General features: G+C 40.8%; 2 protein-coding genes across 2 annotated transcripts; both read left to right on the top strand.

The window, feature by feature from the left end:
- The first annotated feature begins 30578 nt into the window (after nt 1-30578).
- Nucleotides 30579-31411, top strand: LOC137735998 (uncharacterized mitochondrial protein AtMg00810-like). The gene is made up of 2 exons (XM_068475349.1): nt 30579-30674; nt 30779-31411. The coding sequence occupies exons 1-2, from the start codon at nt 30579-30581 to the stop codon at nt 31409-31411; spliced, it is 729 nt and encodes a 242-aa protein (XP_068331450.1).
- Nucleotides 31412-62055: 30644 nt separating this feature from the next.
- LOC137737173 (uncharacterized) lies at nt 62056-69101 on the top strand. The gene is made up of 9 exons (XM_068476572.1): nt 62056-62220; nt 62301-62422; nt 62813-62913; nt 63829-64024; nt 64119-64211; nt 65888-65947; nt 66049-66123; nt 66622-66702; nt 67794-69101. The coding sequence occupies exons 1-9, from the start codon at nt 62127-62129 to the stop codon at nt 68175-68177; spliced, it is 1206 nt and encodes a 401-aa protein (XP_068332673.1). The 5' UTR covers nt 62056-62126; the 3' UTR covers nt 68178-69101.
- The last annotated feature ends 2988 nt before the right edge of the window (nt 69102-72089 follow it).

The raw sequence follows: 72089 nt of genomic DNA, 5'->3' as shown, positions 1-72089 counted from the left end.
AATTTAAGTGAATTAAATGGGTGAAAGGCTAGTTAGAGGTTCCTTCTCCACACATGATATATGCATATGAACCAATTTCCAATTATTATTCCTTTAGACTATGAATGACAACGCCCCAAGTTAGTTGCATCGCACAACTAACCATCAAATTTTCCTTATTTCATTGAATTAGATGGAATACGCATCTAAACCAAATTATCTTTCTCAAGTCCTTTATATGAAACGCATATTAAAGATACATATCAAAAGTCATTAAGTTTTGAAAAATCATAAGCATTGACAAGGCATTCATCACTATGAAACGCATGAGACTCATACCAAGGATTTACTTAACGCAATTGTGACTAGCAACCTCCATTACTTGTGAATCTAAGTGAATAACTATTACGTGAAACCCCTTATACTCTAGCATCAAATTCATGCATGCAAATTGAGTGTCGACCCCCAACCCACATACATAAACAAGTTTTAATAACTTAGATAAGCAAATCACATTCATGCCTTAAGAAACAATAACTGGACGTAATCAATTCATATAAAACATATAATCATGGCTTCGAATTCACCTCCAACTAAAAAGAAATTAGTTCCACATATTCATCATAATTGAAAACCAAATTAACATAAACATTGAACTAAAACTAAGGATATAATACACCTAGAAACTCTCCACACTCCAATGGCATGCACGACACTCCCCTTGGATGGCAGATTGCACAAGTCTTCTTCTCCTTCCTTGCTTGCGGCACTAGGGTGGTGTAGGGTGAATTGTGGTGTTTGATGGCTGAAAGTATGAATGAATGAATGAGTGAATGGATGGGTTGAATGGTGCGGCATAGGGTTGTATTTATAGGGCTTAAACCTTAGGGAAATCAGATTAGGGTGTGGTAGAAATTAGGTGGGAAAAGGTTTGCACAATCCTAGGGTAAAAGGACTAGGATTCCACGGCAAAAACCAAGGAAGAAAGGGAAAAGGATTGCAGATTCTAGGGCTTCTAGAAGAGGGAGAGGCGCCACTTTTGTAGGGATTCTAGAAACAATGTGTTTTGTGGCAGAAATTGGACTTCTAGAAGGTATAAGGGGTGCGGCACCTAATTAGGATTAGATAAGGTGTTCTAGAAAGAGTATTTTGGCAGATTTCTAGACCTAAAGGGACAAGAACACATGGCATAGGTGTAGGATATGAATTACAACTCCTAAACTTCCAAGGAATGACATATATGTAGCACATAAGGGATTAGGCTTCTAGAATCTGTTTTATGTGTTTAAATATACATCTAATCCTTTTAAATAGCTAGAATTATGGCACAAACTGATTTGGATAAGAAAAGATAGGATAGGGGTAAGGTTGGATAAGATAAGGTAAGATAAGGTTGGATAAGGTTGGATAAGGTTGGATAAGGTTGGATAAAGTAGTAATTAACTAACTAAATGCAAGGAAACAACATAACTAAATAGCATAAATATGCTCCTATCAATTCTTATGTATGTGCTATGTATTTAATTAAGCAAAAATAGTTGTTTCGCATATAGGAGAGACATACCCCGAGGACGAACGCGGACAAACGAGGCTAGGTGGCTATGACCCTTCAACATATCAGTGAGTGGGCATTTGTTTACACACACACACACACACACACACACATAAGATAGGAAAGAAAGTTCCTACATTATTTGAAGTTTGTCAGAATCGCTGTAGAATCCTCGTAAGCCACCAACACAAAAGTTTACCTAGAACCTAGAGGGGCACAAAACAGAAAATCATGAATAGGCAAAAAATTTTTTTTTAAAACCATTTCTCTTTCCAAAAATAATAACCCCTCACCATAAAACCCATATAATTTCCCAGAAAATAATAATACATACGTATATAGAAATCATACTCGAGAATAGTGAAAACCAAATATATGCCATGTGAAGTATCTCAGCATGGAAATAAGTAAGCTAGGTGAAGTAAATCAATGTAAAATGATATGTCAAACGGAGTCACTTAACGTGACCTGTAAGGCTGAACCTATAGCTCATCAGGTATGCCTGCACACGAGTCGGAACCACCTATTGTGGTCTGTATGATAGAGCTGGGTGTAAATAAGTACGCTCAAGTGCTACGATCACGTGAAGACTGTGCGATAAATCGTGGGTCACTTACAAGTCAGAACCACCTATTGTGGTTTGTACGACAGGGCTGTGCAACAAACGTGGATCCAAGGTGAGCATGCGGTGCGGGAAGTGAACATCACGTGAAGGATTGTGCCCTAGCCACGGGTGGGAGCATTAATACTGGGTTGCAGGATAATGAGCTCTAAATGCATTTATGTATAATCACAAACAATGCAGTCCACTATCATCAATATATACTCACCTGAAGCTTACCTGAGCATCCGTAGTGTCAATCAACAACGTGCATATCTATACTAGTGTACATTCTAAAATATAATGCAATTGACATGGCATTTAAAATCGTAAATCCATTTAAAACAATTTCTGGGAAACGTAAAGCATATTTACGTATATATAGAAAACCAAAAGCCCACTCACTGGTATGTAGCAAGGTCGTAACCCCCGAGTCTTGCCTGGCTACGCTCGTCATCCAAAAACGTCTCACCTATATGTGAAACAACTACTATTTCAACATTAATTTGAAAGTACATAACCAAAACCATGTAATAACTTCTCATACGTTGCTCAATTGGAGTGTTTAAATATACCATTGTGGCCAACTGAACACCACGAGCATCCCCATATTTTTAGAAAAATTTTCGATGTCCCACGCACCAGCCAAGGCACAACAATACATGTCAGCCATGCGCGGGCATATGCCTGGCACGTTGGACGGAAACCCTAATGGCGTTAAGGGATATTCCGTTAAATAGTAGCATATACTGTTAACTTTACCTGAAGCCGTCAATATGTTCCGTCAAAGTTGACGGATTATGCTCCTTTCTTCTCTGGTGCCTCACCGGAATTCGCCGCTAGCCGCCGCTACGTCACCGGAAACTGGAAATTCTTAAAATTCAACACCAAAATTCACAAATTTTATATGAAATCGAAGCTCTTAACTAGGAGAATATAACCATACCTCTTTGAGGTCTTAAAATTGACAAAAAATGGTCAGAAAATCCTTCGATATTCTGGCTAAGTCTGCAACTCGATAAACCTAAGTGTCCTGACATTTAAACCACTCCAAAATTGTTCCAAGATGCTAAGGAAGTTGTATGGGGACTACCATGAGTCTTAAATCCTTAGATAAATCCCATGATCACGTCAAAGTAGTTTAGCTCACAGCCGGAGTTTATGGAATCTCAGATTCTCGAAGTCAAATCGCTAAACAAAAGGTATCACCAGATTTTAGAGCTCGAGAGAAGTAGGAATCTGGAAACATCAAGCTCGATCTGTTGAGTTTTGGTTTAGTTTGAGGGTAAGTGCTCTCGGCTGTACGGACAGAAGGAATTTTCGAGAAAAGAGGAAAGAAGATGGTTGCACGTGTGTGTGTGTGTGTGGGTGTGGGTTACAAGATTGGAAGAAAGAAGAAAGAAAATAAAACCTGATTGGGCCCAAGGAGGTAGGAGCCCAAATATATGGTCGTAACTTACTCGTTTACACGCATTACAAATCGTAACTTCCTCGTTACGACTCCGATTCGACCTTAACTCACGTCAACGCGCTTGTGATGTCAAGTACAATTTAATTATGTTAGTGAGAAAAATAATTTAAAGCTATATACGTACATCCACGTCACTAAGCCTCGAGGGCATGCTCGTCATTTCCACACATTCGAGGAGAAAATATATATTTATTTGGGATGGGTCGTTATAACCTACCGCCTTAAGAAAATTTCGTCCCCGAAATTTCTGTACGCTAGCACATAACATATCAATGCTCATAAAACAAACGTGGATATAAATCTCGCATATGATCCTCTATCTCCCAAGTAGCCTTTTCTACCGAATGATTCCTTCACAAAACTTTCACCATGCGCACAGTTTTGTTCCTAAGAACCTTATCATTCCAATCTAGAATCGTCACTGGCTCTTCGTCATATGTCAAATTTGGATTAATTTCTAATGGCTGAGGAGGTATCACGTGTGATAGATCAGAGACATAGTGATGAAACATAGAAACGTGAAAAACATCGTGCACTTTTGACAGCTCTGGGGGTAACTCAAGTCTATAAGCGACTTCGCCGATTCGTTCGATGATCTGGTACGGTCCAATGTAGCGAGGGCTTAGCTTACCTTTCTTACTAAACCGTACTACACTTTTCCACGGAGATAGCTTCAAAAATACCCAATCTCTAACTTTATACACCCTATGAGTGGCGTGTTTATCGGCAAAGCTCTTCTGTCAATCTTGGGCCGATTTCAGATTAGCTTTAATTACCTGAATATTTTGGGTAGTCTCATCAACAATCTCAGGGCCCGCTAACACCCTTTCACCAACTTCTGACCAACATAGAGAAGCACGAAAGGATCTACCATAGAGTGCCTTGAAAGGTGACGTACCGATACTAGAATAGTAGCTGTTATTGTAGGCAAACTCCATCAAATCCAAACACTTATGCCAAGCGTCGCCAAACTGCAATATAGAAGATCTTAGCATATCTTCCAGCGTCTAAATAGTTCGCTCAGATTGCCCATCTGTCTGTGGATGATACGTCGTACTATAGAGCAATCTCGAACCAAGAGCTTCCTGGAAAGTTACCCAAAACTTAGAAGTAAACCTAGGATCCCAATCAGAAATAATACTAACCGGAACCCCGTGGTACTTAACAATCTCCGATATAAATAGCTCAATTAGTTGGCTTAAAGAATAGTTTTCTCGAACTGGTATAAAGTGTGCTGACTTAGAAAGCCGATCCACTAGCACCCAAATGCCATCGTAACCATTTTGCGTACGAGGAAACTTGTACACGAAATCCATGGTAATGTTTTCCCATTTCCACTGGGGAACGAGAAATGGCTACATTAATCCAAAAGGCTTCTTTCTCTCAGCTTTGACTTGCTGACAAATCGCACATCAACTCACATATTCAACAATCTCCCTTTTCATGCCAGGCTAGTAGTAGAAATGTCGAATAGTGTGATACATCTTAGTACTCTCAGGATGCATTGCATAGGTCGAAACATGCACCTCATCAAGAATATCTTTCTTTAGTCTGCAACATTCGGCACGTACATCCATTTTTCCTGCATAAACATGCCATCATATTCCCGAATCCTGAGATCTTTCTTTTTCCCTCATAACACTGCCTCTGCTAATTCCTGAGACTCTGGATCCTCCGCTTGAGCTTCAAACACGCGATCGATCAAAATCAGTCTGACCTGGAAACTAGCAAGTAAAGCTTCTTCCCGATCTTCCACCCTAACTTCACTCCAATGGATCTTAATTCTGTGAGAAGAGGGATATGGCAATCATATAAAGCATTAAGTCGGCCACATGATTTCCTGCTAAGCGAGTATGCCACTACATTTGCACGACCAAGGTGATACTCAATTGTGCAATCATAATCACTAAGTAATTCTATCCACCTTCATTGTCGAAGGTTAAGATCTTTCTGGGTGAAAATATACTAGAGGCTTTTATGATTTATGAAAATCTTACACTTTTCCCCATAAAGATAATGTCTCCAAATCTTCAAGGCAAAAACAATGGCCACCAACCCAAGGTCATGCGTAGGATAATTCATCTCATGAGGCTTTAATTGTTGCGAAGCATAAGCAATCACCCTACCATGCTACATCAACACACAGCCTAAACCATGCAAAGAAGCATCACTGTAAATCTCAAAATTACCACTGTCGTCTGGAAGCGCCAAAACAGGTGCATAAGTGAGACAATACTTTAACTGTTGGAAGCTCCACTCACAATCATCGTCCCACTCGAATTTAGCATATTTTCTAGTCAACCCCTTAAGTGGTAATGCTATGGCTAAAAAATCTTTAACAAACCGTCTGTAATAACTTGCTAGGCCGAGGAAACTCTGTACCTCGGTGACGGTCCGTGGCTGCTCCCAATTTTCAACTGCAGCTACTTTCTATGGGTCCACCTGAATACCCTAAGCTAATATTAAATGCCCCAAAAATGCCACTTGATCTAACGAAAACTAGCATTTGCTAAACTTAGCATATAATTGGTGTTCCCTTAATTTCTTTAAAACCAGAATGAGATGTCGAGTATGCTTTGCCTTAGACTTAGAATACACCAAGATATCAGCAATAAAGACAATAACGAACCTGTCGAGGTATAGTCTAAATACTCGATTCATCAGGTCCATAAAAGCTGCGGGTGCATTAGTTAACCCAAATGGCGTTACGAGGAACTCGTAATGACCATATCGAGTCCTAAAAGCCGTCTTAGGAACATCTTCACTTCTGATCTTTAATTGATAATACTCAGACCTTAAATCAACCTTTGAAAACACGCAGACACCTCGAAGCTGATCAAATAAATCATCTATACGTAGCAACATATAATGGTTTTTAATCGTTACCCGATTTAGCTGTCGATAATTGATACACAACCTTAAAGTCCCGTCTTTCTTCCGTACAAATAAAACTGGAGCTCCCCAAGGTAAAGCACTAGGCTGAATGAAACCCTTATCAACCAATTCCTACAACTGGGTTATCAATTCCCTCAACTCCGTAGGAGCCATTCGGTAAGGAGTTAAGGAAATAGGATCTGTACCTGGAAGTAAATCAATAGTGAACTCTACTTTTCTATTTGGTGGTAATCCAGGTAAATTGTTAGGGAAAACATCAGGGAAATGTCTGACGACCCGTATATCCTCTACACAGATAGGAGTATCTTTATTCAATACCACGTGAGCCAAATACCCCTGACAGCCTTTCCTCAATAGCCGTTTGGCCCTCACAGCATAAATGATGCCATGTTTCAATCCACTACGTACACCCACAAATGTAACCATAGGCAAGTCCGGCCGATTAAAAGTAACTATCTTCTCGTAACAATCCATCTTGGCACGATTGTATTGTAACCAATCTATGCCAATAATGACATCGAAGTTAACAATATCTAATGGAACAAGATTAGCTGGCATGATGTTGTCCTCCACCAGAACAGGATATCTTTGATATACCCATCTAACATATCTCACCTCTAGGCATCGAAAACTCTAATTTATACCCGAGAGGTGTGGGGTAGGGTTACGTCGTTTGAACAAACATATGAGAAATAATAGAGTGTGTAGCACCAGAATCAATTAATACTCTAGCAAAATGGCCAAGAATATTCAATGTACCCATAATCAGATCAGGATTGTTTTATGCATCCCGCAGAGTGATGTAATGGACATGACCTTGCGCCTGCTATCGTCCTCCACGACCTTTGTTAGCTTGATTTCCATGTCCCTGCAACCCACGCCCCTGACTAGGCTGATTAGGCTGCCTCGATGATCCTGCAGTGCTAGAAGCAACCTCCATACTCTAGGACTGTCCTCTGGAATACCACTGTGATCCACCATCTGGATATGGCAGATATAGCGTGTAACCTCCTGGATACTGAGTGTAACCACCCTGGTGATACGGATCATGCGGGTATTGATATTGTCCTCCATAATATGGAGCTATATCACCCTGATAATGATATGGACCACCATAACCCGTCTGGGTATAACCACTAGATCCTCGAACCTGCTGAACAGGAACTGGTGGTGGTAAGGTAGGTGGCTGGGGCTTTTGCTGATTCTGCGGGCACTGAATAGCCTTATGTCCCATCTGGCCATAAGTGAAACATCTACTGCTACCTTGTCTACACTCCCCAAATGCTAATTATTACACCTACGACACATTGGAGCACCTGAACTGCTAGAATCTCTCCGTCTCTAGAACCGATAACCCCCTGAAAACAGGCCGCCTCTCCGCAGCGCAGTAACACTCGAACCCTTACTAGAAGAACCAGAACTAGTACCACTTCTCTTACAACTCTCAATGTTACGAGGCCTTTATGATGACTGGCCTTTACCTTTGTTATTATTTTTCTTCTGGTTATTATCTTTTTCTTCCTTTTCCTCGCTGTCATTGGGCATATTTTCAGAATCCTCAACCCGAAGTAGGACCTCGTAGAACTCTTGGTATGTAGAACAGGGAGTCGTAGTCGCCATAGAATGCCACTTCTTTCTAGTACCCCATTTAAAACGTCGAATCATCTCAGTAAGATTGGCAGCAATCTCATGACAATAACGGGATAAATCAATAAACTTTCGATAATACTCAATGGCTGACATTTTCCCTTGCTTTAAATGCGAGAATTCTTACCTCTTACAATCCAAATACTCTGGAGGTACAAATCTCTTCTGGAATAATTGCTTAAAAACCTCCCAATCTGCAGCTTTTTCCGGTGACAATTGAAAAGATTCTTGCCTCCACCAGGATGCAGCCTCCTCAACCAAAAACAAAGTAATCGTCTCGACCCATCTATTCTCAAGGAAATTCCCCTGTCACTGCATCACTCAATAGGTTTTCTCGACATGGTTGAGCCAACACTCAGCTCCCTCGTGTCCCTCAGTACCAATAAAATTATTCAACTTTAGGTTATATATAGTCTCCAAGGGAGTCTTCTCTGGATGACGAGGTGAGGACTGAATGGCATTAGAAATGGCTTCACCAAGTTGGGTAATATCAGGAAAATTAGACTCAAATGAAGTATGTGGCTCTCTACGAGGCAACATGGTTCTGACATAAGACATTAAAATGATTAGAATACTCATAAAATATGCAGGACTGCGCAAACCTAGGCTCTGATACTGACACACTGATGCGAGAATTATACGCACACAAATTAAACCCTCTTTTCGTCAAATTGTAGTATATGTATAAGTAGGGATCGTTCTAGACCGGGGATTAGGAGGGATTGTTAACCACTTGGATTTGACTCAAAAACGTAAAATAACAATATGAAACACTAACTTAGACTCAAAGAATGCAAAACTAAACTTTAAAACACTAAGACAAACCAAAAGACTCAAAACAACACAAACACACTCAAATCTGCCTAAAAACCACTTTCTGGGCAGATTTGAGCACAAACACAAATTTGGACGAATTTATGTAATAACTTGACTCAAGAATGTAAAAACACAATATAAAACACTAAACTAACTCAAAGAATGTAAAAACACAATATAAAACACTAAACTAACTCAAAGAATGTAAAACTAAACACTTAAAACATTAAAACAAACCAAAAGACTCAAACATCACCCAAAACACTCAAAACTGCCTTAAAATCACTTTCTGGGCAGTTTTGAGCACTTTGGTGAATTTGGACGAAATTGGGAAATAAATTGAATCAAAACACTTAGAAACATAAACTAAGACACTTTCTAACTAAATTGGACAATAAAGTAAAGGGGGATTGAGGTTTATACGAAATTAAATTAAATTGCACAGATTGTAAATTAAAGCAAAATGTAAATGTGAATGTGTGATAGAATTGAATGGAATTGAAATGAATGAATGCTAGCTAAGGGGTTCATCTTCACATATGTTACACTTGCATAATAAAATGATTTCCAATTGCATTTCAATAAACCATGAAACTCAACACCCCGGGTTAACCGTGATGCACTAATTAACCTTCAAATCTTCCTAACGTTATTGAATTGGATGGGTTAGCGCATACAACAATTCAAAACATTCCCCACAAGTCCTCAACATGAATGCATAGAAGAGATACAAGCAAGAATCATTACGCTCTATGAAAATTATAAGTGTTGACGAGGCATTCGTTACTATGGATTGCATGAAACTTATGCCAATAATTCATTTAACGCGATTGTTTATAAGCAACCTCCACTACTTGTGAATATAAGTTCATAACGATTAGGTGAAACTCACTTATATTCTAGCGTCATATTCATGCATGAAAATTAAGTGTGCACTCTCAATGAACATACATAAATAAGTTATCAATCAAACAGTTAAACGAATTGAAACCACAACTTATGAAACGCAATTAGAAGTATTCAAATCAAAATGCAAGCATAAACATATATTCGAATCACCCCCTAACCAAGGGGGGTTTAGTTCCTCATGGTACAAAACAAAGAGAAATCAAAGAAACACCTAAACATTCCAACAACTCAAACTTGAATTGTATGAACGTTTAGGCCCTCTTATCTTCCATTCCTCATTCGTACAAAACAAAGAGTATTGAAATTAAACATTGAAATCAAAGAAACACCTAAACATTCCAACAACTCAAACTTGAATTGTATGAACGTTTAGGCACTCTTCTCTTCCTCTTCGTTGTAGCACAAGGTCTAGGGATAGTTTGATGGTGTGAATGGTTTGGGGAGTGGTGGAAATGGAAGGATGGTGTTTGGATTGTAAGGGAGAGCACGGCACAAGGGAGTTTGATGGTCTACATTTCTGCAATGGATGAGTTTGTGTTGTGGTATGTACAATGGAATGGAAGTGTTTGTGACTGAAATGTGTATGAATGAGAATGAATGCAATGGATGTTTATTTATAGGTGAAATAGGGGGGAACATGACAGCTAGGAGGGAATGTGGCTGCATGTTTGAATGATTAAAGGATGCATGTGGGTTGGAATTGCATGTGCAATGAATATGTGGCTGCATGTGCAAGGGGACAATCTGAAAATGCATGTGAAAGCATGTGTTGGCTGCAATGATGAAATGGATGGGAGTGCATGTGGCTTAATTAATTAAAGGGAGTGCATGTGCAATGTTTTAAAGGATGGAATGCATGTGAATATGATGGAAATCTGATGGGAATGGGAGATGCATGTGCTGATTTATGCATGTGATTAAAGGGAGAGAATGTGGTGTAATGATGAAATGGAATAAGTGCATGTGGATGTGGCTGATTTGATTTATGGAAGATGCATGTGCATTAAAGATGAGTGAATGATTATGGGTGCATGTGGATGAATGTGCATGTGCAAGGTTGTTGTTGTGATAAGTGATAAGTGTATGATATGATAAGTGAATGATATGATAAGTGAATGATATGATAAGTGAATGATAAGATAAGTGGTGATAAGATAAGTGGTGAATGATAAGTGGATGATATGATAAGTGGATGATAAGATAAGTGGTGAATGATAAGTGGATGATATGATAAGTGGTGATATGATAAGTAATGGGAGCATGTGAGGGAATGAATAATGAATGCATGTGTATGGTTTTGGGAGAAAGGTGGAGATGCACAGCATAAGGGATTTGGAAAGGTTTAAATGTCCTAAAACTAAAGGGAACAAGGTTCCAACACTTTGGTCTTCAATTAGGTCTTCAATTTCGTCCAACACTTTGGTGCCAAGCATAAGCTATCCATCCTTAGCCCAAAAGTGCTCCAAAAGTCTCCAAAATGCATCTTTTTGCTCCTTTAGCCCTTTGGACCTACAAACACACGAAAATAGCTTAAAGTACTAAAATAACTAAAGAAACATAACGTAAATGCACGAGAACAAGCCATTTAAGTCGCATGAATATGCTCCTATCACACACCCCGACCTAGATCGCGGCGTGCTAGCCGTCATGTGGTGATGACGTAGCCATGTGCGCAGTGTAGAAGTGACAGTGATATGAAAATGTGAGTAGTAAAAAAAAAAAAAAAAAACCAAGACTAACTAATTTACACTAAGATAATTATAGAAGTGTGCAGAGGTGTTCAAGGTAGTAATATAAGTACTCAGAGCGTAGGTAGCCTAAGTGTAGTCCAGTAGGCTAAGTATTAATTATACAAGACAGGAAAGAAAGTTCCTACATTATTTAAAGTCTGTCAGAATCGCCGTAGAATCCTCGTAAACCACCAACACGAACGTCTACCTAGAACCTGGAGGGGCGCAAAACTGAAAACGTGAGTGGGCAAAAACAAAATTTTTAAAACCATTTCTCTTTCCAAAAATAATAACCCCTCACAGTACAACCCATGTAATTTCCCATAAAATAATAATACATACGTATATAGAACTCATGCTCAAGAATAGTGAAAACCAAATATATGCCTTGTCAAGTATCTTAGCATGAGAATAGTGAAAATCAATGTAAAATGATATGCCAGCCGGAATCACCTAACGTGACCTGTATGCATGAACCTATAGCTCATCAGGAATGCCTGCACACGAGTCGGAACTACCTATTGTGGTCTGCACGATAGGGCTGGGTGTAAATAAGTACGCTCAAGTGCTACGATCACGTGAAGACTGTGGGATAAATCGTGGATCACCTATGAGTCGGAACCACCTATTGTGGTCTATACGACAAGGCTGTGCACCAAACTTGGATCCAAGGTGAGCGTGCGGCTCGGGAGGTGAACATCAAGTGAAGAACTATGCCCTGGCCACAGGTGGGAACATTAACACCGAGGTGCATGATAATGAGCTCTAGATGCATCTACGTATAATAAAAAACAATGCATTCCACTATCATCAATATATACTCACCTGAAGCTTACCTGAGTGTCCGCAGCGTCAAGCAACAACGTGCATATCTATACTAGTGCACATTCTAAAATATAATGCAATTGACATGGCATTTAAAATCATAAATCCATTTAAAACAATTTCTGGGAAAACGTAAAGCATATATACGTATATATAGAAAACCAATAGCCCACTCATTGGTAGCAGGGTCGTAACCCCCGAGTCTCGCCTAGCTACGCTCGTCCTTCGGAAACATCTCACTTATATGTGAAACAACTATTTTAATGTTAATTTGAAAGTACATAACCGTGTAATAACTTCTCATATGTTGCTCAATTGGAGTGTTTAAATATACCATCGTGGCTAACTCAACACCACGAGTATCTGATGTGATAAATAATAGCACTCAAATTAAACCCTTTTTTTGACAATTGTAGTAAAGATATAAGTAGGGATCGTTCTAGGCCTAGGATTAGGAGGGATTGCTAATCTAATGAAAACTGACTCAAAGATACAAAAATATGCTTATAAACACTTAAACAAACTCAAAGACTCTTAACTAAACTTATATGACTCAAAACAAACTCAAAAGACTCAAAACAACACAAAACAATCAAATAGACTCAAACTAGACTCTAAGATTTAATTTGGACGAAAATAGAATTGGTTTTGACTCAAAATACTCAAAAACACACAATAGGACAGATTTGACTCAACAAAGTAAAGGGGATTGGGTTTTTGACGAATTTAAAATAAAAACAAGTAACTAAAAGACTTAAACAAAGTTTGGACGAATTTGGGTAAATGGATGGATGATTAGCTAGCTAGAGGATTCTTTTTCACACATGATACATTTGCATGCAAATTGATTTCCAGTTGCTTTTCCAATAAACCATGAACCTCAACACCCCAGATTAACCATGACATCACTAATTAACCCTCAGATTTTCCTTTAGTTATTGGATTGGATGACATCATAATAGAGATACAATCAAAGATCATTATGTTCTATGAAAATCATAAGCATTGACAAAGCATTCATAACTATGACATCATGATACTCATGCTAAGAATTTACTTAACATGATTGTGAAAACAATCTTAACTACTTGTGAATATAAGTTTGTAACGATTATGTGAAACTCCTTTATATTCTAGCACCAAATTCATGCATGCAAACTAAGTATGCATCCTTAATCAACATACAAGAATAAGTTCTCAATCAAACGGTTAAGTAAATTGCATTCACAATGTATGAAATCACAACTGGAATTAATCAATTCATATCGCAAATATAATCATGGTTTCAAAGTCTCCCCTAGCTAAAACAAGTTTAGCTCTTCATGTTTACAGCAAAACAAAGAGAATATAAATTAAACATTGAAATCAAAGATTGAATACACCTAGAAACGCTCCAACAATCCAAGCTTGAATGGCCAAAACGTCCAAGGCTTCTCCTCTTTTCTTTCTCCTTCTTTGTTGCTGCACAAGGGTGTTTGGGTATGAATTCTGGTGATGGATGGATAGGTAGGATTGTGGTAGGGGGTGGATGATGGCTAAATGAATGGAGAGAATGAGTGGTGCGGCTGTAGGATTGTGGAAGGGAAGAATGATGGCTGAAGGATGAATCCCCTTTTATATGTGTGCGGCAAAATATGTAATATAATGAGAGAAAGGGCAAGGTAATAAGTAATTAATTTGGGAAGGTTTGAAGACTCCAAATCCTCCAAGAAAATGGTAACAAATCAGAATCCTAAGAGAAAAGGAAAGGAAAGTTGCGGCATTGACTAGGAGAGAAGGGGAAAGAAGATATGTGGCAAATTTTGGAAGAAAAGGGTTTTGGAAGAAAAGGGTAAGAAAGGTGCGGCTCCATCTTGGACTGGGATTAGAGCTTCTAGGACATATATTTAAGTGTCCCAAATCAATTAGGAACCCTTCTTGCAGCTGGGAATTAAGTAGGAAAAGATTAGGATTGACTAAGTCAAAACAAGGAAGTTTGACTTTTCCTTCTTTATGATTGATTCCTTTTCTTCCAAGTCTTGAATTAATTTCTTCCATCTCCTTAGCAAATTCCTAGCCTCCTTTGGACTTCAATTTCGTCCATCCATCTTGCTCCAAGCATATGCAATCCATTTAATGCCCAAAACTGCTCCAAAATGCACCAAAATGCACTTTCTTGCTACTTTAACCATGTGGACCTACAAACACACGAAAATAGCTTAAAATACTAAAATAACTAAGAACTAACAACATAAATGTAAGAAAACAAGCTAACTAAATCACCTAAATATGCTCCTATCAGCATCCCTATATTTTTAGAATAATTTTTCGATGTCCCACGCGCTTGACAAGGCACGGCCATACGTGCCGGCCATGTGCGGGCACGTGCCTAGCACGTTGGGCGGAAACCCTAACGGCGTTAGGGAATATTTTGTTAAATAGTAGCATATACCGTTAACTTTACCTGACGCCGTTAGTATATTCCGTCAAAGTTGGCGGAATATGCTCCTTTCTTCTTCGGTGCCTCATCGGAATCCGTCGCCAGCCGCCGTTGCGTCATCGGAAATGGGAAATTCTTAAAACTTTAGTTTCTACTTTGTTTCAACACCAAAATTCACAAAATTTTATATGGAATTGAAGCTCTCAACTAGGAGAATATAACCATACCTATTTGAGGTTTTAAAATCAACGGAAAATGGTCGGAAAATCCTTCGATATTCTGGCTAAGTCTGCAACTCGATAAACCCGAGTGTGCCGACGTTCAAACCACTCCAAAATTGTTCCAAGATGCTAAGGAAGTTGTATGGGGACTACCACGAGTCTTAAATCCTTAGATAAATCCCACGATCACGTCAAAGTAGTTTAGCTCCTCGCTGGAGTTTATGGAATCTCAGATTCTCGAAGTCAAATCACCAAACAAAAGGTATCACCATATTCTAGAGCTCGAGAGGAGTAGGAATCTGGAAACATCAAGCTCGATTCGTAGGGTTTTGGTTTAGTTTAAGGGTAGGTGATTTCGTTTGTACGGAGGAAAGGAATTTTCGAGAAGAGTGATAAGAGTGTATTTATGCGACTTTGTTATCTTATTTCTTTGCATTTACTTTGTTAATTTCTATTTATTTTGGTAATTTATGTTATTTTCGTATTATTGTAAGTCCAATTGGTAAAGATGACAATAAATGGCCAAATGGAGCAATTTGGAGTAGTTTTGGACTTGGATTGGATAGCATACGCGGAAAGCATATGGTCTGGATGTTTTTTGGTGTTTAACATGTGCTAAACATGTGCTAAGATCTGGAGGAATCAAAGTTGAAGCTTGGAAGACAAGGAAATACACAATCTTATCCAACCTTATCCAAACTTATCTCATCTTATCCAACCTTATCCAACCTTATCCAAACTTATCTCATCTTATTTCTAGCTGCAAAAGGAATCCTTATCACATTCTAAATAATTCCCATCTGATTCTAGGAGTCCTAAGATAATTTAAACACCCTACTTCTTTTTCTCCTTGGATTCAGCCGTGCCCTACCCTAGATATATATATTCTTGCCGCAACAAGCAGGGAGAGATTGGTGCCGCATGTTTTATTAAAAAGCTTGTGCCACAACCTGCAAGGGCCAGAGAAGAAGGAGTGTGCAGCATATTGCATTCAACCATTGAAGATTTCCAAAGTTCTTTCTACCCTTGTTTAGTTTCAATGTTTATTTTAGATTACTTTTCAATTATGATGAACATGAGTAACTAAATTTCTTTTTAGCTAGAGATGAATTCAAAGCCATGATCATATATTTTATATAAATTGATTACATCCAATTATTGTTTCATAAAACATGAACGCGATTTACTTATTTGTTTTATAGAGAACTTATTCTTGTATGCTTAGTTTGCATGTAGGGATTTGATGCTAGAATATAAAGGAATTTCACCTAATCGTTATGAACTTATATTTGCAAGTAGTAAAAGTTACTAGTCATGATTGAGTTAAGTAAATTCTTGGCAGGAGTATCATGCTTTTCGTAGTTACGAATGCTTCGTCAATGCTTATGATTTTCACATAACTTAATGATCTTTGAGATGTATCTCTATCATGCTTTTCATAGTTAGGGAACTTGAGAAGAATAATTTGATTGCGTCGCTGAGTCCAATTCAATGAACTCAGGAAAATCTGAGAGTTAATTATTGCTATTCATAATTAATTTAGGGCATTGACATTCATGGTTTATAGAAATAATAACTAGAAATCGATTTATATGCATATGTTTCATGTGTGGAGAACAATCCTCTAGCTAGCCTTTCACCTATATCTTATACAAGACCTAATTCGTCTGCTGCAATTTACTTTATTTTTATTAAAATTCGTCCAAAAATCCCCCTTAAAATTAGTCTAGTTTAGTTTTCAGTTTTTAAGTTTAATTTGTGTTGATTAGCATCCCTCCTAATCCCCGGCCTAGAATGAGCCCAAATAATTGGTCGTAACTTACCTGTTTACACGCATTACTAATCATAACTTCCTTGTTACGACTTCGATTCGACCCTAATTCACGTCAACGCGCTTGTGACGTCGAGTACAATTTAATTATGTCAGCGAGAAAAATAATTTAAAACTATATACGTACACCCACGTCACAAAGCCTCGAGGGCATACTCGTCATTTTCACATATTCAGGGAGAAAATATTTATTTATTCAGGACGGATCGTTACTATATATATATAAACTTACTGGTTTCCAGAAATGTTTTAAAGTGATTTATGCATAGCATGACACACTCTGACCTAAATCAGGGCGTGCTGGCCATCACGTGAGAGTGACGTAACCATGTGCACAGTGCAGAAGCAATAATGATATAGAGAAATACGAGTGAATAAAAAACAAATTACTAAAAGTACTAGCTAAAGTAAAGTGCTAGTGCGAGATTAAGTGTGAAATACATTATCAGAGCATAAATAGCCTAAGTGCAGTCTAACTGAACAAGTACTAATTATACAACACCCAAAGGTGATCCTACATTTGTGATATTCTGTCAGAACCACCGTTGAAATCCCCGTGAGCCACCAAAGCACTTCTACCTAAAACCTGGAGAGGCGCAAAACAGAAAGTGTGAGTGGGCAAAAACAAAGCTTTTCAAATTCATTTCATTTATCAAAAGTGCTAAACCCTCACCATAAAACCTGTATAATTTCCCAGAAAAATAATATATGCTATATTAGAAATCATGCTCAGGATGAAAGTCCATAGAAATATAACATGCCAAAGTATCTCAATGAAATGCCATAAGTAATCTAGTTAAAATATATCAATGCTAGTATCATATAAGCGGAATCCACCTAACGTGACCTGCAAGGCTGAGTCTATAGCTTATAACCAATCTCAATCATATAAAACCTTGCACACGAGTCGGAACCACCTAAAGTGGTCTGTACGACAAGATTAGGTGTAAAATAAATATGCTCTAGTGCTACGATCACGTGAAGGCTATGTGAATGATCGCGGGTCACCTATGAGTTGGAACCACCTATAATGGTTTGTACGACAAGCCTATGCACCTAACTTGGATCCAAAGATAAAGACATAGCCCATTTAAAAACGTGCCCTATAGGGGTCAGACAGATATCCAGCATCTGCACAACCGACAAGGCGAGGTTCAACCCGAGAACCGAAAAGGGCGGCAACTCTCGAAGATTCATGGGTGTAGAACAAGCCCAAATCCGTTGTACCCTTGAGGTAGCGAAAAATATCATCATGCCAGTGTCTGCGTGTGGGTGCATTACTGTTTTTAGCCACAATATTAATTGCGAAAGAGATGTTGGGTCTAGTGCATTGAGCCAAGTACAATAAAGCCCCAATTGCACATAGGTATGGAACTTCAAGCTCCAAAATCTCTTCCTCATCCTACTTTAGACGGAAGGGATCTCGTTTAGCATTTAGAGTCCGAACGACCATAGGAGTACTTGAAGGCTTCACTTTATCTTCATTAAAACGTCGGAACATCCTTTGGGTGTAATTCGATTGATGTACTAGGATTCCATTCGAACAATGTTCGATCTTTAGGCCGAGGCAATATCGAGTTTTTCCAAGATCTTTCATTTCAAATTCCGATTTCATGTGAGCGGCAATTTCCTCAAGCTCTACAGGAGTTCCGATGAGGTTTATGTCATCGACATAAACTGCAAGTTTCACAAATCCAGAATGTGACTTCTTTATAAGCATGCATGGGCATAATTCGTTATTCACATAACCCTGACTTGTCAAATATTCACTCAAATGGTTATACCACATCTGCCCAAATTGTTTCAATCCGTAGAGTGATCTCATCTGCCCTAATAAAGAGTGTTCCGTGTTCTAGAACTATTTGAACCACTCAATGGAAGTCCTTCTGGAACTTTCATATAGATTTCCGTATCTAGATCCCCATAGAGATACGTAGTTACCACGTCCATAAGGTGTATATTTAGTTTTTCGGAAACTACCAAACTGATTAGGTAGCAAAACGATATAATGTACATTACGGGGGAATATGTCTCCTCGTAATCAATCCCAGGGCATTGAGAGAAGCCTTGCGCTAGGAGGTGTGCTTTGTATCGCACTATTTCATTCTTCTCATTACGCTTCCTCATGAAAACCTACTTGTAGCCAATAGGCTTCACATATGGTGGTGTCGAAACTATAGGTCCAAACACTTTACGTTTCGCAAGCAAATCAAGTTTAACCTAGATTGCTTGTTTCTAGTTTGACCAATCCATTCTACGTCGACATTCATCAATGAAACATGGTTCAATGTCATCACTAAGCATGATGTCAGTAGCTATTGTGTACGCAAATGCATCATCGACAATCATCTTATTCCGATTCCAAACCTCATCCAATATTGCCTTGTCGAAGACATTACCGTAATCTAAAATAACCTCATGCGTTGTAATAAATGAGTGAACAATAGTCAAATTTAAACTGGGGTCACTAGTTGGTGCCGATTTCCTCTTCCGTGGTTGTGAATCCTTTGAACCAAAGGGTTTACCACTCTTCAAGGTTGGAGCAAATGATTGGCTACCTGCCGATGTATCGGGCTATGTGGAAAGTACAGCCTCCCCACCTTCAAGGCCTGTTTAGTCTTCCCAAGCGGGATTACAACGGACATGAGGTACGTCTATCCTTGCATGTGCGTTTGCAGTAGGTATATGTGATCTTGCCACCTTAGCTAGATAAGTAAAAGCATCTGGCATACTTTGAGCAATGCTCTGAAGATCTATGATTCGTCACACTTCAGTTTTAGATTGGACAATGTGGGGATATAAATGAGACATAGTAGGAGTATACCACAACAATTCGCAGCGTTCTCCAGGAACATTAGCATGCTTATCTCCCTCTAGCGACATGAAGATTGTCTAATCAAAGTGATAATCCGCAAAACATGCGGTAAAAAGATCTCCTATCAAGGGTTCTAAATAGTGAACAATTGATGGCGAATCATAACCAACATAGATTCCTATTTTTCTCTAAGGACCCATTTTAGTACGTAGTGGCGGCACTATTGGCACATAAACTGCACACCCAAACACGTGTAAATGCGAGACTTCAGGCTCGTATCCAGTAGCCAACTGTAATGGTGAATGAACTTGGGCAACGGTGGGCCTTAGGTGAACCAGCATAGTTACATGCAATATCGCATAGCCCTAGGCATATACTAGCAGTTTGGTTCTCATAACCAAAGTCTGAGCTATCAATTAATGGCGCTTTATGAAAGCTTCTGCCAGGCCATTTTGGGTGTGAACATGGGGTACAGAATGTTCCACTTCAATCCCTACAAACATGTAATAATCATCAAAAGTCTATGACATAAACTCTCCAGCATTATCCAGTTGAATCGACTTAATCGGATAATTAGGGTGGTGAGCCCTTAGCTTAATAATTTGTGCTAGGAGTTTCGTAAATGCAGCATTGCATGTGGACAACAGGCAAACATGTGACCATTGTGTCGATGCATCAACCAACACCATAAAGTATCAAAATGGTCCACATGTTGGTTGGATAGGTCCACAAATATCCCTTTGAATCCTCTGAAGAAACTTAGAGGGGTTGTGAATAATCTTTGTAATCAAGGGTTGAGTATTCAACTTCCCCAAAGAACACACTTTGCATGGTGGGAATCCAACGTAGAGAAGTAAATGATACCCATGTGATGATTTGAGGATATGGCATATCATATCACATTCGAGATGTCCCATACGGTAATGCCAAAGTAGCAAAGTACTCTGGAACTCATGCACAAGGCCGGCCACATGGTGGGCTTCTATGCCGCAAATGGTTGTTATGTCTACAACCCACTTGAGAGAAGTTCCAACTTCTCGTGAATACGCTTCTGGCCATATTCGTACAAAGTGGTACAAAGAAATTTAGAACCATTATCTTCAGTGGTTTCAACATGATATTGATTATCTCAAATATCTCTAAAACTCAGCAACATTCTTCTAGAATGTGGATAATAGAGGGCCTCTTTAATGATTAAGACAATACCATTGGACAACATGATACGGGTCTTTCCGTATCCTTCAATCAGGTTTGATGGGCTTGAGAGAGTTGTTATAGGTGCGTTCTTAGGTACAAAGTTAGTAAAATAGTGTCACTCATGCAATATGGTGTGCGTGGTAGCACTATCAGCCAGACAACTAACTTCCCCACTACCTAGAAATAAATTGATTGAATTGGTCACATGCATAAATATAATTCCATTCACTCAATTAATCAATTCGAGAAATAATATCCATAAAATAACAATCCATAATTCAAAACAAACCAAAACTAAACAAATTATTCCAAATACTTAGAAAAATTGTCCAAAATTAAACCACAAACCTAGAAATTAGGGGGGTCCGGCCACTCCTAGTGGGTTCGGCCACTAGGGGTAAAACACCCTAAAGCATGTCTAAAATTTATTCGTCTATAGTTATTGATGTCTCTTGAAAATATGATATCTTTATGGATGTAGTAGCATCTTCCGGATGTTCCACATCTGCATAGTTAGACTCACTACAGGAATGATACTTGTCAATAGCCTCGAGGGTAGCTCGGCATACACATGACCAATGATCCTTCGATCCACAATGGTAGCACATGTCGATTTCAATGGAAGCCGATTGAACGATAGTTTTTCCCTTGTTCTTGAAGTTTGGGGTCTTAGGGGCAAGAGGTTCACAATTCTAGATCAAATTTCCTCCCTTGGGTGGGCCTTGATTCTATGGACCTTGGGCCTGTGGTGGGGCTTGCCACCCATTGCCATGGCCATGACGATTTTTGCATCATTTTTGGCTGCTAGAATTGGTCGCATGAGCTTCAGGCGCGACGTTTAAGCCATTCGGTCAAGCTTGATGATTCTTCATCAAAAGCTAGTTCTAATTTTTAGCAAGAAGTAAAACAGAGATCAAATCCAAAAATTTGGTGAATTTATGTGCTCTATATTGTTGCTGCAAGACAATATTGGTGGCATGAAAGGTCGAATAAGTCTTCTCCAAGAAATCTAATTTGGTTAGTTCCACTTTACAGAATTTCAGCAGTGATCGGATTCTACAAACTTCAGAATTTCATTCATTCACGTACTTAAAGTTTTGGAAGTGAAGATGTGGCCAGTCGTGTCTTGCATCAAGCAAGTAAATGTCTTTCTGGCAATCAGAACGGTTGGCCGGAGCAAGCCAGAGGGTGCTTGGGTCCTCCTCAGTGAGGTACTCGGTTTGTAGAGCATCATGGATGTGTATTCGAATGAAGATCATTGCAGTAGTTTTCTGAGCTTTGTGGACAGGTTTATCGTCAATAGGTGCCTCGATGATGGCTCTAATACCCTTTGCAATAAGATAACGCTTCATATCTTGAACTCATTTTAGGTAGTTTCTTCCAGACACTTCCAGAGCGGTGAAATCGAGCTTGTTCAAGTTCAACGTGTCCCTAAAACAGAGGGTACAACATAAATGTGGTTAGTCATATGGTAATCCATAGACATACATCGTAGAACATTCAAGTTCTATAAACATGTATTGGTATAATTTATGCATGAAAGCTACAAGTTTCATGTGGTAAGTTTTAAATGAAAACTTCGGGTTTCAAAGGCACTAAATATTAAACTACAGATTCAATTTAGTTTTATGAACGATTAGTTCATAAAGGAGAGGTTCTTGCAAGAACACATAATGCAATATGCTGATTTCAGTGTAGTGGATTTGAGTTGCTTCAAGAACTCAAGTGTGAGAATTTCAGGACTACGAAAGGATGTCAATGGTTCAAAGTATAAAAATAAATTATTGAACCATAAATGTCCAAAATTGATCTTCAGGTCAATAATTTTGAATTAATTATCAGGTTAATGGACTACAGGTCACTTTTAATTAATTTAATAGATCGGGACCAAACGGGGTCGAACGTGGAAGCAAAATAATGACAAACCAGTCATATTAGCTTCGGTTGGTGATAAACCAAGTGATAATTAAATTACAATTAATTAGCGTAAACCAAAGCGCCCCAAAAAATATTTTGGGCATGATTTATGATGTGGGGATGCCAAAAATTGGCATCGGGTCAAAAAAGAACGTGGGAGTAGGCTCTACAGGTACGGTTGCAGGCTTATTAGGCCACATGAGGGTTGCAGGCCTTGGGTTGTGTGGTCTAGGGAGCCCAGCAGCCAAGGCTGTTGGCTTTGGGCCAAAAATTGGACATAGGAGCAGCCCTAGCAACAGCTGGCCATGAGTGGGTCCAGGGAGTCCAATTGAAGTTGGGTTCGAGTCAGGGCAAGCCAAGCCCAGCAGCAAAAGCTACAAGTAAACGGACCTAGACAAGGTCACAGCCCAGCAAGCAGCATGAGCTTGCTGCAGGTGGGCCTAGGGCTCAAGACAAAGCTCAGCGGCACAAGGCTGCTGGCAGGTAGGGCTAGGAATATATGGACAAGTCCAAGAAAGACTGCAGGCTTTTGAAAGAGATGGGATGGGCTTCAAGCCTAAGTAAGCCATCCAGGGCAAAGGCCTGATGTGTTCATGTAGGCATAGCAAAGCCCAAAGGGCTACTGCCATGGTCCAAATGTTGAAACGACGTCGTCTTGGTGGCATGCTCGATGCGGTTGGGCTGCAGGCCAGCGTGGATGACAGTGGCGGTGGTGCAACAACAATGCCGCACGGTTTCCCATATTTCTTTCTTTTTCTTTTTTGACTTTTTTAGGGTTTGAAAAACCCTAACATTCTTCTAATTTATTTATATGCTTTGACTCATAAATTTCACATAGCAATATAATTGCGTAATGCATGAAACATATATACATATATATATGTATATCGGAAGGAAAATATAAACATAGAGGGGTTCATGCATCATGGAGAATGTTTTCATGCTTCGTGGACGTTTCAAATATCTTCCTTTATTTTAAGCATACCTGATTGGTATAAAACAAATAAAAGCCCTTGAATTTTTTGTAGAAAAAAGCCTCCTCCTATAATCCATCAGTTCCTCAACTTCTAATAAGAACGTGCTAACAACATGTTGTAGGCTTATTTAACTGAGCTATTCTAAGGGAATAGAGAGAGGGAGGCCGACGGCAGTGAGAGAGAGAAGAGAGATTTAATTGTGAGGTGTGTGTTGTATCACCCCATTGTGCCTTTATTTATAGTAGTAGGATAGGTAGAATCCTTACCCTTTTAGGATTACAACTCTAACAGGAATTAAACTACTAAAGGGAATATAAAAGATATCCCTAAATACACTGGGATTTACACAATCACATTCCTATTCCAAATATGACTGCAATAATTTTGTGTTATTGGTGGCATTTTCTAGGGTCAGTTAGTGGTAAATGTGCTTCGTATTATTTTGTGTTATTATGGCATTTTCTAGTATAATTCCACTCCAACGCATTAGAAAAGAAAGGCACCTCGACGAGTATTTACAAAGAAGAATTTAACTTTTATAGTTGTGAACCATGCCTTTGGAACTTGCATAGATTAAAGTTTCCGAAAATATACTACTTCCTTTCTAAGTTTATAGTGTGCTTCAAGAGAATTATGATTCTAAGCAAATAAGGATTAGTGGCACGTTTACGTAACGTTAATCAAAATAAGAGGAATTTGATTGAGGAGGAATTGAGTTGAGAGGGAATTGGAATGAAGAGGAGTCAGAATCAGATTCCTGTTGAAGCTATTTACTTAAATGTTCAGGAATTGAAATATGAATGAAACTAAGTTGTTTACTAATTCAGCTGAATCGGAATAGAAATCAGTATAATTACTAAATTGCCCTGGTTTTTTTGTTTATTCTATCTTTATGTCTAAAAACATTTTTATTAGAAATTTTTATTTATTTAATTAAAGTAGAGTTAAAATGTCCATTATTGATTTATTGTGTGTAAATTAGATTATAATCTAATTAAAAGCCAAAAGCCTAGCCACGTTCATCTTCCTACCTTGCAAAAGAAAGAACCCAGAAACCTTTAGAGCTGTCAAGACCTTCCAACTCCGCAGAAGAAAGAACCCAGAAATTCGAAGAAATTCATTTGCTCATGCCTATTTCTTTCTTAGGTTTTTGTGTTATGGAATCAATTGGTAGGTTTTGGGCGAAATGATTCGATGGTCATATCAGGTAGTAGGGGTGAGGCAATTTGACGAATTTGGGTTGCAAATGTTTTGTGGCCTGGGCATGGTATTGGTTAAGCAGTAGTGATGAAGAATGGTGATGGAGAAAGGGGATGGAGAGGGAGAATGGTCGAGAGTGAGATGGCTGGTGAAGGAGATGAAGGGCAGTATTGGAATAATAAAAACCAAGTGAGGGCATAATTGATTAAAGAAGTCAATTCCTGATTCCAGATTCCCCACCAGCCCAGAAATTCAATTACCTCCCATATCTAGGGAGTCCAATTCCTCCAAAATGAGGAGTTGGATTCCTTAATGCGTGTGGACCCATATATCTTTTGATTCCCTATGATTACGTAAATAAAGGTGTATTCCGTAATCGGAATCCAATTCCATAAATTGATTCCGATTACGGGTACATAAATGTGCCTTGGGGGAGACCCTAAGAAGTTTTATGGTACTCTAGAAAAACTTATGCTTCAAGGATATGGTTTTGCTCCTTAAATTTGAAAAAGGATGAGAATTATAGTACGTAACGTACGTGTTAATTACTGTATCCATATGTATTTCTACTCGACTAATACTGAGAATTCTAAGATATATTTATACTCAGGTTGTTGGTGAGGATGCTATGGCTTAAGTGGATATGGCGACTTATCAACCAAATTACACATTATCTAGTGTTATTGGTGGCCTTTTCTTTCTTTTTTTTCTTTGTTGTGTCCATTTTATTTTGGTTCAACTTTTAGAAATAGTTTGTAATTTTGCTATAGTTTCAACAATAATAAGGGTTACTTTCGTTCAGTTTCAGAAATAGTGTTCATTTTGTTGTGATTCCATAAATAGTCTTCATTTTGTTGTGATTTCAAAAATAGTGTAGGTTATTTTGGTTCAGTTTCAGAAATAGTGTGGGTTATTTTGCTGTGATTCTAGAACTACAGGTTATTTTGGTTAAGTTTTATAAAAAGCATTCATTTTGTTGAAATTCCAGAAATAGTAAAAGTTATTTTGGTTCAGTTTTAGAATTCATATGGGTTATTTTACCGTGATTCCAGAAATAATGTGTGCTATTTTTGTTATGTTTCAGAAATAGTGTGAGTTATTTTGCTTTAGTTCCAGAAATAATATTTATTTTTTTCCGTTCCAGAGATACTGTGAGTTATTTAGGTTTATTTGCAGAAATAGTTTGTAATTTTATTGTAATTCTAGAAATAGTATGTTGTTTTGGTTCAATTTCAGAAATAGTGTCGGTTATTAAACTGAACACTATTTTGTAAACTAACTATTTCTGAAACTGAACATGGGAAGTACACTATTTATAAAACTAAACCTAGTATCACCAGTCTTACATAATTATATTATGTTTATGAAATTGTCTTGTAACTTTGCTAGTAAAGGTATCTCCCTTACTTCTATCGCATGAAGAAGATGAAGTGGCCACTAAAGAAGAGATTTTATGACCGTTACTAGGGGTGGGCATGGGCTGGGCCCAAATTTGGAAGGACCAGACCCGCTTAAAAAGGCAATGGGATGGGCCAAGTATTGCAAATCTGATTACTGGAACTGGACCTAACCCGGCCTGTTTCAAACGGGCAGGTTTGGGATGGGTGCACAGGTCCTCTTAATTTTCCTTTTTTTGTTTTTTTTTTTTTTTTTCTGGTTTTGATCACCTCCCCTTCCGAACTTGCTCATCCTTCATGGATGCATGCATCTCAGCTACAATCGCCTCATTTGAAGCTTTAATGCGCGCTGATCTCGGTGTAGTTCTGGATTCTACACTCGCAGACATCTGCAAGGCTGTGGATTCTAAACTCACAGAAATCTGCGCCGTGATTTGGCTCTTCCCACTAGGGCAATTTCTGATCTAGCCCTAATGATTTCCAAGGATGCTGCATTAATCGATCCCGGTCACAAAACAATTCCAAGAGTCAAACAGCCCGACAGAGACAACAAGGAACCGCGAATCTCCTCAGCAACACCCATTGATTCCATTCCACCGTTGCTCTCGTCATCACCGTTATTGCGAGCAATAGCAAATTCTTCTGTTAAGCGACAGTCGAACTTGAACGCTTCAATGGCAGCCCACTCCAACAATAGCAACCAATTTTTGAGCAATCTGGAATTTCCAACAAGTGTGCAGGGTGTTAGAAGATTAATTGATAAGGAGCAGGGAACAGCTAAGGCTTAGTGGTCCAACTGCAGCAAATCAATCAAGTCATATCTTTTGTTCAATGTAGAACTTTCGGCTAAAAGATAGGGTTTTATTCAAGATATTGTTTCTAGCTTGCTTTAGCCTAAAATTAAGGGATTGTGTTTACTTCTTATTGTAAATAGTTGGTAGTCCTTGTAGTAGTGATTTAAGGACTGATTAGAGGTTGCTTTTCAACTGCTCCCTTTCCTTTCCGTCCCTTTCATATATACTTGCTTAAACCTTGTAAATGTTACATAATATAAAAATACATCAGAAATTCAGTATGGTATCAGAGCAGGAACCCTAAATTCCTGCTTCTTCAATTTTCGCTGAGTTTCTTGTGCTTTAAGCCAAGATGGCTGAAGACAGTTTTTTTGAAGCTGAAAGCTCACTGGTTGCTTCAGCTTCAAGACGTTGAAGTTAACCCTAATCAACATCTCAGTTCTGTTCTGTTGAACGAGTTCAACTATCTTCCCTGGACTCGTGCTGTTTCACTTGCACTTTGAGGGAGATCAAAGCTAGGCTATGTAAATGGCGCCATCATTGCACCTGTAGCTTCTTCCCCTACCTATGCGTCATGGCTATGTAAAGACCAGTTGGTCATGTCTTGGCTACTCAACTCCATGGAGCGTGGGATCGTTGAGATCTTCAGTTACTAAGAGTGATCTATGCATCTTTGGAAACAAGTTGAAAAGATGTATGGAAATCAAAACAATGATGCACGTGTCTTTCAACTCAAGAAAGATATCTCTAGTTTTCAACAAAGGGAAAAAACCTTTGTGCAACACCTTGGCAATCTTACAAGCATGTGGAATGAGCTTGATGTGTACCGTCCTCATACCACTGACACCACTGTGTTGACCAAGAGAGCTGAAGAAGACAAGATTTTTCAGCTCTTAGCAAGCTTAGGTCCAGAATATGAAGATCTCAGAAGCCACATCTTGATGAACGTTGTGCTTCCATCTTTCACTAGTGTTTGTGCTATCATCCAAAGGGAATAAGCAAGAAAAAAGGTCATGAGTCAAGAGACCAAAGCCATTATCTCCGAACAAGGGCTTATGTTTCCAGCAACAACCGAGAGGGCAAAGTGTATAAGGGAAAGAGACTTGAGTGCAGCTATTGTGACACACTTAGGCATACAAAAGGCAAGTGCTGGATACTGCATCCAGAATTGAAGCCCAAGTTCTTTAAAAAGACAAAGGATCCACAAGGAAACTTGAACAACAATGCATACAAGGCAAATCATGTAGCTACCTCTTCAACCAAAAGGATGGTGAACTTCATAGCCAATCCTGCTGCACTAATCAATGAATTTGCAGTATATCTCCACAACAAACAGGCCCATAACCATGGAGATGAAGCTCCTGCAGTTGACGAGAAGAAGAGCACATCTCTACTTGGAAAATTTGCTGGCTTCTTAGCTGAACATGATCATGTCTTGCAGAAAGATATTCCAGGTATTTCAAGTGCCTTCTTAACTACCTTAGATGCCAATAATGAACATGACTATTGGATTATAGACTCAGGAGCCACAAATCATATGACAAATCACATTACCAACTTGCATGATTTTAAAATCTTGTCAAAACCTGCTCAAGTATCCTTAGCTAATGGTAAAGGTGCCTCAGTTGTAGGAGAGGGAAAAGTCACTCTACTTTCAAATCACATAGAGTCAGTAGCCCTTTATATTCCCTCTTTTCCTTTCAAACTATTATCAGTACGAACCATCACCAATTCTCTAAACTGCCTAGCCATTTTTTGTCCTCACGATGTTATCTTTCAGTATATCACCACCAAGAAAGTGATTGGTAAAGGTTTCTATTTGAATGGTCTTTACTACCTAGCTAAAGACACCAAGGATCCCAAGGTTTTTTAAGTCAGTTCAAGTGTTTCTCAAGATCAACAACTTTGGCATCAACCCTTGGCACATCCCTTTGAGAAAGTGATGTCTTTTTTGTTTCCAAAACTATGTAAAGATAAGCTACACTGTGATGTTTGTCACTTGTCTAAGTCAGCTAGGTTGCCTTTTGATTCCTCGACCTCTAGAGCCAGTCATCCTTTTGAAATTGTTCACTCAAACATTTGGGGTCCAATACTAGAGTCCTTTGATGGATATAGGTACTTTGTAACCTTTGTTGATGATTTTACGAGGATAACTTGGTTGTATCTTTTGAAATATAAGAGTGAACTTCCAAATGTTTTTCAAGATTTTCATAAACTAGTTGGTACTCAATTTGCATCGAAAATTCATGTCTTAAGATCTGACAATGGCACTGAGTACATGTCCCATAACATGTCTCAATATTTGAGTATTCATGACATCTAGCATCAGACCACATGTGTTGGCACACCCTAACAAAATAGGGTTGTCGAGAGAAAAAATAGAGACCTCCTTGAGAAGACAAGATCACTCATGTTTCATATGAATGTGCCCAAAAAATTTTGGTCACAAAGAGTGCTCACTGCCACTTATCTTATCAATAGACTGCCTAGTAAAGTATTAGCTTTCAAGTCTCCATATGAAGTATTAAAGGAAAGAAAAATTGATCTCTCGCATTTGAAGGTCTTTGGTTCCACTTGTTTTGTTCATAACCAACCTTTCCATCATGACAAACTCGATCCTAGAGCAACTGAATGTGTTTTCATGGGCTATTCATCTACTCAGAAAGGTTACAAGTGCTACAATCCAACCACAAGAAAACTTATGGTCTCAAGGGATGTGAGGTTTGATGAAAACACTCCCTATTTTTCAAAGGAACTAAGTGATGTAGGTCAGGGGGAGTTCTTAAGTGATCTAGTTCCTTTGCCCAGTGTTCCTCACTATCAAGAGACTTTCACACCTTATGTCATTTCACCTATATCTCCACAATTATCACCCTCTCCAGTTACAAATCTTGAACCTCAGGTTCCAATTAGACGAAACCCTTCTAGAGATAGACAGCCCCCACATCGCTTACATGACTATGTCACCTTCACCTCTACGTATCCTCTCACAGATTTTGTCTCATACCAATTTTTTTCACCATCTCATACTTCCTTTCTTAGCACCTTAGACAACACTCATGACCCTCAAACATTTCAAGAAGCAAATGAACTTGCAGCTTGGAAAGATGCAATGAGGGATGAACTACATGCACTTCATGACAATAAAACCTGGAGCATTCTTAGCCTTCCCAAGGGAAAGAAAGTTGTGGGCAGTCGTTGAGTGTACAAAACCAAGTTCAACACAGATGGGACCATTGAAAGACATAAGGCTCGTTTGGTAGCTCCTGGCTTCACTCAGACATATGGCTTGGATTACAAGGAAACCTTTGCTCCAGTTGCCAAAATGAGCACTGTAAGGGTCCTATTATCGGTTGCTGTGAACCAATCTTAACCTCTGTATCAAATGGATGTGAAAAACGCCTTCTTACATGGTGAGTTAGATGAGGAAGTGTACATGAAACTACCACCTGGTCACCCTCAATCTCATGACCCTGACATGGTTTGTAGACTGCACAAATCTATTTATGGATTGAAACAATCTCCAGGTGTTTAGTATGCAAAACTAAGCTCGGTTATTGAAGCATTTGGTTTTCAAATGAGCAGTGTTGGTTCCTCACTTTTTATCGGTGTTGGGAAGTTGGGAAGTTGATTGTGTTAATCTATGTTGATGATCTTATAGTGACAGGTGACAATATTGAAGAAGTTCACTCTCTCAAGCTTGCTTTTCGAAGCAAATTTGCAATCAAGGACCTGGGAACTCTCAAATATTTTCTCAGTATTAAACTTGCAACATCATCGAAATGTCTCTTTCTCAATCAAAGGAAATACATCCTTGATCTTTTGCAGGAATCTAACTTACTGGATTGCAAGCCTACCCGCACTCCTTTGGATAGTAAATTATATCTCCATGATCACAGTAAGCTCTTTTGCAATGTCACTGAATATCAAAGGTTGGTAGGCAAACTTATCTACCTCACAATAACGCATCCTGATATTTCTTACGCTGTGAGTATTGTCAGTCAATTTATGCATGCTCCTACATTAGGACACATGCATATTGTGAAAAGAATTCTTCAGTATCTCAAAGGGTATGTTGGTAGAGGGCCCTTTACGAAAAAGAATGATAGCACTGCCATCATGGGTTATGCAGATGCTGATTGGGTGGGAAATTCCCTTAATCGCAAGTCAACTACAGGCTTCTACACATTTGTAAGTGGCAATTTGGTAACATGGTGAAGCAAAAAGCAAAGTGTTGTAGCTCGATCCAACGCAGAATTTGAATATCGTGCCATGGCTTCCACTGCTTGTGAACCTGTTTGGCTAAAAAGCCTTCTTTCTGATCTAGGGTTTCCAAGCAATGCACCCATGCCTTTGTTTTGTGACAATCAAGCCGCCATGCATATTGCTTCTAATCCTGTTTTCCATGAGAGAACGAAGCATATTGAAGTGGACTATCACTATGTTCGATCCCAAGTCCAATCCAAGGATCGCCACCCATTACACTCGCAGTCATGATCAACTGGCTGATATCTTTACTAAGTCTCTCTCTACGGTTCAGTTTCTGTGCATTCTGTCCAAGCTTGGCTCACAGAACCCTCTTAATCCAGCTTGAGGGGAAGTGTTGGAAGATTGACTGATAAGGAGCAGGGAGTAGCTGAGGCTTAGTGGTCCAACTACAACAAATCAATCAAGTCATATCTTTTGTTCAATGTAGAACTCTCGGCTAAAAGCTAGGGTTTTATTCAAGATATTGTTTCTAGCTTGCTTTAGCCTAGAATTAAGGGATTGTGTTTACTTGTAATTGTAAATAGTTGGTAGTCCTTGTAGGAGTGATTTAAGGACTTATTGGAGGTTGCTTTTGATAGGAGCATATTTAGGCGACTTACTTAGCTTGTTTTCGTACATTTATATTGTTAATTCATAGTTGTTTTAGTAGTTTAAGCCATTTTCGTGTGTTTTTAGGTTCATATGGCTAAGGAAGCAAAAAGATGCATTTTGGAGCATTTTGGAGCAAAATTGGACTTAGAATGGATAGCTTATGTTTGGAGCAAAAGGAATGGACGAAATTGAAGGATTCCTAATCCATTGCAGCCACATGCACCCATAATCATTCACACCTTGCAGCCACATGCATTCACTCTTCATAAATCAGCCACATGCACATTCAATCATTCACACCAAAACCTTGCACATGCTTTCCCATTTCATTATTCATTCACTTTGCACCACCAATTCAGCCACATGCACTTATTCCTTCATTATTTCACCCACATGCTCTCCCATTTCAGATTGCATTCCATTCATTCCAGCCAAGCCACATGCACTCCCATTTTCTCCCAAAACATTGCACATGCATTTTCAGCTTTCCACCAAGTTCCTAGCTGTCATGTTCCCTCTTTTTCACCTATAAATAAGCATCCATTGCAGCCACAAATCACTCACTCTTCCATATTCAGAAAATCATCTCTCATACACATTCATTCACGCCAGAAATTCATTCCCTCTCTCTAACACTGCCATACTTCACCATTCTTCATATTTTCTGCCCAAAAACACTCCTTGCCTTCCCCTACATCCATCCCTACCCTAAACACATCATTCTACATCATCCATAACCCCCAAGACTCACCAAAACCCCTTGTGCTGCAGCAACTAGAGGAGAAGAGGCCTAAACGTTCATACAATTCAAGATTGAGTTGTTGGGATTTTTAGGTGTTCTTCGTTCTTGTTTTCAATGTTTACTTTGTTATTACTCTCTAAGTTTGTTGTAATCATGAGTGGCTAAACCCGTAATTAGTTAGGGGAAAGTTTGAAGCCATGGACATATGTTGGTTATGATTTGATTTACTCCAGTTATGAATTCATGAACTTTAGATGTGGTTTACTTTTATGTTTTGATTAAGAACTTGTTTATGTATGTGGGTTGAGGGTCGACACTTAATTTGCATGCCTAAACTTGATGCTAGGATATAAGGGAATTTCACCTAATCGTTATGAACTTATATTCATGAGTAGTAAAAATCGCTAGTCACGATTGTGTTTAATAAACCCTAGGCTGGATTAACATGCGTATTCCATAGTTATGAATGCCTAGTCGATGTTTATGATTTCCGTTGAACTTAATGATCCTTGTTGAATGTCTCTATCATGCGTATTCCATAGTTAGGGACTTTGATTAGGAATAATTTGGTTGTAATGCGTATTCCATTCAATCCAATGAATCTAGGGAAATCTGAAAGTTAATTTAAGCGGACCTAATTAACTTGGAGCATTGTCATTCATCGTTTGTTGAAGTCATAACTGGGAATCAAATTATATGCATATGTTCATGTGTGGATAAGGAACCCTCTAACTAGTTTCTCATCATTCTATTTCATCAATTTCGTTTTTACAATCTGCCCTTAATTAGAATCTGTGCATTTAATTTAATTTCGTCAAAACCTTAATCCCCCTTTACTTTAGTGTCCAACTTAGTTAGAAAGTGTCTTAGTTTGTGTTTATAAGTGTTTTGATTCAATTTGTTACACAAATTCGTCCAAATTCACCAAAGTGTTCAAAACTGCCCAGAAAGTGTTTTTAAGGCAGTTTTGAGTGTTTTGGGTGATGTTTGAGTCTTTTAGTTTGTTTGAGTATTTTAAATTTTAGGTTTGCATTCATTAAGTCTAGTTTAGTGTTCTAAATATTATTTTTACGTTTTTGAGTCAATTTCACATTGGTTAGCATCCCTAGTTAATCCCCGGTCTAGAACGATCCCTATTTGCTCATATACTACAATTGTCATCCATAGGGTTTAATTTGTGTGTCAAGTTAATTTTCATATCAGCTTTCCAGCTGCTCCTTTTCCTTTCTGTCCTTTTCATATATACTTGCTTAAACCTTGTAAATGTTACATAATATAAAAATACATCAGAAATTCAATACAGGGTCTGGGTTTTGCTCCATCCTCGATATCTGCTATCAATGTTACGGGTGATCTCTGGTTCAGGAGGGAGCGAAAACCGACTAAGATGCGTAGATCGGAGACAAAGGCGTCCAGAAAGAGAGAGACTGGGGGGAGAGAGATCGAGAGGGAGGAGATTAAGAATCGATAGATCCAAAAGGGATGACTGAGGAGAAGGGAGTCTTCGAGAATGTGTGAGAAAATAGGAGAGGAATGGGAAAATGTTACAAATGGGCCGGTCCGGGTACCTGTTTTTCTATACTTCTGGAACTGGCCCGCCCTTAAAATTTCATCTCGCCACCCCGCCTCACCCTGTTTCTGTTATTTAACATTTGGAACCGGCCAGTACCCATCCCGAACCTTGATTACCCGCCCCGACCCCCAATTCGTATTTTGCCCACCCCTAACCATTACACAGGAAGGTACGTTACATGTCACTATATAAATAGTGTGATATGTGTGTTAAAAAATTAATAACTTACAGATTAAAAAATTTCATCACTTCTTTAAAAATATGTGGTCTATCACTCGTGTTCCTATCAGAATAAAAAATTTCTAGTTACGAAGGTGTTTGGGCCCAAAATATCTTGGGCAGGCCGAGCAGTCAGATGTGCTCGGCCCAAGGTAATAACAGATGCTATGGGCCGAATAATAAGGCCCGGGCCAGCTAACAGGGTCGGCCAAATCCTATCATTAATGGTCCAGATAAACAGAAGGGTCGAGGGAGTCCTGTTGCGACTGGGATTCTCAACCAGCAAGGAATGAAGTCCCGAAACGAAGGAAAATTCAGAATCCCAGTAGGAGTAGGTTTGTTCGAAGAAGAAGCGAAATGGGACAAGGACTCCCAATCCAAATCGGAGTCAGTTTCAAGGAATAGGGCACTATAAATACAAGAAATCATGCAAACAGAAGGGACCTTCACAATCAGCATACAATTGCCCTGCGCAAAACCTCTCAAACACCTTGAGATTTTTCCTTTTCTTTTCCTGCCGACACACCTTCAGTTTGGATAAACAGCACTGTGGAAGCGCCCGGCGAGCACCTTCAGTTTGGATAAACAGCACTGCTGCCGCAGAATCAGCCGACCGAGAAGCACCTTCAGTTTGGATAAACAGCACTGCGTCGAGGTCGACCGATTATCTATCCAAGTCTCGGTCGAGAAAGGTTTTCGAACCTTTGTTGGCAGAGGTCACCTTGCTAAGCTTTCTCGGCATAGTTAGGTGTTACGAATCACATTGCTCGGCGTACAGGACGCCGAGTGGTTTTATGATTGGATACTCGCAAGTAGGTTTCAGGGTTCGGCATTCCGACGGCCGAACTACGTTTACCATCAAGACATACATCACGTTCGAGTACTTGTGCCCATACACCTTGGTCTCGATTCGACGTGCTTATACTCTCACGAATATAATCACGGTGACCGAATCGGGCTCCGACGATTATTGAACTCCGCAGAATTAGCAGCCTTGTCTTCAGGCTGTAGAACTCAGAGACCGAGAGCGTTCCTTCCTCGGTCGCAATCGCAAGATACAGAAGTCAACGACGCGCTCCAAGCGACATCAACAAATTGTACTCCTCGGCCGAGCTCGGCCGACGAGTTGGCACGCCCCGCATTCAACCGAAGGACGTAGTTAGCTTACTAGTTACTCGGCCTGCGCGCCACGTAGGTTTTGTAATTATTAGGGTCAACATTTTGGCACGCCCGGTGGGACCATTTGTGCTAAACCTTCGGAGTTCATGACCATCGAGACACGGTCTACGAAGCAGAAAACAACCATGGGAAAGTCAACGACTGACTTACCAGTGCAAGGCCTTGGGCAGGATTTGCACTCTACAAAAAATCCGATCATAATTGCGCCGCCCGAGGCCACAAGTGTAACACGCCGAGAGAATGAGGTCTGTCTCGGCGGGCAACTTCACAACCCCGCAGTCCCGAATCAAACAGCTGGAATGTTCATGGAAGGGATTGTGGAAGATTGTGATGACGATGGCGGGGAAGGTTCCGATCCACCAACTAGGACTTTCCTTCGAAGACGACTGGATGAACAATATCGTCAGGTCGAGCAGTCGATTGGTCAGAAGATGAATGATTTGCTAGACGCAATACGTAGTAACAGCGATACACAGACCCGAATGCTTGAACTACTAGTCAGTAAAGCTTTCGAAGATGGACAGGTCGGCCAACCGCGGCAGTTCCCGACAAATGTGCCCATACCAGCCGAGAGAGGGTCCGCTCGACCGCAGCCAGTCCCCTTAGAGAGAAGAGGACCAGGAAATAGATCCGAGGGACCAAGCCAGGGAGATGAAGATGCTTCCATAAACGTGACAGAAATCCAGAGAATGATTGATTCGGCCCTAAAGAAAGGGCCGAAGTTTCCAAAATTCATTCACCCATACCCGGCTTATGTGGAAAGGTTTGAATACCCACGAGGATTTAAGATCCCCGATTTCAGCCTCTTCGCCGGGGAATCATCTTTATCCTCACTAGAACATGTGGCTCGGTTCACAGCGCAGTGTGGGGACGTCAATAGTGATTTCTACAAACTACGGCTGTTTAACTTTTCACTGACAGGCTCAGCCTTCGCCTGGTACATTAATCTTCCACCCAACTCCGTGCAGAGTTGGGAAGAGTTGGTCGAAAAGTTCCATGAACAATTCTATCGGCCAGGGATGGAGATGTCCGTATCATCCTTGGCCAGGATGGCTCAAGCATCTGATGAATCTCCAATGGAATACCTAACAAGGTTTAAATCGGCCAGGAATTGGTGCCGAGTACCACTCCCCGAAGTGGAATTCGTCAGGATCGCCCTCAACGGATTGGACGTGGAGTACAAGAAGAAGTTTCTGGGGGCAAATATTCGAGATATGTACGAACTTGCTCAACACGTCGAACAATATGAGTATCTGCTCCGAGAAGAAAAGATATCAAAGTCACCATCCCGGGGGACGTTGTATAAGAACCCCACGGTGAGCTATGCATCGGCCGAAAGTGAAGACCCTCAGTATGCGAGTGTGGATGCGGCCGAGATCATAATAGACAAACCCTATGTTTGCAAGGCTTTGGCGCAAGTAAATACCAAGGACGCCAAAACCCGTTTGACCGCCGAGGAAACAGGTAAGTCATCAAAAGTATACACTTTTGATATCACCAAAGCTGACGCAATTTTCGATCAGTTATTGGCAGAAAAAATCATCAAGCTTCGGCCGGGGCATACTATCCCTAAGGCCGATGAATTAAAAGGAAAGATATACTGCAAGTATCATAATTCTAATAAGCATGCAACCAATAATTGTGTTGTGTTCCGGGACACAATTCAAAGCTGGATCGAAAAAGGAAAGTTGAAATTTCCGGAAAAAATGGCGGTCGACGTTAATCCTTTCCCTTCGACAACGATTGGTATGGTGGATGCCCACCTTCCCAAGAACAAAGGGAAGGCCGAATATGTCCCGGTGCAGCATATCCGTCAACCAAATGGTCGAACAAGACTAAAGCTTGATATATTTTCAAATGCACCGCCAACGGAACAATCAGTGCGACCCGCCGAGGAGCCGATGACAAGGTCAAAATCCGACGGAACTTGTGGCTCGAAGGTTTTATGTGACCATTGTAAAACACCAGTCGAACCTGGGAGGAAATCTTCAACATCACCTACGGCCCTTACATCATCAAAGGGATTAGGTCCACGACGTCAAGTGTTTGATCGACTCGGCCCACAAGTACAGCCGAAAGACCAGACCTCGGTCAGGCGGCGTCTTGATTTCGACGCACCTTTCTATAATGAGGATTATTACTCGCGCAATGCCAACAGTTCAGGATTACCAGCCGATCGCAAAACTTTCAAACCACCGAGGACATCAGATCAACGCTGGTACAGTTACAACTCTCCAACCGGCTTGTATACAGCGCTATCTAAATCTCAAAAACGTCGCCGCCAACGGATAGATTGCATGGCTCGGCGACAAGAAGCGCAAGCTAGTCCGGCCAACCAATGGCAACCAAAAAAGGCCGTGGAAGATATTGGCGAACGGCCAACCCCGACTATCATGACCGAGTTAGTCGAAGGGAAGAAAGTAGCGGATGCTGATTTCGAAACCACTATTGAGGAAGCTGAGAAACGTATTAAGATCCTTCTCCGGCCTGGGGAAACGAGAGCTCTTCTAGAATACTTTACACAAGAGGCCGAAAGGAAACTTTCTCCGTTACCAACGCGCGAGCCGTTTATCAAAATACGGCGCAACTTACACCCTCCATTCCTTGGTGCATCCATGGAATACATGCGAGAATTTCATAAGAAATACTCCGCAAATGATTTGTACGGACTCCCCAAGGCATGCCAGGAAGCCCTCGACTTAGCGCTAACTTGTCCTGATGCCGAGCAGATTATCCAGAAAACTTCTGATCCAGCCATTAAAGCTAGGTTCCAACATATACGGGAGGCTCGGGTCCTTGGTTTTGAGGTCGATCCTTATACAGATATCGACGCCGCCGAATTACCCTTTTCGCTCGAAGACCTTCAGCATTTACGCTATCATTTCGAAGTCTTCTCAGCTGTATCGCTCTTCGGCCTCACGGCCGACGAGGAAAAACGGATAGCACGATTGGATACCTATCTAGACACGAGGAACGCCCGTATTGCATATGAAGAACGAGCCCGTGTAACAAAGGACCAACATAAATCTTCGGCAGTCCACATCGTCGAAGGAAATGGCCCACCCACACTCGATTTGGTTCCCACGTCTCGGATACCGGCTCTTACCGAGGAACTCAAAAGTCTGATCGAGGATTTTCCGACGATTGCTACAGAGGATAGTTCTCCGGAAGACGACGACCATGACCCAATGGGCCCCTCGGTCCTCGAACATATGGAGATTAGTATGGTACACGTTCTACCCGCTGAATTCCAACCGAGTACCCACCAGTCGAGTTTCTTGGACGGGGATGTAGTTGCCGAGGAAGCCACACAAGTAGACTTCGTCGCAAACGACGACGACCGAGAAAACCAAAGCGGAGATAACCTTAAGGCAGCTTTGGCCGAGCTATTTCCCCGCTCCTCCTCGGTTAATCTCCAACACCTGAAGTCGTTGTACGTCACGGCACACATCGAAGGATTTCCCATTTCTAAAGTATTTGTCGACTGTGGAGCCACGGTCAACATTATGCCAATATCCGTCATGAAGGCTTTACGCCGTTCTGATAATGAACTCATTCCGTCAGGGATCACTATGAGCAGCTTTGTTGGTGACAAATCTCAGACAAAAGGGGTGCTCCCGCTGGAAGTTAGCATTGCCGGTCGTCAACACATGACGGCATTCTTTGTCATTGATTCCAAGACGGATTATAACGCATTACTTGGCCGCGACTGGATCCACCAAACCAGTTGCATTCCTTCATCATTATACCAAGTCCTCATCTTTTGGGATGGCAAATCGGTCGTAGTTCACCCGGCCGATAACCAACCATTTGAAACCAACATGATTCAGGCTCGCTATTATGATGATCACGTCGGCTACATCACCCTCCAAGGCCTTAACGAGGATGGACGGCCGACGAGAATTTCAGTGCAAAAAGTGATTGAGGTCGGCGCCGAGACTGTCCAACAGGATTCGGCGAGACTTGGCTTGGCGAACTTGGTTATCAATGCCGATGATTGAGCACACCACACAAGAACGGCGTCAGGCCGCGGTTTCATCTACAATGGAACGTCTGCTGGCCCATTGGTACGCCATTACCAAGCAACCACATTCTGGCGTCAATTTAATTGAATTTCTGGCCGAATCAGATAACGGCCCCGTTCTATCTTTCGATAAAGTTCAGGCTGCGCCGGCCGAACTCGAAGACCATCGACCTCAAGTCAAGGACCCGTTAGAGGAAGTGAACGTCGGCACGGCTGAGGATCCTCGAACATTGTTTATTAGTGCGTTACTCCCATCGTCCATGAAGGTCGAACTCCGCAAATTACTCCACGAATTTAAAGATTGCTTTGCGTGGAGTTATCATGAAATGCCAGGCCTCGACCGAAACCTTGTGGAGCACGAACTACGCATCAAGGAGGGGTGTAAGCCTTTTCGACAGCCTCCTCGCCGATTTTCAAACGAAGTACAACTCGGCATTAAGGAAGAATTAGTTCGGCTTCTAAAAGCCGGGTTTATTAGGACCGCTCGGTATGTCGAATGGTTGGCCAATATCGTCCCCGTATTAAAGAAAAACGGTGCCCTTCGCATTTGCATCGATTTCCGTAATCTAAATCTGGCTACTCCCAAGGATGAATATACGATGCCGATCTCAGATTTATTAATTGATGCCGCGGCTAATCATGAACTGCTCTCTTTTATGGACGGTCATGCGGGTTATAACCAGATTTTCATCGCCGAAGCTGACGTCCACAAGACGGCTTTCCGTTGCCCGGGGGCACTTGGTACTTACGAATGGGTAGTCATGCCTTTCGGCCTCAAGAATGCTGGCGCCACATACCAAAGAGCCATGAATATGATCTTCCACGACTTAATCGGTACAATCGTCGAAGTTTATATCGATGATGTGGTCGTAAAATCCAAACGTCGTCAAACACACCTGGACGACCTGAGGCAAGCGTTCCTTCGCATGCGCAAAAACAACCTCAAGATGAACCCGGCCAAGTGTGCTTTCGGTGTTTCGGCCGGTAATTTCTTAGGATTTTTGGTGCACCATCGCGGCATCGAGGTCGACGAAAATAAAGCCCGCGCCATCATTAGCGCACCACCGCCGACGACAAAGAAGCAGCTCCAGTCGTTACTCGGGCAGATAAATTTCCTCCGTCGCTTCATCGCCAATTCGGCGGGTAAGATGAAGGCATTCTCTACGCTCTTAAAACTCAAGGATACCGACAAATTTGAATGGCGCGAAGAGCATCAAATGGCATTTACGCAAATCAAGGTGGCCCTTTCAACCCCACCCGTGCTCGTTCCACCATGTCGCAACAAACCCCTTAAATTATACATTTCGGCAGCTACTGAATCCATTGGTTGCCTCCTCGCTCAAGACAACAATGAAGGGCGTGAACAAGCGATCTTTTATCTTAGCCGAAATCTGAATGAACCAGAGCTCAATTACTCCCCTGTCGAAAAACTGTGCTTAGCTTTGTTTTTTGCTGCATCCAAGCTTCGGCATTACATGCTCCCATCAGTAACGCAGGTCATCGCCCAAACAGACGTAATTCGATACATGCTCACTCGGCCTATTGTCAAAGGCCGAATCGGGAAATGGACGCTCGCGTTATCCGAGTTCAGCCTTCAGTATGTACCCCAAAAAGCCGTCAAGGGGCAAGCTCTCGCCGATTTCTTGGCCCAACACCCTTCCCCTTATGGTTCTGAGGGAGACAACGTCGATATCGGTTTAATCACCACGCGCGATAGTCATTGGACTATGCATTTTGATGGTTCCAGTACTTCGACCTCGGCGGGTGTGGGCATTGCAATTCAATCGCCTGACCACTGCCGATGGTATTTTTCTCTCAAGTTAGATTTCAGCTGCACCAATAATCAGGCCGAATATGAAGCCCTCATTATCGGCCTCCACGTTTTACACGATCTTCGGGCCTCCCGCGTTCTCGTCCTCGGTGATTCCGAACTTGTAATTAACCAGATAAACGGCCTGTTTCGTTGCATGAGTTGTACTTTAGCGCCCTATCACATGGTCGCCACCTACCTGGCCGAGTCGTTCGAACGGATCACCTTTGAACACATTTCACGCATCCACAACACAGACGCCGACGAACTCGCCCAGATCGCCTCCGGAGCACAACTCATGGGGGGCAAGCTAGGCCGAATTGCAGTCACAGGTCTGCGCTCGTACCCAGCCTTGATCAATCGGCAAACTCTCCAGCGCGCACACGTAATACGCACAAGGGTAATGTCTCTCCCATCCCTACTAGAACGAGGAGATCCCGTGGAAATATGTGCCGTCGAAGTAGAACCAGATGATTGGAGAAGGACGATGTTACGATACCTCGATAACCCCAATGGGAAACATGACCGAAGAACGAAGGTCCACGCCACGAATTACGTGTCGTACCAAAATGAGTTATATCGCAAGGGCGAGGACGGGTTACTACTATTGTGCCTCGGCCCACAAGAGGCCACCCAAGTAATGGCCGAGGTACATGAAGGAATTTGTGGGGCACATCAGTCCGGACGAAAGATGCGTTGGTTGCTCCGACGACACGGTTATTTTTGGCCCAATATATTAAAAGATTGCATCGAATATGCACGGAGGTGCGTACCATGCCAAATTCATGGACCTATATAGAGAGCCCCGGCCGATTTACTACACTCGGTCACTAAACCTTGGCCATTCAGGGGTTGGGCAATGGACGTAATTGGCAAAATCACGCCATCATCAGGGGCAGCGAAACACGCGTGGATAATGGTAGCAACTGACTATTTCACTAAGTGGGTCGAGGCAAGGTCATACGCCGAATTAACTGCTAAAGAGGTATGCAACTTCGTAGAGGAGAATATTGTGACCAGATTCGGCGTGCCAGAAACGATCATAACTGATAATGGTACGATATTTACGGCCGATAGGTTTAGGGAATACGCGGCAAGTTTGAATATCCGACTGGAGCAATCTACGCCGTATTACCCACAGGCAAACGGGCAGGCCGAGGCAAGCAATAAAGTGTTGATCGGCATCCTTGAAAAAATGGTAAAAGAGAAACCGGGGTTGTGGCATTTGAAGTTAAATGAAGCATTATGGGCATACCGAACTTCACCCCGGTCGGCCACTGGAACCACTCCCTATGCATTGACTTATGGACACGACGCTATGTTACCAGTCGAATTGAGTATAAGCTCGTTGCGAGTAATTGAGCAGAATGATTTGTGCAGTATTGAATATAGTCAAGCGATGCGACAAGAGTTAGAAGACTTGGAAGAAAGTCGAATCGACGCGGGTAACTTGTTGATAGCACAAAAGAAAATTGCCGAGCGAGCATATAATCAGCGTGTAAGACAAAAAACGTTCGGCGAGGGAGAACTGGTTTGGCAAACTGTGTTGCCTGTTGGAATTAAAGACCCCAGATTTGGCAAGTGGTCGCCAAATTGGGAAGGGCCATTCATCGTTCACAAAGTCCTCGGCAGGGGGGCATATCATCTAAGAGATCGGACGGGTTCAGTTCACAAATTACCGATTAATGGAAAGTTTTTAAAGAAGTACTATCCAATTACATGGGAAATGCAAGAGTAAGACCATTGTATAGCAAAACGACCATTGTATTGATAACAAAAAATCATTACAAGTACGAATACAATGATGGAACTCCTAAGGGGTCGAGGGGAGGTAAGTCTCAAGGGCAGCTTTCAGCTCCAGCCACTTCGCCTCGCTCAAAATTATCTCAGCCTGCCGCATTTTCTTGTTGCACTGCAGTTGCTGGATACGCCGTGCGCCGGCAGCAAAGGCCGTCAGCCGAACCTTGTTAGCCTCAAAATCCTTCTCAAGCTCGGAAGCAGCAGCCGACCTTTGACGTTGAAGGTCAGAAATCTGACGCTGGAGGTCAGAGATCTGGAGATCAAACTCGGTCAGCTTTGCTTTCTTTGCCTTGAAAGCCTCCATCTCTACTCGGCCAGCCTCATGCGCAACCTTGGCCACCTTCAAATCGTCCTCGGCCTGTAGGGCACGCTCAAAGACAAGAAAGTGTTGCCGAGTCCGCTCCAGGAGGTCGGTTAGGAAAGAGATGCCCTCCGGGCTCAGGTGACCACCGCTGGCGAGGTCATTAAGACACTCCCCAACAGAGTCGAGGCCCTTGCACCGGAGAGCTTGGGAAGCAGTCAGAGATAGGACTTCGTGCAGCTTCACGAAGACTTCGGCGGGCGTGGCTCCTGCCGAGTCGACCGGAGCTGCAGAAGAGCCGACCTCACCAGTCGTGCTTTGAAGCAGAGCGTCAAGTTCCACTTCCCACGATGGCTGTGCACATAAAAGGAAAACTGTGAGGGAAAGTAAGACGTGATATAGTGCATAAAGAAAAAGGGGGATTGTTTTAGACCTGCTGAGAGGAGACTTCGGCCATGCCCTCTGGGTCATTGCTCGAACCCAGGGAGCTTAATGGCCGAGCCCAGTGCCTTAGACCGCTACGCAATTCACGCGGCCGATGGAGGTTATCTACATTTGATGGCCACGACGGCGGCCAGGAAATATAGACAACGCCCCTCGGCGCGTAAAATTGCCGGTGAAATGAATGTTCAGGCACCTGACATTTAATATCTTTTCAAAAAAAAACGTGTCACAAAAAACTCAAAAAACACAAGAAACAATACTTACAAAGGCCGAAGAGACTTCCTGTGGAGGAATGGGGGGGTCTTCGTCCTGCGGGTGGATCGGTGACTCAGCCGTGGCCTCAGGATCGACCATGGGTCTCTTGCCACGTTCCGCCGCAGTAGGACGTGGTCGAGCGGTCACCTCGACTACAGGAGGAGGATGGACGGGAGGAGAGTTTACTGGTCGGCGTCGGCGTTCCAGGGGAACCTCTTCGCTCTCGCTCTCGACATCCTGGACAAAAAAAAAAAACAGATTATTTTACGACCAAGAAACCTGAAGGAACAAGAGAAACAGAATTATACCTCCATAACGACCGTTGGAGTCGGGGGTGTTTCGGCAGGAGCAGCCGATTTCCCCATTTCGGGCGCCACGACTGGCTCTGAAGTATGAGCGGATGCGGGTGCGACGATTGGATCGGCCTGGGAGACGGCTGGAGGATTCGAGGTTGGAGGTGCCTGGGCAGCCGGCACAGATGGAGAGCCGGCAGGAGCGGGCGTCCCAGTAATGTCACTGGGGACGACATGAATCTCCCGGTCGCCCTTCTTCGCCAATTTCTTGACGCGCTTAGAAGGACGAGGGGCCTCTTCTGCCGGCTCGGCCCCTTGGTAGGGGCGTTTGGCAGGGATCGACCGCTCGGTGACAAGGGTCCTCTTCATAGGCGCTTTCTTCACCTTTGCCACCGCGGCGACCACCTCCACCGTCCTCGGCACGCGAACCCCTGAAAAGCGAAGTAATTAGCAACGAGGATCAAGTTGTAAAACAAAGGAGGAAAGAAGAACGGAAAGACTACCTTGGGTCGACTCCTTAGGCTGTGTCGAGGATGTTGACCTTGGGCGGTCGCCGAAGATCTTCATCGCCAGATCTTCGGCCGGGGCGCCGAAGAAGTTGCCGGTGTACTCCTCCCACCAGTCCCCGAAGGTATCAGTTCCCAGAGATTCAGGGACCGCCGGCCGAATCCTGAATTTTCTGCACTTCTCTTGGAACTCCTGGTCGGACGTCTTGCACTCCCTCTCAGAGGAACCGGTAAGACGCCCCCGACTTAGGAGTGACCGAGAAGCGAGCAGGGGGACGGGGCTGCCTTGAATATAACCGAGCTGCCGGGCGACAAAATGGGGGTGGTAGACCTCCCAGCCAGCTCGGCGGGCATCGCAACCCAGTGGAAGGTCGCGAGCCAAAACAAACGAACCCCAGCGCTGACGAATGTCCGCATCCTCGGACGCGGCCCACGCGGCCGTAGGAAGCTTGAGCGAGGAAGGGTACTCCTGGCGCCGGCACACCAGGAACTCGTCATCCGAGAGGACATCTAGGCCGAGGAAGTGTTTGAAAATCTCGTCGGCCCGGTGAGGTGGTGCCGGTCGAGATGCCAGTTGAAGACCGAGGGCGGCCGTTCGCTGGAAGGCAGGGACCTCCGGTCGAAGAGTAGAGAAGTAAACCTGCAACCAGAGTTGGAACACCCAGAGGGGTCCGTTCTGATGCGGGTCGATCTTGCCAATGGTCGCCTCGGCCAGGCAACGGTAGAGATTGGCGAGCACGGCTGGACTGAGCGCCAGCAAGCGACCATTAGCCAGTGCCTGGGCCACCGGCATGTTCTCCACCAGGCATTTGTTCGACCGAGTACAACAAATGAATTTGTTGTACCAGTAGAAGAGGAAGGCCTCGTGCTCTCCCTTCCTAAGGCTTTCCTCGCCTCGGCCGGCGAAATGAAGAATGAGAGTGTTGTAGTTGAAGAAGTTCTTGTGGAGCTTCTGAACTTCTTCCCTTGGGGGCTCCCGATCACCCCGGCTTAGCGTCTCGACAGCCCTTTCGTCGAATAGTGCCTTCAGGTCGAGAGGAGAAGGGTATCCGGAAAGGGCGGCGTCAATAGGAAGGCCGATCGAGGAAGTCCCAAGGATAGCCGAGACGTCGAGGATGGTGGGGCCGAGAGGGCCGAATGGCAGGACCATGGTGTTGGTGGCCGAACACCATAAACTCAGGGCCGCCATGAGCAGCTCCTTATCCATGGCAATTTCCATGGTTGACAGAATAATGGCATCGTAGATGCCGAGAGCCTTCCACTCCTTGGAGAAGAAGGAGCTCATTCGGTCGACCCAGGCGGCCCAGGCCGTGGTGGTCGAGGGCCAAGCTCCTTGAGGACGAGCCAAGCACCATTTCGACCAGTCAAACCCTTGAAGAAGGGGGGTTAGACATTGCTCCTTGAGCAAGTTGGTGACAGACGACGGCACTGCGTCTTTGAAGAGGGGACCCAGAATCTGGTGGGTGGTGGCCATATCCTCTTGAAATCGCAGCGTCTTGACGGCGCTGCGATCGATGAATGACTTGCACTTATTGATCTCATCGGAAAGCTTCGAAATAAAGGAGGCCATTTGCAGAAGGAAGAACTGAAAAATTGCAGAAGGTCTGGAAGGTTTGATTTGAGCAAACAAAGATGAGAAATTAGAGATTCTGGAGTTTCTGAGGGCGTAAGAGGCGAATGGCAGAAATGTGGGTATTTATAGGCTTTCCAGAATGAATATCAAACGTCTGGAATTCAAAAGCGCTGGTTCAGATTGGGGGGAAATGTAACCGGGAAAGTCTGCAATCATTTCGGATATTTTGGGAACCTGCGAAAATGGGATCGAGGAGTCGAAAATCCAGGACGCACGATGGCGTGTGGCGACAGGTTCAATGCATTTAATAAGGATGAGACGGTTCAATTAGTGCACGGTTTCGAGGCCCATGAGTGAAGCTTTTAAGAACGGCGGAGAATCGACACGTGGCCACGCGTTGGGGACGACGAGGAAAGTGCAATCATGTCTCATAAATATGCAGGAATAATGATCATTAAGGGAGTAAAGTTCAAAAAAGCAATAAAATGTCTTCGCTTCTTCAAGGTCGAGGCCCGACCAAGAGGTGACAGTCGGCGACCTCAGAAGCGAGGGGGCAATGTTTGGGCCCAAAATATCTTGGGCAGGCCGAGCAGTCAGATGTGCTCGGCCCAAGGTAATAACAGATGCTATGGGCCGAATAATAAGGCCCGGGCCAGCTAACAGGGTCGGCCAAATCCTATCATTAATGGTCCAGATAAACAGAAGGGTCGAGGGAGTCCTGTTGCGACTGGGATTCTCGACCAGCAAGGAATGAAGTCCCGAAACGAAGGAAAATTCAGAATCCCAGTAGGAGTAGGTTTGTTCGAAGAAGAAGCGAAATGGGACAAGGACTCCCAATCCAAATCGGAGTCAGTTTTAAGGAATAGGGCACTATAAATACAAGAAATCATGCAAACAGAAGGGACCTTCACAATCAGCATACAATTGCCCTGCGCAAAACCTCTCAAACACCTTGAGATTTTTCCTTTTCTTTTCCTGCCGACACACCTTCAGTTTGGATAAACAGCACTGTGGAAGCGCCCGGCGAGCACCTTCAGTTTGGATAAACAGCACTGCTGCCGCAGAATCAGCCGACCGAGAAGCACCTTCAGTTTGGATAAACAGCACTGCGTCGAGGTCGACCGATTATCTATCCAAGTCTCGGTCGAGAAAGGTTTTCGAACCTTTGTTGGCAGAGGTCACCTTGCTAAGCTTTCTCGGCATAGTTAGGTGTTACGAATCACATTGCTCGGCGTACAGGACGCCGAGTGGTTTTATGATTGGATACTCGCAAGTAGGTTTCAGGGTTCGGCATTCCGACGGCCGAACTACGTTTACCATCAAGACATACATCACGTTCGAGTACTTGTGCCCATACACCTTGGTCTCGATTCGACGTGCTTATACTCTCACGAATATAATCACGGTGACCGAATCGGGCTCCGACGATTATTGAACTCCGCAGAATTAGCAGCCTTGTCTTCAGGCTGTAGAACTCAGAGACCGAGAGCGTTCCTTCCTCGGTCGCAATCGCAAGATACAGAAGTCAACGACGCGCTCCAAGCGACATCAACAAATTGTACTCCTCGGCCGAGCTCGGCCGACGAGTTGGCACGCCCCGCATTCAACCGAAGGACGTAGTTAGCTTACTAGTTACTCGGCCTGCGCGCCACGTAGGTTTTGTAATTATTAGGGTCAACAGAAGGGCATGAAAAAGATGAAAGTGGCATCAAGAAGATGAAGTGGCCACTTTAAAATTTGAGACAAAACCATAGCGGCTTAATCATTTTCCAATCTCCAAATTTGACCAAAGCCTTTTACTATTTTGTACCTTTATTATTATCATCATCAACCTTTGGCTATCACGACAAATCCAATGAACATTCCATCATTTCTTGACATTTGCAATTTTTATATCTTGCATTTTTTTTCTTCATAAAAATCTAAATTTCAAATCCGGTGAAGCTATTATTCTCCTACCATATCCTGAGCCTGGGCGTTTTCCTAGCCTTAGTTGCCGACAACTTCCAGGAGTTTTACAGCTAGCCAAGTGAGTGAGCTCTCTGCGCAGCTATAGCTAGTGGAAAAGCAAGTTAGCTTCCTAACGTCATGGCTAAAAGAGGACTCCAAAGCCAATGTCAGGGTCCTCGAGGTAATCGCCAGCCACCGCAACGCTTGTCAAGAAGAGGAGAAGCGGCTACTCCACCAGATCGACCCTGCCCATCAAGAAATTTCCCACCTCCATGCTAGGATTCTGGAGGTGGGGAAAACCTAGGACAATTCCAATGCCAGGATTCAGGATTCGGAGATGAAGGAGGATGAAGATGAGAAGGGGGAAGTTTTTACACATGAGAGAGAGAGAGAAAAGAGTTCGAAGGGCGTAGAGTTCAATGAGACGAGAATTCACACCGATTGTGGAGGCGACCTCCATAGGCGCAGAGCTCAGCAGTAGCAAACCTGACTGATGTTAAGGGTAAAATTGGAAGCTCAACAAATTATTTTGTTTGGGCCAGTCTTATTTGGCTAGTTTTGATATTAGATTTTATCCTAACCATTAAATAAAGTTATTACATAGTTTTTTTTTTTGTTTTTTTTTTTTTTTTTTTTTTTTTTGTTCTTTTTGTTTTTTTGTTAAAATCTAAAGTATTGATGTTGTACCTTATTTTATCAAACTAAGGGGAAAGGGCCGGCGGCAAGGAGAGATAGGATAGAGATATATGTTTGTAGAATTGTAGGGGAATGTGGGTGTTATTCCCTCCTACATAGTGCCTTTATTTATAGTAATAAGAGGGAGAAGAATTCCTTCATCCCTAAGGAATACAAGTCCATATAGGAAAGAATAACTAGAATCAAATCTAATCTAGGATTTACACAATCACACTTAAGCTAGGAAAGTTCATAATTGAAACTTTTTTTATTAGTTTTCCTAATATTATTTTGGAGTCTTAATAAGGTAGGAACTTTCATAAAGAAGTAAGTCTCACAAATAAATAAATAAATAAACCTAAGGCTATGGCAAAAAAACCCGAGTAGGGACAAAATTCATAGTCTAAGGAAAAATGTGTGAGCAATGCAAAGTCAAAAGAAACGTCTACAGGACATCATCTGGGATATAATCAACCCAAGGTGGGTGCCTCGTTAAGACCAAGTTAGCTAGCAAAAACTCAGTGGGAAAAATGCTCCTAATCGTAGGGAAAAAAGAACATTACGATTAAGCAAGTATTCTTCAGGATACTCCTCCTAAGTTTGACACAACGAGAACTAGCAATGTTACAACTCAGAAAGTTTATGCATACCAATTCCTTGAACAAGTTTTTGAAACGTCACCTTCAGTAGTGATTTGGTGAAGAGGTCGGCCAGATTGTATTGTGAACGGATTTGCGTGACTTTAATCTTCTAATGCTTCTGTTGTTGACTTGAGAAGAAGAACTTCGGCACAATGTCCTTGGTGTTGTCTTCTTTGATGTAAACCTTCTTGAGCTGTTCAATGCATGTTGCATTGTCTTCATAGATCGTCGTCGGGACATCCACGATGGGATAAATATCGCAAGAGCTTCAAATATGGCCCACAACTATTCTCAACCAAAAGCATTCCCGAGTTGCTTCATGTAATGCGGGAATTTCAGCATGGTTAGACGAAGTGGCAACTAAGGTCTGTTTAGTTGACCTCCACGAGATTGTGGTACTTCCAATGGCAAAGAAATAACCCGTTTGAGAACGTTCCTTGTGCGGATCTGATAAGTATCCTGCATTAGCATAACTAACAAGACGAGAATCGACTCGAGAAGTGCGGGGTGCGGCATCACTCTAGTATCCGTAGGGATAGAACAAGCCTAAATCCATAGTACCCTTAAGGTAACGAAATATGTTTTTAACAGTAGTCCAGTGTCTGCATGTTGGTGCATTACTGTATCTTGCCAAAAGATTAATGATGAAGGAGATGTCGAGTCTAGTTCATTGAGCTAAGTACAATAAAGTGCTTATCACACTTAGATAAAGAACTTCAGGCTCTAAAATCTCTTCATCATTCTCCTTCATACGGAAGGGATCTCGTTTTGCATCTAGCGATCGAATAACCATAGGAGTACTCGAAGGCTTCGCTTTATCCTTGTTAAAGCAACGCACCACCTTATGGGTGTAGTTCGATTTATGTACTAAAATTCCATCCGAACAATGCTCTATCTCAAGACCGAGACAGTATTGAGTCTTTCCTAGATTTTTCATCTTAAATTTCGATTTCAGGTGTGCGGCCATTCTCCTGAACTTTTCAGGAGTTCTGATGAAGTTCATGTCATCGACACATACTGCAACTATCGCAAAATCGGAATGTGACTTCTTAATGAACACATAAGGGCATAGTTCGTTGTTCACATATCCCTGACTAGTCAAATACTTACTCAGATGGCTATACCACATTCTTATGGATTGCTTTAAACCGTAAAGTGAACGCCTCAGCTGAATTGAGAGCGTGCTTTGGGGTTTCAAAATATTTGATCTAGTCAATGTAAGTCATTCAGGAACTTTCATATAGATTTCCGTATTAAGATCCTCATAGAGATACACAATTACTACGTCCATCAGCTGCATACTCAGTTTTTCAGAAACTAACAAACTGATAAGGTAGCGAAAAGTAATCATATCCATAACAGGTGAATAAGTTTTGTCATAGTCAATCCCAAGATGTTGTGAGAAGCCTTGCGTAACAAGATGAGCTTTATAACGCACAATTTCGTTCTTCTCATTACGCTTCCAAACGAAAACCCACTTGTAGCCAACGAGCTTCACATGTGGAGGAGTAGGAGCTGTAGGTTTAAACACCTTACGTTTTGCAAACGAATCGAGTTCAACTTAAATTGCTTATTTCCAGTTTGACCAATTGGTTCTACGTCAACATTCATCAACGAAATGAAATTTAATGTCATCGCTTAACATGATCTTAGTAGCTACTACATATGCTAATGCATTGTCAATAATCATCTTATCTCTACACCACACATTATCTAAGCTAGCATAATAGACTGAAATTTCACGATTCTTGGGAGTTGGATTCGTCTCTTCAAGGATGCTTTCGTAATCTATAATTTCCTCATGAGTTGGATAAAATGAGTAAGCGACAGTCGGATTCACGGTAGCCTCTTTAGAAGCCTGTATTGTGGGTTTTCTCTTCTGGGGGTGTGAATCCTTTGAACCAATAGGTCTACCACACTTTTATGTAAGGGTAGATGATTGGCTAGCAGCTAATGTACGTGGATCACCAAAGTTGGCATCTCTAGCTTCTAGGAGGGAAGTTCGTCGTACATTTGGTACATCTATCTTTGCAGACATATTCACAGCTGGAGTATGTGGTCTTGTCACTCGCGCTAGATAGGTGAAAACATCTGGCATACTTTGAGCTATGCTATAAAGATCTAATATGCACTGCACTTCAGTTTCAGAATGAGCGATGCGGGGATCTAAATAAGACAAAGTAAGAGTCGTCCATGATAATTCGCATCGTTCTTTAGGGATGTTGAAGTTCTTATCTCCCCCCTAACGATGGGAAGACTGTCTCATAGAAGTGACAATTCGCGAAACGAGCAGTAAACAGATCGCTTGTCAAAGGTTCTAAGTACCGAATGATTAAAGGAGAATCATATCCGACATAGATTCTCATCCTTCGCTGAGGCCTCATTTTCGTATGTAAGGGCGACGAAATAACACATAGACCGCACTATCAAAAACACGCAGATGCAATATGTTGGGTTCGTATCCGGTAAGCAACTGAATGGCGCTATATGGTTGGGTCGCAATGGCGCTAATGACATTGTTTGGTTGATAGTCTATTCATGTCTACTCTTCAATGTGATTCTCTTGCCTATATGATTACCTTGACTGTGATTTGAGGCGTACTTCCTAAATCTCATTCATGTGCTCTGATGAGAGACTTTTAATCATATTATAGAGTATTCTCCCTTAACAATTTGAAGGTTAGAAATCTCTTGTTGTACACTCACTTGCCTCCATAACTAGGTAGTTTAACGCAACGATATCCTGGACACTCTCAAATGGAATATCTTTAACATAATCAAAGATTAAGGACCTAGCCATAAAACAAATATTGAGCACCTACATACTTATCTTGGTGTCATTCACACCGATAACTCAAGACTAGTCACTCTTTAGGGAGAAGACATAGTACGGGCATATCTATCCGGACTGTCAATGCAAAATTAGCAATCCTATGATCAGAAACATTTAGGATATGTGTAGGAAAGTGAAAGATCTCATGAATCTAACTTTTTATATCACATCTTTTAACCACATGTTCCTTGGACTTATCGTTTAAGCATATAACGTTTAATGAGACGCTTTAAACAATAACCTTTGCCCTTACATTAAACTAGATTAGTTTAACATGTGAAATGTTCATATATCATCTCATGTTGCTTTAGGACACATTGTTAAAAATCTCCCACTTGCACTAAAGCCAATCAACTGTGTTCAGTGATGACACCTTTTAAGATGGCATTCCAAAGATAGTTGAATAATAGGCTAGACAACGGTTATCTATATTATCCTTAGGAGCAACCTTGAGATTAGTGATGTCACCATTATACACAATTCTCAATCATGTGGTTTAGTCTCTCAATTGTGTTTGGAACCTTATGAGACCTTGATTCACTAGCTTGAGCTATCACCCTATTAATGTCTTAGTGAGGGTGCAGTAACGATACTTTCTAAATTAGTTTAACATATGAAATTTTTGTAAAGTATCATCTCATGATTGGCTTTAGAGCACATTTCCAAAAAAATGCGTTGCTGACTTTTGCACCTAGGCAATTACAACTGAGGAAGTAACACCTCTCGACCTAGGGGGTTCTAGAAGCTAAAGACAAGGTTGCTTAATTCACTGTGAAGTTCAGGCCCTTTTGCACCAGGTTTGATAGCTTCAACTATATTCGTGAGAATATAAGTACGCCGGATTGGTATCAAATTGTATGGGCAAATATACTTAAAGGAGATGAGTGTTTTTATGGTAAATGTGGTTCAGCTGCCTAAATGTCGAACTACGAGATGCATATGGAACTAATTATCATAAAACACCTCACTTCACCGGGAAGCTAATGAAGTGACCTCTTTAGGCAAACAAATTAAAAACTCTTCGTTGGCCTAGATGGATAAATAACTAACCAACTAGAAGTAGTGTTGTTTACTTGTCCAAACTGAATATGCTTCTAAGTTTGCTTGATTTTATAGCTCCAGTGCTATTTACCCAAACTGAAGATGTCACCGGTTGTCAACATAGTGCTGTTTCCTTATCCAAACTGAAGATGTGTTGACAACAGAGTTAGGATAATTAGTATTTTTCTTAGGGTTCTGAGAAGGGTTTTACGTATAGTGAGGATTTTTGCGTAAAACGCTTTGAGTTGTTTGTTGATTTGAAAAGGCTTCTCACAATGAATAACCACTTCTATATGGATTTCGAGATAATCAGGTCTGCCAAGGTAGAGTCTTGATAGGACTATGCTTACACGGCAATCATCTAGATATCATATCTTTAACCTTTTAATCCCTTCTTTAGCCAAAACTCAAACTCTATCTGATTTCAGCTTCTTCGACTTGGACAAAGATTTCTAAACCTAGTTCCTTTGTGCACTTGATTCATTCTTATCCAATCAACCATAGTGTTGAACAACATAAATATATAACATATAAAAAAGAGTCCATACAAATTGGGTCAAACTACAAGACAAAACAAAAGATGTAATCTAGCCAAAAAAAATGAGGATGGACTTTACATACAGATCAATATCCATAAATAAAATAAAAAGAAAAAGAAAAGAAAATATGCATTTCTTCCTACAAAAGGGGGAAGTAACATGCAACAGGGTCTCCTATTTTTCTGCAAGGAGTCGAAAAACTGCACAGTTGGTGGGAGAGGTTAAGAGAAAGTGGCAGGAGGTCATGGCCTCCATCTCCCCCCACGTAACAAACTCTAGAGCCTTCCTAGGATGCCTATAAATAGGCATCAGCTGCAGAAAGAGAGGGAGACATAAAAAGAGAGGGGATACTTGCAGAAAAATAGAGAAACTTTGAGAGAAAATACCAAAAGCAACGAAGTGCTGCCAGAAAAGAGAACAAGGAGTTCAACCATTCGTGATTTCGAGTCAAGATCCAAAAGAAGAACATTCATCACCAGGTATGAAACAAGTTCTGTTAAATTATTTATTTCTCTTGTTCAATGTTGTGTTGCAGACAAAAGTAAGAAACAAAAAAAGACATAATCAACTACCTAGAACCTGTAACCGTCAGTTAACACAAGAGACTTACCAGCAAGCCACCAGAAAAGGTTTCTATGCAAGAAGGGTTTCTTAATGGTAGCCCAACGACTCCTTTATACCTGCAACAACAACACGAAGCAGTCCCGAAATGGCAGCAGCCACATATTTTCTTTCTGCCCAAATTTGAAGAAAAGAAAAGAAAAACAGAAAAGCTCCGCTCCCCGCCGCTGCCGTCAATCCCATGAATTTCTTCGGGGTGATCTAGACCACCCCGTGAAGTTCCAAACAAGTCCAAATGGTCCATACCCCCTCGCCATTTTGTCAAAGTGCATTTTCAAAGTTCCAAGCTTAGTTTCCGTAAATAAAGACAGCAAGGAAGCAACATGTACCAAGATGCAACTCAAGAGGAAAGAAATGGTTATGTTTTGTAATTCTTTGATGTTTTCTTTGCTACTCACGGGTACAAGACACAGAGGATGCCTTTGCACAAAATTCATAAAAAAAAAAACCACTCAGGATAAGAATCCAAGGAAAAGGAGAAATTGAAAAAGATGATGTCTCCCTTTGTAAAGTTCCAGCAAAGTATTGGGATGATGTTTACATGGTATTTCAAAGGTGGACCAAAGTCAAAGAATGGGACTTTACCAAAAGAAAGTTAAATCATGGGACAAGTAGCTGCTGTGTTTGGAAAAATGGTGCGGCTATGTTTGAGGAAACATGCCGTGTAAAACGCTTCAAATATCAAACTATATTTACTCATGGATACTGAGGACAAAATGTTATGGATGACTAATGTTGATGAGAAAAAAAAGCAAGCATGACAAAACTACCATGAGCACGGCTATTATAAAACCACTCACGTAACATTTAAATGGAAAAGTCTAGCGCCTATTCTGATTAAACATAGAAGGCAGCACACAAATAGAAGCAAAAAGAAATGAGGACGTCCTGCGAACTTTAAAGTGCAATTCTCATCTTTGGAGCCGTGAATCAACACTTGTTTTCAACGAACTCGATGCTGCAAAATAGTTGGTCCAACAACCATGATAAAAACCAAATTAAATTGGTACTGAAAGCTACTCATGACAAACGAAAAGTTCAGTAAATTTAGACTACAAAAGCTACCAACATCAAATTAGGCTTGTCATCTACCATTACACAAAAGAAGGGTTTTTACAGCCCAATCATGCTCATTGCCTGAAGGACCAAAGCAAATAAAAAAAAATAGAAGAGAAAAGCAGGGGACTTAAAGCCTGAAAAGGCATTTATAAAAAAAGGGTGCTTTGCCACTTGCTTTTATTAAACAATGTGAAAGCAAGGACTTGATGTGCTACTGTGTTGCCGAGTTAGTGTTAGGCATGAAGACAAAATGAAATGGGTTTCAAGACAAAGTAAGAGCAACTCCACCCTTAAAAATTTTGCACCAGCATCCAGCCTATTTATCCATTTCAGTGAACAGTAATAGACCCTGATGAACAGTAATAGGCCAAAGCATCTCCACCCTAAAAAAAATGTGCTGGCACATAGTCTAAAAATGCGCTGGCACAAACAATCTCCACCCCTACAAAATGCGTTGGCACCCAGCCCATTTAAAATATTAAATAATTTTTTTATAAAATAATAAATTAAAAAATTAGTTTTAATTTTGGATAGGATTCTTAATCAATCTCTTCACGCCACGTGTCATTATCCGAACGTACTATTTTGTGAATAGATTTCTGCTAAGATTTTCAACCAATCCCGACAAGCCACGTGTCACTTCCTGTTTACAATAATTTAGGCAAGATTTCGATAAGATTTTCAACCAATCTTGTCACGCCACGTGTCAGTATCCAAACGTACTATTTTGTAGATAGATTTCTAATAAGATTTTCAACCAATCCCGACACGCCACATGTCACTTCCTGCTTACAATAATTTAGCCAAGATTTCGATAAGATTTTCAACCAATCACGTAGTGCCACGTGACATTGTCCAGAACCTCATCTTCTCTTTTTTTGTCCATATAAACCCTACATCCCTACATCCATCCTCACACTAAACTCAATCCTTTTTTTTAGCTCAGAATTCTTCTTTATCGTTTTCAAATCTTGAGTTCTTACAATGTCTTCTTCAAGGAGAGTGTATAAACAGTTGCAAGAGAAGCAGAAAAGGTTGTTGGCACAATAGGAAGAATTAGTCAATCTTGACGAAGGTGGAGGTGGAGATGAGGCCTTCGCAATGGAGGAGGATGAGGATGATCACCATAGAAGGCGTAGGGCCTCACATTCCTGCCGTATCATGGAAGCTGTGGGTCAGATAGCCAAACCCAGACGTGCGGCAAACATTGATAAAAGAAGGGAAAGACGAGGTAAAGATCTCTTGGAAGATTATTTTATTCCCAACAGCGTTTTCCCTGATCATGTTTTTAGACGTCGTTTTAGAATGCAACGAAGTTTGTTCGATAAAATCATGAGTGTTGTTTGCAACCATGATCCATATTTTGTGCAAAAAGAAGATGCTTTTCATGTTCTAGGTCTTCTTCCTGAGCAAAAAACTACGGCTGCCTTGCGAATGCTTGCATATGGATCATCTGCAGATCAAGTGGATCAGATCGCAAGGATGGGAAAAACAACTGTTCTGGAGTCTCTGATGCGGTTTTGCTCTGCAATTGAAGCCCTCTACACCAATGAGTACCTTCGGAAACCCACGCCAAGGGACATGCGAAGGCTTCTGAAGAAGGGTGAGATGCAAGGCTTCCCTGGCATGATTGGAAGCATCGACTGCATGCACTGGACTTGGAAAAACTGTCCAAGTGCGTGGCAAGGAGCTTATGGCGACAGAAAAAGAGCCAAAAACATCATTTTGGAAGCAGTGGCTTCTTTTGGTACATGAATTTGGCATGCTTTTTTTGGTGTTCCAAAAGCTCAAAATGACCTAAATGTCCTTGCCCAATCTCCAGTGTTTGACGAACTGCTACAAGGAAATGGACCGAGATGCACATATTGGGTTAATGGTAATAAATACGAGGGACCATACTACCTTGCAGATGGTATTTACCCAAGGTGGTCAACATTTGTCAAAACAGTGCCACATCCACTGAGTGAAAAAGAAAAACACTTCGCAAAGTGTCAAGAAGGGTGTAAGAAGGATGTCGAGCGTTGTTTTGGTATCCTGCAAGCTCGTTGGGCGATTGTCAGGCTACAGCTAGAATGTTTGATGTCGAGGCTCTTCGATCCATCATGATGACGTGTATTATTCTTCACAACATGATTGTTGAAGACGGGTATGATTATGATGTCGTCGATGAATACGAGCCGGATCCGATGAACAACTCAAGAACACAAATCTACTATGCTCATGACCGGACCGAAGATCCCGTGCAACACGAGCCGTTGGAACGGAATGGACGTTACAATGAATTGATCGTTCAGCGATACACTTCATTGCAATAGCCATACTGGCACATAACCCGCCAAAATGACTTGATTGACCACCAGTGGGGATTGCACGAAGGTGAAGATAATTAAAATAAGGCTTGTGGTTGAAGAATAAAGTGTATTGTTTTTTAAGTAATCTTATTTAGTGTGTTTTTTTTTTTTTTTTAAGTTTATATGGTGAGGTTATGTAATTTTATTTGGTGTTTTTTTTTAAATGTTTATTTGGTGAGTTTATGTAATCTTATTCAAATATTTAAATAAAGTACAAAAATTACATAAGAAATTAAATAAAGTTCTAAAAATAAATAAAAAATTACATAAGAAATTAAATAAAGTTCTAAAAATGTTAAGAAATTACATAACAAATTAAATAAAGTAGTACAAATAAATACGAAATTATACAAAGTCTGTGGAGTTAGGATGTGGTGCTAGGATCTTCGTTGCTAGGATTTATGTAGCTAGAACCCCCTTGACTTGTTTCGGCATCTCTTGCACGCCTCCTTCGCACGACATCTTTTTTTTTTTTCTGATGTCCAAAAATATTTTGAATTCGGAGACAGTCCTACTAGAGACTTGTTCATAGTGTCACGATTTGCTTGAGCCATCCTTTCTTCTCTAAGCATCTCATTCTCTCGATGAAGTGCTTCTCTAATCATCTCGTTCTCTCGATTAACTATTTCTCTTTGTCTCTCAGCCGCCGCATCACGAGCCTTAGTAGCTGCTATTATTGCTGCCATAGCAGTAGCTTTTTCCTCATCTCTAGCCTTTTCCCATGCCATGTTCAGTTCACCTTGGCGAGCAAGTTTCTCCATATATTTAGTGTAGTCATTTTTGGAAGAACTACCTATTTTCTTTGATGCCTTTTTACCTTGAGGCCTGAGGGACTGACGAGTCGGTTGGGTCTCCGACACTTCTTCAGGCGTCCCTTCCATGTCTTCAAATGTGTTGGCTTCTTATTCGGCTGTGTCTGCTTCTGGCGAACTGTGTAGACCCATACCGTGCATGACAACTTCTGGACCGGTTGCCACAATTTTGTATCTAAGGCAATCTTTGACAATTTATCAACATTCCCATTTGTTGAATGATTTGTTACGGTTTTTTGCATTGTAGAATGCTTGTGCTTGTAGTGTCTATAAAAATGTGGGATAAGATAGTATTAAAAAGTACGGGTGTAACACAAATAAATAAATTAAAATATTGATGGGCGTGGAATGCATATATATTACATAAGAAATTACATAAAAATTGCATAAGAAATTACATAAAAATTAGATAAGAAATTAAATAAATTAAAATATTGATGTGGGTGGAATGCATATAAATAAATAAAAATATTGTTACCTGATCCGCTAAACTTGTCCCACTACGCAGATTACCGGAAGCATGAGAGATGACATTTTTCCAACAAGTAAAGGATGCGTTGAGTTTTTTCCAACGACCTTGAAGACCTTGACTAGATCTAGCATCTTTTCCATGTACATCGCAAAACGATTTCGTAATTTTACTCCACATTTCTCGCTTATCCATCTCATTACCCATAATCGGGTCATGAGTAGTGTGAACCCAACATTCACACAACGTAACATCTTCAATGAGCTTCCACGAAGTCATTTTTTTCTCTCAAAGTGTACAAAATATTCAAATGTAGAAAGTGTAGAAAGTGTAGAAAATATTGAAATGTGGTGTAAGGTGGAAGATGAGAGTTTGGTATTTATAGAAAAAAAAAAATAATTTTTTAAAATTTTTCTGTATTTTAAAAAAAAATTCACAATTTTTAATAAATTTTAATGTTGTAATTAATCTGGACCGTTGGATTTGAAAAATAATCAAATCCAACAGCCAACGAGCTGCCACGTGGCCAACAATCAAAATTCTGACCGTTGGGCCTTTTTTTTTTGTTTTATTTTTATTTTTGGTGAAAAAAACGTGGACCGTTGATCTGTGATTGGACGGTCCATTTTATAAGTCAAATTTAAATTTTTTTTTACCGTTGGAAATCCAACTACCTACAAAAACTAGCCGTTGGAAATCCAACGACTTTGAGGAGGGCCACGTAGCCCTCATCCGGGTAAACACAAGTGGGTTGACAAGCGAGCCCCGTCGCCTGCACCCTTGTCTCCTACTCGCGCCCAGTCGCGAGTGTTGTGCACGTGCCAGCCAAATAGGCCGGCTTCTGGGTCTGTTCGAAATGGGCTGGTCTGCTACCTGGCTTGGGCTGGGTGCCAGGCTGTTTTGCAGGCTGGAGCACTTGGACAAGGTGCTGGCCTGTGTTTTGGACAGGGTGTTGGGCAATTCCACCTCCGGTGGAACTGCTCTAAATGAAGGAAAATAAAAGAAAGAAATGTTGCTCATCACGTGGGAGTATAGGTCTCACCCTAAATCCACTAGGCTTTGAAAGGACATAGGTCATTCTTGTTAAAACCCATCAATTCATTTTTGCCAGTCATTATCTTTTGGGCACCTTGCTTTTGCCAAAGTCTTAAGCCAACTTCGAACCACTTCAAAATCCATAAACGTGAACCACCTCAAAACACCAAGCTCGATGAATTTACTCTACATCAAATTTAATTTCAAATTTCCGAAGTGGTTAAATGGTACGAGGCCATAACAAGTTTCAAATGATACGAAGTCACATCAAATACTAAATGGCATGAAGTCATATTAAATTTCGATGGCACGAAGCCATATCAAGTATCCCAATGGCACGAAGCCATATCAAGTATCAAAGAGCACGAAGCCGTAACAAGACTTAAATGGCACGAAGCTACGTATTGCTCCAATGGCTCAAAGTCCTCGCCCGCACGAGCTAAAACTTCACAAGGCATCAAACCCTAACAAATACATAAGGAACTACGAGTGACTTGATCCCTCAACGAGGGTACGTAGGCAATCTAGGGCTCTACCTAGATGTAGTCAGATCTCTAAGTTACAATTTATTCATATTAGAATCAAAAGGTATTCCTTTCCCAAAAGAATGGTATTAATTAATAGGCGCGTAGCCTAGAATAGGTTGAACTCAAATTAGTAAAACCCTCTTTAAAAAAAATGAATGAGGGTGAAATTGTGTCGAGTGAATTATTTGTTTACATATTGTGCACAATTTTTGCTCAACACATAGGTTTCGATTCATGGAATAATTCGAATCTTATTAGAAAACCAAATTGATTCTTGGCAATTTTAATTTAACCAGGACTCGACCAAGCTACGCCTGAGTCTGACCCTTTAAGAGTTCTACTTCCATTAGGACTTGATCAAATTAATGCTCTTCCGAGCTGGGAGCCAACTGGCCTGAAGAATCATTATTGGGCGAAAATCGTGGCCTTTGAACTTGGTTATCCCTTTTGCCACTTAATACTATAGTTCAGTGATATTCCTCTTCACTTACAAATGAGAAGTGTTAGGTTCGATTCTCATAATGTAAATAATACTATTTGTTTAAAATAAAATTTAAAAACAAATAAAGTTCAAAATAAAATTTACAAATAAGAGGTGTTAGGTTCGATTTTCATAATGAGGCTAAACTCACCCTTAATGTAAATAATACTATTTGTTTAAAATAAAATAAAATTTAAAAACCAAAAAAACAAAAACTCGGTTTTCCACCCTCCGTCCAAACCCTATATGTCACGCCCAAGCGCCCCAGATGGGGAAACTCTTTGCTGTAACTGCGAGAAGAGAATCCGTTACAATTTTCCATGGCTTACTGTTACAGTACAGATGAATCAAAATGGTTAAGAGCCACCATAACCTTTGCGCTTGCAGCGCTCTCCGCCTCCACCGCCTTTTCTTGTAATTTCTCTTTCTTGTAGTTCATCTTACTGCATTGCATTTGGGTTGTTGTAATTCATCTTTCTTTTGGTTTTTAACAGTGTATTTGTTGAAAAGAAAATCAAGGGATTTGGATTCCAAGATTGGTGAGCTCCAGAAATCTCTCAAGGCCTCCTCAGACATATGTGGTGCCGAACGGCAAGGTCGAATTCGGGCTCAGCAGGTACACTCTCCAGCAGTGATTCTGCAATTAATTGAGCTGGTTTATTTCATATACATTTGTAATTGGAAATTTGATTGGTTGTTGTCCGGACAGTGCCTTAACTATTTGCCTATGTTGTTGTACTTCATTACCTAATCGTTTAGGGATTTGCCTAGATCATGATTGTGTTCATTTCAGTCCATAGGCGTTGTTGTCCGGACAGTGCCTTAACTATTTGCCTATGTTGTTGTACTTCATTACCTAATCGTTTAGGGATTTGCCTAGATCATGATTGTGTTCATTTCAGTCCATAGGCGTATCCGGAAGTGACATTGATCGTAGCGTTCGCATTTCACATGTCATTCGCGTTTTTTCTCGGCTTGCTAATTCTTTATCATTTTGTATTTGGAGGCGTTGAGAGAAGCGCTGACGCAACCTAAGTTGGATAGTTTGGAGCTGACTTCTTACCCCATGGCACCTATTGGTGTCATCCAGTCATGCTTCTCTACCAGGTATTTTGGGTGGACCAAGTTTGGTATTCTGACTTAAAGATCTTTGTTTCTCATCACTTGACTGTATGTTCATATATCATCTGTCTATCGATATGATACAATTGCGCCCAAAGTGATTGAGTGGGTGGGTATATAGCTAGATCTGATCACTAGAATTGTTTACTCCTCATGAAGTGGTTGAAGAAATCTGATGCTAATCAAGGAACTAAAGCACAAAGAGAAAACAGACCGACCAATACTGATATCCAAATTATTTGATTTTCCAAAACCGAGGATCGAGTTAATAGGTTTCATTTGTCTTTTCCTTTGAGTAAAATGGTAGTTTTCAAAACGCTCTGTCCTTTTGATTTTAAGTATGTACAGAAATCAAATTATGGCGAAAACTTTCAGCAGTGCTAGAAAAAATTCTATTTCCTTTGGGCTTAGTAGCACCTCTCTCCTTCTATATCTAAAGGGTTGAGGTTGAGTTCTGGGTTCCATCCCCAGTGGATGTGTTGGATTTTTATCCTGTCACTTGTCGGAGCAAAAGGAGTCATATAGATAAATTAAATGTTGCAGTTGAAATTATTAGAATAAGGTTTATCGTAGAGTTAAAGTAACATTTTGCACACCTATACACACATGTGCGCAGTTTACACTGGTGCATGAATGGGATTCTCAGCCACCTTTAGTTTGCAGTTGCACCTCATGCTTGGGAATGCTTGGTTTCTCAGGGCTTCAGGTCTGCTCATTTTCAAGCTATCCCATCTTTGGTTGCCAGCAGTTCGTTGCATTTGTTTGTCTATGTATTGATACAATAAAAAGCTTTTCAAAAAGTGCATATTTGTTTGGGAAAAGTAAGAATGTGCACATTTGTTGTGCATGCAAGGTTTCTTTAATGTCACATTGATGATCTTTCACTTTTTAATTGTGCAGGAATGGGACCCCTCGACAACCTCTACTTGTTCCTCTTTCCAGGGCCTGTTTGATTTTTAATTCAGCTCGTGTTCCTCCAGCTTCGCTTGAGGGTCTTGGAGAATATTCTCACTGCTGGGTTATATATGTTTTCCATCTAAATACAAATCTGGAGAAGCTTTGGAAGGATCCGACTAAGTCAAGGTTCAAGGCCAAGGTGTGTGTGCCTCTGAGTATGGTATACAGTAGTCTTTGCCTTCGGTGATTAGTTATTCTTTTTAACTTTGTGGAAAGGTTGACTGGATGAATAGGTGAGGGTACCAAGACTAAATGGTGAAAGGAGGGGAGTCTTTGCGACACGATCTCCACACAGGCCATGCCCCATTGGACTCACTGTTGCCAAGGTAAGGTTATACTACTGCTGAATAGATCTTTTTATAGCGACTCAAAAAAGAAAAAAAAAAAAAATATCAACATTCTGCGTTTGACTAATACTGAACCTTGGTTGTGGAAGTGAAGTTTTTCAAGAACTATCAAAACTCAGTAATCTCACACAATTGGAAACCCATCTAATAGCTTCGTTCTTTTTCTCTTTTTGTTCTTTCTTTTGGTTTTTCTTGAGGGAATACTTATGTCATGAATATATTGCTTGCATCAGAATATATGTCTTAGACCTATCCACCAATTACCAATTGGTTTTTGATTGAATACTCTAATTATAACATGGTATCATAGCCTTGGTTTGTAGGTACAGGGTTCTAAAACTCAATCCCCATTCCCCCACTTCTTTTTTGGTTTGCAAGGTGCAGGGAGGGGCTGCACCCATATGTTGCAGGGTGGGGCTGCACCCATATTCTACAAGGTTGGGGCACCCGAATGTTTTTCTCTCTCCCTATCTACACTCAGGATGGGGCTACACGTGAGGAAGGGCACCTTAATATACATTAAGCTATTGGGTCTAGTCGTTCTCTAACATCGTATTATAGTTATGCATCCTGTGTGTTAGGCCAACTATTTTACATTTTTAACTTTATTCTTTACTCTCCAAGTTCCTTTCCAGCATTTAGAGAAGTGGTCTGAAGTATGTGGCATAATGTATTAGGTGTTGGGTTTTTTCAGCCCATGATGATTTGTCCCGAGTCTATTAGGAATTATAGTTTTAGAGGATTAAATTGTTTACCCAGTTGAAGTTGTTTTCCCAATTGGAGTTGTTTCAAATTGAAGTTGTTTACCCAATTGAAGTTGTTTTCGCATTTGGAGTTGTTTTCCCAATTGGAGTTGTTTACCCATTTTAAGTTGTTTTCCCAATTGGAGTTGGTTTCTCAATTGGAGAAGGATTCATAACTAGATTCCAATTAGGATTAGTAATGCTTATTGAGGAAGACCTTTCCTATATCTATATAAACAGGCTATTGCACTGGTTTTGAATTGGAGCAAAATAATAAGTTGTATACCACTCAAGGAGTTAGAGTGTGAGAATATTGTGTGGGCAAAGTATGTGCGAGAGAAAAGAAAGAGATAAGCGTATTTCTTGTTCTTGTTTTTTCAGGTTTTTCGTCCAGTCTTAATCCTAGAGACTTGGCAAGATTATCCGTTGTATTCATTATTTATATAGTGAAAGACTACTGTTGTTGCCCCATGGACATAGGCACATATAGCCGAACCACATTAGTTCTTAGTGTTGTTTATCTTGGTTATTTTGTTTTCGATTTCCGAGTTTGTTCTTTTTTATTCATTCTTAAATGCGATATTCACAACATTAGGTTTAATTACTTTTTGTTGTCATACAACCATTTTAATTATTTTTACTCTATAAAACCGTTTTGTATGTGTTCTTATCTTAAAGTTAAAGTTTGACTGCATATAAAAAACAAAAAAAAAAAAAAAAAAAAAATTGAAAATATGCTTATGAAAGAGAGAAAGTCTGGAGTCTTACAAAAATATCTATAAAACTGTTCTGTATGTGTTCTTATCTTAAAGTTAAAGTTTGACTGCATATAAAAAAATAAAAAAAAATTGAAAATATGCTTATGAAAGAGAGAAAGTCTGGAGTCTTACAAAAATATACTGTGTACTTTAGGTGGAAGCTGTACACAGGAGTATGCTTCTACTCTCTGGTGTGGATTTGGTTGATGGGACAGTAAGTTTTACAATTTTTATCTCAACTGGCACATCCATTTTCTTTTTGTTCTGTTTTTTGTTTTTTCAAATCAAACTTACTTGGTTTAGTTTTATTGACAGCCAGTACTTGATGTCAAACCTTATCTCCCCTACAGTGACAGCATCCAAGGAGCAAGAGTGCCAAAGTGGTTAACGGTATCATTTACATTGTCTTTCAGGAATTTGTAAATCTTTATAGATTCGTGACATACAAGATAAGAGATTGTCCATTAAACTCATCAAGAAGTTTTGGATATTAAACTTGGAAGGTTGAAAGTCAAGTGATGTGTAGTTATAAGACGTTCATACAGTATAGACTATTAGTGCATAAGCTGCAGGATACAAACTCTCCAGTTCAGTTGAGAGTTGGTTTGCAGTATGGACTCTTGTTCGGTTTGACTGATACTTGGACCAAAACCTTCAAATATCTATTATGGAAAACTGCATATGTATAAGTTGTAGATATTTCCCACCTCGACCTTGCATATTTTGAGATTGTGAATTGTTAGTATACAACTGTATAATGTGATTTCAAAGGAAAAATACCTATTTCAGAGCCTTCTTCCTATGTCAGTGTAACATGTAAGTACTCTTCTGGTAACTTATAGGACCAATTCCTTCCTTGTTTTGAATTAATATCCATTTCTTCTGCAGGGGGACAGTGTTTTAGCAGTAGCTTCTGTTAGTTTCTCGGAGGGCTTCACTTCAACACTCGCTGATTGCTGGGAAATATCAGTGAGTGGTCTTATCTTTACTTCAAACATCAAGAACCTGTTTCATATTTTTGAAGGAGACATCCTTTTAATTTGTTGTTTTGATTAATTATTCATATTTGTTTACAATTTGCATCAATAGTCTGCTTCCTAGCTCTTCATTGGTAAAAGTCAAACTCTTCACACAACACCAGAAAGAAATGTAAGCAACCTTTAAAACAAGGGTACCTGCAGTGAAAAAAAAAAAAAAAAAAAAAAGCCCAGGAAATAAGAAAACCAAAAAACAGGATTCAACAGGATGTAACTGAACACCTTAAAGATCATTCTGTCCAAGAAAAATATAAATTGAAACCTGGAAGTCAAATGTGAAGATCTAAGAGGGAAACTGACCTCCTGATTTAAAATATGTGCCTCAACATTGAACCGACTATGCTGTATGAAAATTGTCGTACATTGTGTGCAAATTGATTGGCAACTATATATGTTTATCTTTCCTATGAAAAGAATTGTATAGTTTTTCTTCATCAATAGAACTGGTCGAACTCAGGCTCTATACGCTGAATCTAGTGGAGGATATCATAACACCTCAGTAATTAAATTCTAAAAGATTCAACAACTCATCATCCTGTGAGATCTCATTCTGGCTGTTTTTTTGGTGCTCTGATTGCGAAACTCTGTGAGTTAGTAAATAGGTCTCCCATATGTTCTATCTCATCCTGCAAATAGCTATACCTGGGAATAATTGACATTCCTGTTAGCGGACTCTTCTATCAGTTCTAGGTTCTGAACTTGCGTCCTGTTTAAAATTCCCAAAGGGGTTCTTAGCAGATCATGAATAGATTGATTCCTTCTTTCACTCCCTGGTTGTGAATGTTTAATCGATTCTTAATCTTCTGTTTTCATTGTCCTGTCCAAATTAGCTAGATAAATTCCTTTGCCCTTATACTCAAATAATTAGCTATTTAAATCTCGGGTTTAGAAAATGCTGTTCCTTTTCCATGAAAACAGTTCAAAAATCAACTACATTAACTGGGAAATACTTTATTCTCTCACACATTGAAGCACCAATTCCTGTGCACTTTATTTATTCCATCTGCATCTGGTTTGTTGCAGGGAAAGAATTCACTCTATGCTTCACCAGATGAGTTCCAAAACTTGATCAAGCAGGTGCTTTCATGGGATATTCGCTCATTGTCTCAACGAAATCGACCTCATGATTCCTTCACCAAGTCAGAAAATGGGAAACAATTGAACGAATGTTCAGATTACCACCCTGGTGAAGAAGCTTCTAGGCCTGGAAGCGAACAGCCACCGCAGTCTCCCAGAGACATAATATATCACCTGACTCTAGAAGGATTGGATGTTTCATACAGACTCGATTGTGATGGCAGTGTTGTTGTAGAGAAAGTGACAGAAGCATCGAGCGTGACTAATAGTAGTCAAAAGCGATGTAATTACTCTACATGGAGAGACCATTTTGTGCCCTTTGAGAACTGATGTTGTGTTTCCACTTTTCTTTTCCTTTCCTTCTCCTTGAGCTTCTGTTTCCCCCTCTCCAGGAGCCTGATTGCCACTTTCTTCCAACTTCTTGTGCCCCTAATTCCCTGGTTTCCTTCCTCCCTTCCACTTCCTTTCCACTTTTCCCTCTTTTTTCTTCCTTCTCTCCTCCTTTCCACTTTCCTTCTTCCTTCCTTCTGTGGTTTCTTCCCTTTTCCCTTTCTTTGCATCTTCTTTCCATCTTTTTCTCATTTTTCTTCCACTTTCCTCGCACTTCACTCCATCTTCCACCCAATCAACCCCATGCCTCTTCGACTGCACATCCTGGTTTGGCTTCTCCATCTTTGTACCGATATTTTTCTTGTTTCACCCAGAAGGTGCGTAGAGTTTTTGCTCGGATGTTCACACCACCACCTTCCTTGGGATTGCCTTTGATGGCATTGTTGCTAGTGGGTTGCTCTTTCCCACTAGCTTCCTTCGTTTTGGGTTTCACTTTGTTGGCCCTGTTGCTAATGGGTTGCTTCTTCCCACAAGCTTCTTCCGATGTGTGGCAGCTACAGGTGTGGTGCTTGGCGGTGTTTGGGGATTTGTGTTGGGGTTCTGTTTTCACTGTATTTTCTTCTAGTTCAGGAGCTCTGTTTAGCTTGTTTTCAGGTGTATGCAGGGAACGTTTGTTTTTGTTGGTTGGTAAGTGGATTTTCGGCGATGGCTGGTTGAAGCTGCCAGGGTTTGTTTCGGTGTTTTCTTTGTTTTGGGCTCTTTAGTTGCTTCTGAGGTCCTTTTTGTTTATGTGTATGTATTTGGGCCTTTTTTTGTGTAATTATTGTGTTGGAATAAAGCAACTTTTCACCCAAAAAAAAAAAAAGAAAAAAGAAAAGAACTAATATTGTGTTTCTTTGGAATAATCATTTCATGGTGGAGGTCAGAATAGATAAGGATTTGAAACTCGAATTGAGTTAAATTGCCGGCCATAAACTTCTATTCAATACAACTTGTGTTATCCTGTAATTTGTGCCACCCGAGATTCTTAGTTACATGTGACGAGGGATGTATAACCGGTTACAAATAGCAATCGACACTTGGGCTTGTAAGGGAGTTAAGTGCCGATTTAGTTCATGTATTCTTACTGAAGTGAAAATTCAGTATTTGAATTATTTTTTCAGTAAAATAAGTTCTTAAATTCATTAAAAATTGATAATTTCATTTGCGACAACCTGTCCTTAAAATTTCGTTTTTATTTATTTTAATCGAGGGAATTGACGAAAATACCCTAGAGGCAAGGATTTTGACTTCTGTTGACCATCGTCTAGATGAACGTATGAAGTTGTTTCACTAAATTATAGATTTAAAGGAAAATAAACTCCTAACCATGTGGAAATTGTAACCATTTAGAAATTAGGGAGGAAGGAGTGGACCAATCAGACAAAAGGGCAAGGGACCAATTAGATGAATAGGAGGGTAGCCAATCAAGAGGGAGGATCCCCCTCTTCCCGTGCACTCCATGAACCCAGGTATGATCCGGCCAAAATTCCGGCCAATTTCTACCATTTTTCAGTTGAATTTCGCACATCCATCACCTGCAATCTAAAACTCAACCATATCATAGTATTTTAGAATGTACAAATATATATATGACATGGCATAAAATGCATAAATCAATTTAAAAGCGTTTTGTGGAACTATCAATGATATACATACGATAAAAGGAAAAGACCCACTCACTTGAGGTCCGCGCTACGACTCCCTAGCACAAATATCGAGACGTCACGAACGATCCTCACCTAGAACAATTATTTAGTCATGTCTTAGAACTCTTATCAATAGAACACATAACATAAAACACATCCCAATGACGTTCTAAAATGATTTGAGACTCATTGCCCAAAAGTCAACTGTCGGTCAAAGATCAACGATAGGGTCCACAACCCTATGTAACTCAATCCGAAAGATCCGCATCTTGGATTTCCGATGTGTAACTTCCAAAGATCCACATTTTGCTTCTCAAACATCATACTAAAGTTTCATTATGATACAATAGTTGGATCTCCGCCAATTGCCAATTCAAGTGGCGGTCAACGTTTTATTTTACGCACTTACAAATCCACTTCAAGAAGATCCATACGTCAGATTCCCAATCTATAAGTTTCTAATATCCTCAAATATTACAGACTATAATGTATTAAAGTTTGGTGACGATCAAACGGTCGGATCGTCAATTCACATAATGTTCAAGTAGCAGTCTTTATCAAAACTATGCTCAAACGATGAGATTTCATCAATCGGACTTCACCTATGGAATTGGGGTGTCAAACTTAGCTTAGAAAGGTCAGGGGGTGACTCGGCTCATGGGCCGCCACACACGGCGGTCGGCCGTCTTGATTCGCCGAAAAATTCAACTATCTCCAAAAATTCTCAAATTTTACAAAAATGAATATCTCAAAGAGTAGAGCAAATTTTATACCTGTGACCAAGTCCAATTTGGCCGGGAAAGGCTCCAATTTACTCAAACCTTATGGAACCCTAAAATGTGTGAACTTCGATTTTCCTTCCTCAATGTTCCAACATCTCTACCACTGGTTGGGTGTTGTTCTTGGGTCCAAGGAAAGTTGATTAAGGGTAGTTTTAGGTGGTGGAACTCGCCAAAATGGAGGAATTGCCGTCGAGCACCTCCGGTGCTCTGGTGAAATTCCTCGCGGGTTAGGACCTAAAAACCCTTAAATTTGGATAGAGATGGTAAAGGGAAGGTGGTGGAGTAGATTGTAGGTGATGGATGTGCGAAATTCAACTGAAAAATGGTAGAAATTGGTCGAAATTTTGGCCAGATCATACTTGGGTTCATGGAGTACGGGAATAGGGGGATCCTCCTTCTTAATTGGTTGCCCTCCTATTCATCTAATTGGTCCCTTGCCCTTTTGTCTGATTGGTCCACTCCTTCCTCCCTAATTTCTAATTGGTTACAATTCCCACATGGTGGGAGTTTACTTTCCTTTAAATCAATAATTTAGTGAAACAACTTCAAATGTCAATAATTTAGGGAGTTTACTTCCTCCCTAATATCGTTATAATCTGGACTCGCGAACGGCTTTCGCCTATGCGTTCATACCAACGAGTATTACACAAATACGCCAAAAGAATAAGTCATACGTTCCTCTAGATAATGGTCAACAGAAGTCAAAATCCTTGCCTCTAGTGCATTTCCGTCAATTCCCTTGATTAAAATAAATAAAAATGAAATTTTAAGGACAGGTTGTCGCAGATGAAATTATTAATTTTTAATGAATTTAAGAACTTATTTTACTGATAATGGTCAACATAAATAAAAACGAAATTTTAAGGATGGGTTGCCACAATCTACCCACCTTAAAAAAATTTCGTCCCCGAAATTTTGAAATCATTTGCTAAACATAATGTACTCTAGAAGATAGGAAAATTTCTATATATGTATATAATAACATAAAGTTATTGTACTAGAATTAAAACTAAACATAGACTATTTTTCACCTACGCACTTGTTGCGTTACGTACCCCGAAGATGAACGTGTAGTATCTTTGGGTCGAGCCCGGACAATAAATAACTAACTAAATAAGTAAATACAAATGCTAACATAGAATGACTTACTTGTCTATTTTCTTAACGAACCCAACGAATAAGTCATTGATATTACGGTCTGCAACCCGCAATACCAACAACCTACTGTTGTCTCAATAAGCAAGTAACAAATTCCTGAGGGTGTAATATTACCATCTTGCCCCTCACTGGGAAATATACATACATCGTTGATCCAAGTCTCAATCGTGCTCACGCACGACCCTCACGGGTAACATTAACAATAATCATAATTTTTCTATATCATAATCTCGATCATCCAAATACCTGTTCACAATACTCATTTTTCAAACATGTCCAGTGCG

This window comes from Pyrus communis, chromosome 6 (genome assembly GCF_963583255.1).
Source record: "Pyrus communis chromosome 6, drPyrComm1.1, whole genome shotgun sequence".
Taxonomy (NCBI): Eukaryota; Viridiplantae; Streptophyta; class Magnoliopsida; order Rosales; family Rosaceae; genus Pyrus; species Pyrus communis.
This window is presented reverse-complemented; position numbering and strand designations above follow the sequence as displayed.

Bases quoted from the DNA above. Each gene is read 5' to 3' on its own strand.
- LOC137735998 (XM_068475349.1), top strand. From the start codon at position 30,579: ATGGATGTGAAAAACGCCTTCTTACATGGTGAGTTAGATGAGGAAGTG. The intron at 30,675-30,778 runs GTTTGTAGACTG...TCAAATGAGCAG, and splicing joins AATCTCATGACCCTGACATG to TGTTGGTTCCTCACTTTTTA.
- LOC137737173 (XM_068476572.1), top strand. From the start codon at position 62,127: ATGGCTTACTGTTACAGTACAGATGAATCAAAATGGTTAAGAGCCACC. The intron at 62,423-62,812 runs GTACACTCTCCA...TTGTATTTGGAG, and splicing joins GTCGAATTCGGGCTCAGCAG to GCGTTGAGAGAAGCGCTGAC. The intron at 66,124-66,621 runs GTATCATTTACA...TTTCTTCTGCAG, and splicing joins GAGTGCCAAAGTGGTTAACG to GGGGACAGTGTTTTAGCAGT.